This window comes from Pyrgilauda ruficollis, unplaced genomic scaffold (assembly GCF_017590135.1).
Source record: "Pyrgilauda ruficollis isolate IOZ18807 unplaced genomic scaffold, ASM1759013v1 scaffold9, whole genome shotgun sequence".
NCBI lineage: Eukaryota > Metazoa > Chordata > Aves > Passeriformes > Passeridae > Pyrgilauda > Pyrgilauda ruficollis.
The window spans coordinates 13,282,582-13,352,984 of NW_024531043.1; the positions used below are offsets into that span (position 1 = coordinate 13,282,582).

The 70,403-nt window shown below is 48.7% G+C and overlaps 2 protein-coding genes across 2 annotated transcripts; one reads left to right on the plus strand and one right to left on the minus strand.

Annotated features, from left to right (window-relative positions):
• Positions 1–1,643: 1,643 nt before the first annotated feature.
• Positions 1,644–13,597, plus strand: PIWIL1 (piwi like RNA-mediated gene silencing 1). The gene is made up of 20 exons (XM_041488791.1): positions 1,644–1,712; positions 2,282–2,477; positions 2,773–2,898; positions 3,246–3,460; positions 3,957–4,078; positions 4,691–4,771; positions 5,280–5,477; positions 5,830–5,941; positions 6,812–6,929; positions 7,563–7,680; positions 7,832–7,946; positions 8,399–8,586; positions 9,119–9,191; positions 9,518–9,718; positions 9,817–9,920; positions 10,387–10,457; positions 10,993–11,146; positions 11,961–12,086; positions 12,511–12,658; positions 13,321–13,597. Exons 1-20 carry the CDS (start codon positions 1,644–1,646, stop codon positions 13,435–13,437), a joined length of 2,652 nt encoding a protein of 883 aa, XP_041344725.1. The 3' UTR covers positions 13,438–13,597.
• A 2,298-nt stretch (positions 13,598–15,895) lies between these two features.
• Positions 15,896–57,479, minus strand: RIMBP2 (RIMS binding protein 2). Its single transcript, XM_041488268.1, has 21 exons — positions 57,340–57,479; positions 55,298–55,402; positions 51,313–51,363; positions 42,824–42,899; positions 41,051–41,202; positions 38,300–38,376; positions 37,121–37,230; positions 35,514–36,311; positions 32,918–33,069; positions 32,000–32,461; positions 29,793–29,936; positions 28,530–28,685; positions 25,941–26,304; positions 25,129–25,439; positions 23,323–23,440; positions 22,407–22,591; positions 20,968–21,136; positions 19,728–19,834; positions 18,978–19,049; positions 18,617–18,751; positions 15,896–16,257 (listed from the first exon to the last, which is right to left on the minus strand). The coding sequence occupies exons 2-21, from the start codon at positions 55,397–55,399 to the stop codon at positions 16,066–16,068; spliced, it is 3,933 nt and encodes a 1,310-aa protein (XP_041344202.1). The 5' UTR covers positions 55,400–55,402; positions 57,340–57,479; the 3' UTR covers positions 15,896–16,065.
• Between the last annotated feature and the right edge of the window lie 12,924 nt (positions 57,480–70,403).

The window sequence follows — 70,403 nt, forward strand, 5'->3', positions numbered from 1 at the left end:
TGACAATTTCTAAGGACTGATATTTATTTTATTGCTGTGAGATAGAGAGCACTAAACACATGCAAGTTATGTGCATTAATTGGAAACACTTCAAAATATTTTAAATGAATCAACAGGTTTCCACATACCGCATCTGATTGATTTTAAATTTCCCAAACCATATTTACCAAATGCAGATACTGTCAACAGAAATAAACCCCGGGCCGGTGGCAGGCGCGGGGAGCCGCTGGAGCCAGGGGCAGCGCAGCCCGGGCGCTCGGGGCGCCGAGCCAGCCCCCGCCGGCCCGGCCCCATTTCTGGTCTGACTGCTCCATCTCCTGGCGAGCTGACACCCGGCGGAGACGGCACCGGGCTGCTCGCGTCCTGCCCGACCACCGGGACCGGGAACTGGGAACGGGAACGGGAACAGCGCCGGGGAACGGGGACAGCGCCCGGGAACGGGAACGGGAACAGCGCCGGGGAACGGGAACAGCGCCCCGGGAACGGGGACAGGGCCCGGGAATGGGAACAGCGCCCCGGGAACGGGAACAGCGCCCCGGGAACGGGGACAGGGCCCGGGAATGGGAACAGCGCCCCGGGAACGGGAACAGCGCCCGGGAACGGGGACAGCGCCCCGGGAATGGGAACAGCGCCTCGGGGAACGGGGAGCCCCGCCTGCCTCGGGGGGGGAACCCGCTGTCCCGGGTTCTGTCCCCGCTATCCCGGGTTCTATCCCCGCTATCCCGGGCTCTGTCCCCTCTATCCCGGGCTCTGTCCCCGCTATCCCGGGGCAGCCGCCGCCGCCCCCGCGGGCACGGCCACAGGAGGCGGTGCTGTGAGGGCACGGCCCTTCGGCTCCCTTCGGCACTCTCCGGCAGCGCTCGGCAGCCAATCGGCGCAGCGGGCGCCTTCCCGCCTCGCCCCGCTGTCGCGTGCCGTGCGGGCTCGGTGCTGAGGGCGCGGCGGGGCCGGGGCTGTCCCGGGCTCGGCCTGCGGCAGCGGCGGCGGCTCCAGCGGGCACAGAATCGTGCGGGGGCTCGGGGAGGGCGGCCTGCTGTCTCCAGGCGGGTAGGAGCAGTGTCCCCGCGCGGCCCGAGGGCAGGCGGAGGTAAGGCCGAGGCCGGGCGCGGCGCTGCTCGGGGGTTGTGCCCCGCGGGTGCTGGAGGCGGGCAGGGAGCCGGGCCGGGCCCGGGCCGGGGGCTGTGGGTGCGGAGGATGGGCAGGGCTGGGCCGCACGGAGCAGGCCGCGGCGCTGGCACGTGCTCTGGAGGAGGGGGCTGTGCTCCCGGTGGACGGTAGCGAACCGGGCTGGCCGAGTCTCCAGGGGAGCCTCAGAGGAACGTCCCAAGGCCCGGGGTGGCGCGGGGCTGAGGCCGCAGCTCCTGCCGTGCTCTCCGGTCTCACTGACTCAGCAGCTTCGGCTTTGTGGGGGCCCGCGCCCGTCCCTGCAAACCTGACTGCAGGGCCTTGCCCACGCTCCCGTATGGAGGAGCACTGTCTGTGGAAATCCCCGAGCAGAGAATCCTGCAGGGATGGGTGTGTTCTGCTGAGCCAGTAGAAATTAAAGCAGGACAAATGCTCTAGTGCTGCTTGTAGTATTTATTGGGATAAGGGTGGGAAGGAGAAGATAGCACACTAATGCTGTAGGTTGCTTGTTTTAGAAGATGACTGGAAGAGCTAGAGCCAGAGGAAGACCTCCCAGACAGACACCTCCTCCTCCTGCTGTAGGAGATGCACCTGTGAGTTGGTTTTCAGAATTGATTTGAGATTTGTACCTCACCTACTGTATATTTTAAGACCAGGCATATGTGTTATATGTTTTATGTATGTATGCATACATTCTGCTGGGTGTACAGTTAATATAGCTCTGTTTTATTAAGGGCATTTTATTAAGTTTCCAGTAACATGAAACTCTGAATTGTGGGATTGCTCATGGCTTAAGATTGCTGTTCTTCCAGCCCTGGCACTTTTTATTATTACTTATTCACTAGACACTAAAATTACAAAAGATGTTTTTATGGAATAAGTGGTCAGTTACTTGAGGTATCAGAGGGACTGTAGAAAATGAGAAGTCCATAAATTTTAGTTAGAGCATGGAAAGGGGATTTGCATTAGCTATTAGTTAAATGAATAAGAAGTTAAAAAGCTTCCACACTCCAGTAATTTTGAGTTCCAGGTGTAGAATAGTAACTCTGCTACTTAGTACAGGACAGAAAGGGTTTAAATGTGCCTAACATGAGCATGCCTGAAGGGGTTTGAATGTCCCTAACTCGTGCGCTCCGTGGCTGTTTGTTCCCAGCAGTGGCCGGTCCAGCAGGGCGTGCCCGGCCCGCTGCGCGGCCGGCGGCAGCCGCAGCAGCAGCTGCAGCACCCCCAGCAGCTCCAGCACCCCCAGCAGCTCCAGCAGCTCCATGTTCCTCCAGCACAGTCCGAAGAGCCCGGGGGCCAGGGGCGCCTGCGCGGCTGTGAGAACCCCCTGCAGGAGAGGAGGCCTGAAGGTCAGGAGGGCTGGGAGATCCCGTGTCCACAAGAGCACCTGTTTTGGAGAGAATCCAATTAAGGCATCCTTTAGACTGTGTTTGTCTTTTTTTCTTTTCAAAATGAGATTTGTTACTGAGATTTGGAAGATGTTTGCTACATAGCAAAAGCTGAAACTTAACATTTTGTGATTACTCTTAAATTTGTCTTAATGCCTTTCAAGACTTAATTGCGTTATATGTTTTTATTTGTTAATATATGATAGTATATGTGTTATTTATTACTTGATTGTGATTCTTGCCTTTTAAACGATAGGGTTGCAGGTTTCCTCAGGACTCCAGGATTTGTCTTTAAGAGATAGGGGTGGACGTCGCAGAGATTTCCATGACCTTGGGGTGAACACTCGGCAAGCCATGATGCATGTTCAAGAGTCCAAAACCGGTATGTTTAAATTAGACTCTAGACATGTGAGCAATTGGAAATGAAAGCGTTTCCTTTATTTCTGCTCTCGGTTTCTCCTAAAGAGCCAAGTAAAAAAATCTTCAGAGTGTATTAGATAAGAAGTTGTTGCTGGTAGCTGCAGAGGAGCATGGAGTGTTGTCCTGGCAGCTGAAGGCTCTACAGAAAGCTCCAGAGGGCGGATGAGTGTCTGATAGCATGGGGCTAGAACAGATGAGGAACACGACTGACCTCTAATCTTTGTGTAGCTGGAAGAACTCTCTGAGCGCTGTTGAACGTGGTCATGTGGTAACATTTTGTAACTGTTACCACGTCTGCTCTCATTTCAGGTTTTTCAGGAAAAATGATCAAGCTGACCACCAACCACTTCCGGCTGACGTCGCGCCCGCAGTGGGCTCTGTACCAGTACCACGTTGGCTACAGCCCCGAGATGGAGGCGCGGCGCCTGCGCTCGGCCCTGCTCTTCCAGCACGAGGAGACCATTGGCAAGACCCATGCCTTTGATGGCTCAATACTGTTCCTGCCAAAGAAACTCGAGAACAAGGTACGATACGAGAATGCTCTTTTACTTTTTATCATGACTTGCAGCTTATTCTTGTTTCTTGCTGGCTAGGTCAAGTTAGGGAGTTGATGTCCCACAAGCAGTGTTTAGTTGGATTGAGGATATCAGTATAAGCCAATTTGTACATGTACAGGAATTTGGTAATGAACTTCTGGTTCCAGTGGTTAATTTCTGCAGGCTAGAATCATCCTCTGCACAGAAGTAATAGTACAGGCAGTATTTCTCCTTTCATTTCCTTTGTACTTACATCTTTTCATACCTTCTATATTTTAGTACCCCACATAATTGAAAGGGTGTGTGTGTGTATATATGTATATGTATATTTCACAGTCCTAGTGGGAGATCGAATCCACATTTCAGTTAGTCTTGAATTATTGCTTGGAATAAAAATGGCTAAGTCCAGTTTGATGTTACTGGAGCAAAATCCAGAGGCAGTACTGTTTGCTCTGGTTTTGTTAACCTCATTTCACTTTCTCAGGTTACTGAACTGTTCAGTAGGACTCGAAATGGGGAGGATGTGAAGATAACAGTCACACTCACTAATGAGTTGCCACCCACTTCACCTACTTGTCTGCAGTTTTACAACATCATTTTTAGAAGGTTTGCTGTACAAGTTATGTCTTTATACGAAGTTACTCTAAAAATATCTGAAGTAAGTTTTTCCATTCCGAAGAATAGGCTACAACTAATAAGTATTATAAATGTAAATTTTTAAGCCTTTCTGGCTGCTGTTACCATGGGGCCAGCCTCATTTGCTAATACTATAAAGTGCAGTTGTGTGTATTTCTGGGCTGTGTTAGTGTGAAAGGAGTTCATGCTGTTGTAGGCAGTTACAACACCCCACCCTCCTTTGTGTCTGTGGGTTTGCCTCTTAAAGCAGCAGGCAGAGCAGGATATTGAACTGGAAATTTCCTTCTTTGTGATTGTAGTCTTTCCTCTTAACCTTGGTACATGGCTGTGTGGTTCACCTGAGATGTAGCCTGTTTGACTGCTACCTTCAGCTGCTTGGTGAAAGGTGGACTTGGACATGAACTTCTCACCTGATTATTGTTAATAAGTGTCCATGACCTTGATAAATTGAGTTTAATGAGAGGTTCATATTGTACGTAGTCAGATGAACAATGAGTTTATGCATAGGGATTGGACCATGCATGATGTGATGATGATAATAATAGTAATGATGCTAAAGGACATCCATTTTTCTATTTTTAGGCTTTTGAAGATGCTGAATTTGCAGCAGATTGGACGTAATTATTACAACCCCAGTGATCCAGTCAGCATTCCTAACCACAGGTTAGGCAGAAGCCCTTGGCTTTTGGAGGGGTGCTGGGGCAAGGGCTGCTGGCTGTCAGGGCTGTCCTTGTTTCCTGCAGGATCCCTGCAGGGTGCTCCTGGCTGCTCTGGGCCTGCTCTACAAGTTGGTAGGCCTGAGTTTGCCTGGGGTCCCATCATGGGGCTGTGCTGCACTCCCTGCTGTTAATCTGACCTGTACAGCCTGGCTGATGGAAGGACCTGGGCAGTGTCCTGCTGGCTAAACTCCTGGTCTTTGTGTTCTCAAAGTGTCCTGAATGCCTGCACACTTTGTGAGATGCTTAACAGCGTGAAATGGATTTCTTAGCTGACTAAAGATACCTGTAAAATATTTTTGATTTCGCTAACCTTCAAGAGCTTGTTTATATTTGGGTGATGGCTTCTTTGTGCCATCACTGCTCTCTGGTGTCTGTGCAAGTGAACAGGAATAAGGGGTGAGAATAGAGATGCTCTAAAGCACATCAAGATTTTGTGTGTTCTCTTTTGCCAGGCTGATGGTGTGGCTGGGCTTCACCAGTTCCATCCTGCAGTATGAGGAGAACATCATGCTGTGTGCAGACGTGAGCCACAAGGTTCTCCGTGGGGAGACAGTGCTGGATACTATGCACAGCCTTCACTCCCAGGTTGGAGAGGAGAGATTTAGAGACACCTGTGCTAAAGAGCTGATTGGTTTAATTGTTCTCACAAAGTAAGTCTTCTTGGACTCTTGTTGTCTTGGAGAGCTCTCTATGCTCCATGTCCTGAAGTAGGCAATAAAGCATCAGAAAGCCAAAAAATGCTGTCATTGTCCAGCTAGCAAATGAATCAGGGTGACAGCATTTGCAAAAGCAGGAAGTACACACTGGTTTTCTTTGGTTTTATTACACTTCAGCTTGTGGTAGAATTGAGGGCCTATTACAGTTGAAAGCTTGAGGTTATTACTTCTGAAAGGAGCAAAACTTCCAGCTTGCATGAGTACTGACAGTAACTTTGTCATCCCAGTGTATTTCTTTTCTATTTGAGTTAAGATTTAAACAAAAAGTGATGAAATGTTTATGCAGGTACAATAACAGAACATACAGAATTGATGACATCGACTGGGATAACAATCCAAAGAGTACCTTTAGAAAATCAGATGGTTCTGAGATGAGCTTTGTGGAGTACTACAAAAAGGTATGAAAATTTAACTGTGTGTTTTATGCTTTAACTTGGAATGTTCAGTCATTGTTACAGGTTTACTTAGGATCCATGGATTTGTAATTCATAGTATTTTGAACAGATTTTTGTTTAAAGGACACTGAGGTCAGTAATCTGAGATCAGTAACTAACCTGCACAGCGTGGTTTGGTGGGAGTAGTCCATCCCAGGGAGAAGTTGGTCAGGCAGAAAGGCCAGGAGGGCTGCAGGGATGAACAAGGAGCTCTTGGGAAAGGAGGCATTGGGAAGGTGTGAGCAGGGACAGGTGATGTGGGAGGAGTGCAGATACATTGTCACAGTGTGCAGAACTGGGGTTGGGAAAGCCAAAGCTCCTCTGGGTTGAGTGTGTCTGTCACAGCTTGACCACTGAGGCCTCCCACTGTACTTGTCAGGTCTTCGTGCATACCAGCTTCAGTGGAAATAGGATGGAGCTTAAGGTTATGGGAAGGCTAAATTTCAGCAACTTCACTTGGCAGTCTTGTTTGATTCTTGTGATTTCTTAAATTGCTTTGTAGGGCAGGAATTTGTCCATTGCTGAACTGGAAGGAGCATCCCAATATTGAGTTAGATAGCCCAGATGGTAATGCCTCAACAAGGCACAGGCTTTGTTTCTGTTGTCTCTTACACATCAGTAGTTTGATGGCATCAGTTGAGAGAATAGTGCTTCCCTGCTTTGCCTTTTCTGGCAAAACCAGTTCTTCTGAGATGTGCTGATTGAAAAAGGTTACTAGTTGCTTTTGGTTTTGTTTGTTTTAGGAGCAATACTTCTTTTCTAAAGTGAGCAGCATTATTCAGAAATGATGTTTGTTATGAGTAAATTAACATGCAGTCTGTATTTCTGATACAGCAATATAACATAGAAATTAGTGATTGGATGCAGCCTGTCCTGATCAGCCAGATGAAGAGGAAGAGAGGGAACATACAAGGATCTGTGGCTCTGATTCCAGAGCTGTGCTCCCTAACAGGTACTGTAGTATTTTTCCATATCCAAGCAGCTGTCAAACCATAATTCCTACTGAGAGAGGTATTCTGACAGCAGCTTTCTGCAGAGTTCAGAGAAACTGTTTTGTTTGTATAAATGTGGGTTTAGGGACACATGTTGTAGCTAAAAGATTGGATATTTAAATGGGACTGGAAAGTTTGAGGGGGTTTGTTGTTGTTGCATAGTGTTTAGCTATGGTATCCAACATCAGCACTCTGATAACTTGTAGAGTTTTGGTGGTAGAACTTCTGTTGAAAAAGAGCAATTTACTAGAAATTGATGATAATTTTGTAAGATACATAAATAGATGTTTTGCTCTGAGATACTCACTTTGCACTAGCAGTACCTGAACATCTCAGCACTGTTTGTTTTGATTTGAAAACAGAGCTGAAGAGCTGCAATGCCTTGTGTGGTTTCCTCTCAAGTGCAAAAATTCAGGATTTTTTTTCTGTGCCAGTGGGGATGTGTGTACAGGAAGCAACTGAAAACTTGGGCTACAACTGCCACCACTTCCTGTGTCTGCAGGACATGTGTCACTTATCTGCACGAGCTGCAAGTTTAGTTTTTATAGCCTTTGATCTTAACCTGGACTCAGAAAAGGCTTTGCTGTTGGCAGGGCTGACTGACAAGATGCGCAACGATTTCAACATGATGAAGGACTTGGCCATCCACACACGGCTGCCGCCTGAGCAGAGGCAGCGCGAGCTGGGGAGGCTTCTGAGCTACATCCAAAAGTATGGCACCCCAATGTCCTCTCTGTGTCTGTCCCGGCAAAAATGTGTATAACAAACTTCTCACAGCAAAACTTCTGAAGTCTTAGTAGTTTTAAATAAGTCAGCAGGAACAAATTTCTCACGTTTTTCTTTCAAATCTTGTTTTAAACAGAGATGACAATGTTCAGAAGGAGCTCCGAAACTGGGGTTTAAGCTTTGATTACAAATCAGTGTCCTTTACAGGAAGAGTTGTTCAAGGAGAAAAGATCTTTCAATCAGGAACCATGGTAAATAATAAATCAACTTCTAAAATCTTCTGGGTGTCTCACTGATGGAACAAGTTCTTAAGGCAGGAAAGAGTACTTTTTGGTTTATAAGTGAAGGATAGAGTGAAAATGTTATACACAAGTCTTTGTCCAAGCAGGAGAATTGCAATTTTCTTATGTTGTTCCCAAGCTGTGGTTAGAAACCCTTGAAGGCACTCCCATCACAATAGGGTCATCCTTGCAGAGCAGTCCTTCTGGTCAGGTACACAGTCTGGGAGAGCAGAGATGTTTCTCATTCATTTCCATCTCTTAGAAAGGTACCAAGGCTTTTGGGTGAAAAGCCACAAATTATTTCAGTTGGGTAGCTAGAACACAGGCAGTGTGTGTTCGGTCACAGGCAGGGTGACCCCTGTGAGCAGTGGAGATGTGGTTCAGTCAGAGGCTGTGTCAAACACGAGCTGTTTGCTCTGCAGTTCGATTACAACCCCCAGTTTGCCGACTGGACCAAGGAGACGCGCGGCGTGCCCCTGATCCGCTCAGTGCCCATGGACAGCTGGCTGCTCATCTACACCCGCCGCAACTACGACGTGGCCAACACCCTGCTGCAGAGCCTCTTCAAGGTCACCCCGTCCATGGGCATCCGCATGAACAGGCCCAACATGTGAGTGCCCTCCTGAGCTGAGGGAAAGATCGTCACCGTCTCAGGCTGTGTGAGGGGAGGGTGTAGTGTGTCCCACAGCCGATGTCTGGGAGATTGGGATTAAGGCAGAGTTCTTTCAGTATGCAGATTGTTCCGTTTTCTCTAGTGATTGACTTTCCTTAGTCATACTTCTATTTCTGAGAGCTTTTCATATGCCAAAACTAAGAAGTATCAGACAGACAGTCATTGAGCAAACCCTTCTCTAAGGAGTGTTTTCTGCTGACTTAGGATGTATTCTGATTCTGATCTGTTCTCCTTGCAAATATCCTCCCTTGAGTACCTGTACTTGCCTTTAATTTTGAATTTCATTGTGTTTGGAAGCCTAAGCTTGGAGGTGATTCCTTTTAATCTGCAGATGTGTGAAAGTGGTTTGTTAATAGGTGCAAATGTGACATTTCATACACTGTTGATGCGTGGTGAACTTACATGCTATTGCTAAAGTTTCAATAGCTATTAGTTGTTGTTTTTCTGTAAGCATTTTCTCTCTTTTCAGGATTGAAGTAGATGATAGAACAGAAGCATATTTAAGGGTCTTACAGCAAAGGGTGACCCCTGACATAGACATAGTATGTATTTGAATCCATCATTTCAAATCCTGTTTATCTCTGTAACTGGTGTTTAGTGGGATTTGCTCTCAGAAATGCAGCTCTGGGCTCCTGAGAATCCACTACGTACCTGCTCATCCTCCTGGGCAGACCTAACACTGAGCATGGGTATCCTGGATAAGAGCCTTTGGTTCTGAACTACAGACACTGACACTTGGCAGTTCTTTCTTTCACTGTGAACATTTGAATATTTCTCTAGAGCTTTTTCCTAAAGAACTGAAGAACTGTTTAAGTGCTGTATAACTCTGAGAATGCAGCTGCTTACAGAGATCCTTTTTTCTTCAAAGGTAGTTTGTATCTTGTCTAGTTCCCGGAAGGATAAGTATGATGCCATCAAGAAGTACCTGTGCACAGACTGCCCCATCCCCAGCCAGTGTGTGCTGGCTCGCACTCTGAGCAAACCGCAGACGATCATGACGGTAGCAACGAAAATTGCCTTGCAGATGAACTGCAAAATGGGAGGAGAGCTCTGGAGCGTTGAGATCCCCGTGAGTACTTCCTTATCAATGGTAGCTCCTCTTTATTAGGCTTTGTTCAAAAAGCAAGCCCTGTATGCACCGTGGCTGGTGCTGTGATTGCTTTGCAGCTGAAGCAGGTGATGATTGTGGGCATTGATTGTTACCATGACACCGTCTCTGGGAAGCAGTCCATCGCCGGCTTTGTCGCCAGCCTGAATCCAGCAGTCACACGGTAAGAGCAGGCTGCCAAAGGTAAGAAAAACCTTTCCTTTGACTGAAAAACAGCTTCAGTGTGGTGGTCCATCAGGAAAATTCAAAATTGGTTTGCTGTAATGGTTAATATGAAATGTATTGTGAATTTTTCCCACTTGAAGGAGTGGCCTTGTCCCACATTGCTTGGAGAGAGGGGTCGAGTGGTGGAGACGTGGCTGAGATGAATAGAGAGCATCAGGGTGACAGGGTCTTTCCCCTTTTGGGTTGATTGGTGTGAAAGGCTTTTCTTGGTTGAGAAGAATTTTAAGTCGTGCTATGACACTTTTACCACAGGGGGGATATTCTCATAGAACCTCAGCTCTTCCTTGGCTGCATTGACCCACAAGACCCATAAAGACTAAGTGGTCATGGACATTTTATAAATAACTTCACTGCAGTAAGCCTGGGAAGTGCTTTGAAGGTGTCTTTCATTTTGTTCTTCACAGGTGGTTCTCCCGCTGCGTTGTTCAAAGTCGTGGGCAAGAACTTGTGGATGGAATCAAAACCTGCTTGCAAAGTAAGGGAAGGAGGGGGAAGGAGTTCTGCTCTTGTGGAGCCAGATCTAAGAACTTAGAATTCAGCTTCCTCAAAACCCTCCTCTCCTGCTGGCCTGAGGGGAGGCTTTACCAGCCTGCACTTGGATAACAGCAGATTAAACATTCCCTTACAAATACTGCTGAAAACCAATAGCATCTTGTGTAAATCTTTCACTGATTCCCACATTCCTTTGCAATAATTAAAAACTGAGCAGTGCACTTCCAAGAATGCTTTAAGGGAGTCTGATGTCAAGGAGAGCTCACAGTTCCTGCTGTGAGAGAGGCCAGCAGAGCAGGTGTGTCCTTGGGTCCTTCCTGTTTGTGGGTGCACAGGCAAACCAGAGCTCTTCTTCCAGGTACGTGTGTGTAGCACGATGCTGACCCATTTCAGGTTACTGAAGGATTGAGGACCTTACTTTTCCAACTTACTGCTGTTTTTCTAGGAATAAAAATCCATTTTTTCTTTTGGAATGAATTGACATTGCAACTAATGGCTTTTACTCTTGTTTTTTTAAGCTGCTCTGAGGAACTGGTCTAAATGGAATAAGGGTTTGCCCTCTCGTATTTTTGTGTATCGTGATGGTGTTGGAGATGGACAACTCAATACTTTGGTTAATTATGAAGTGCCTCAATTTCTGGATTGCTTGAAGAGTATTGGTACTGACTACAGGTAAATCTGCTTCTACCAACCCTCTTCTTTCCACTGCCAGAGGAATAAACACTGGGATACAAAACGAGGCTGTGGATGGAGACTGTGTTGTCTTTCCATCCTGATTTCACCTGAGCTCAGATAACTGCTTTTCTGATGACTTACATGATTTCAGATACTTGACTTATAATAGGAACATTCTTAGTACCTGCACCACATGACTGCCATACGTGTGTGCACATCCACTCTGGGCATTCTTGGTGGAAGTGACAATTTACTTTTTCCCCACTGGTTGGTCATAGCCTGACTGTTACATGTCTGCTAAGGCCATTTTTTTTTCTTTCCACTTCTTAAAGGAAGTTGTCCAGTCACTTATATTTTCAACATTCTGCTTTGAAACTTATCAACTGCAGTGACTTAATCTGCTCTGAAAAATAAAAATATTTCCTTACACTGCAGACAATCAGAGAAATTGAATTATTCAGTTGTTCTGTTTAGCTTTGTTAATGGCTTTACCAGAAATACTGCTAAGACACAGTGTTTTGTATAGGAAACAAGGGGGTAGGGAGTAGAAATCCAGTTTTTAGTTAGAAGATCCCTTTTTGATCCATTTTCTTCTCTGTGAAGTTAAAGGAAAGTTGGATTGGTGAAAAATAATGTGAATTTTGTGTCTCAACTAAAAGTTTAAAGTTGTGGATAATGTCTTGTTTAATCTGAATCAGTAAAGACTTACATGTGAAATTAATGCCTGGGAACTCCAGTGAATCTTCTCCTGAAATAGTCCTCGTGCAGTTTTCTGGGAGAGTATTGTTTTTTCCCTTTTCCTTTCTTTTAGCCCGAGACTCACTGTGATTGTGGTGAAGAAACGAGTGGGTGCCAGGTTCTTTGCAGAGATTGGGGGAGGACTCAAAAACCCACCCCCTGGGACTGTTGTTGATACAGTGGTGACCAGACCAGAGTGGTGAGTTCCTGCAGAGGTAACTTACTGCTCCTGCCAGCAGCCTGGTCAGAAAGGAAATATATCCTGCAGTACATGGACTGTAGCATCAAGTGTGAGCATTGTGTGGCTCAGGGGCTGGAGAAAATGAGCGCTGTAAGCTAAGTGCATGTGCAGCGTTGTTACCAGGAGGAAAAGGGGATAGAACTAATAGTTAAGGTTGTTATGGTCTCAAGACCTGCTCCACAGAATAAGATTATTCAGTTCCTCCAGGTCCCTGGCCTGTCAGACACAGAGGAAGCTGCTGTGGCCAGAGCCCAGGCCTCCTCTGGGGTGTACTCAATAAGCACAAAGTGACTGCAAGGAAACGAGACAGCTGCCTGGGGAGCTGGGCTTTGTGAGGCACACGGCTTTCGGTGGCAGCTGGGGGCTCTGCTCTCCTTGGCAGGTACGATTTCTTCGTGGTGAGCCAGACGGTGAAGAACGGCTGCGTGGCCCCCACCCACTACAACGTCATCTACGACACCAGCCAGCTGAAACCCGACCACGTGCAGCGCCTGACCTACAAGCTGTGCCACATGTACTACAACTGGTCGGTGAGTGTTCCCTGGCAGGCACAGCCTGCAGCAAGTACAGCAGGCCCTGAAACACCCCTGCAGCTCCACGAAGCCTGCGGGCATGCCTTCACCTGCAGTGGTTTGAGGGCTGGATGGTTCATGGTTGCCTGGTCTCTCTGAAGATTACTGCAGTCTGTATGCTCCCTAGCGTACACTCGTGGTGAGTATTGTTCCCAGATTCTGTGTCAGAAGCAAAATTGAAATAATTGCTTACCTGCAGAAGTATCTGTTCCTTTATGGAGGTGGAAGTGTGTTGCTGCATTGCTTTGAGGCCTCTGCTGCACAGCCAGCTCAGCTCGTGCCTGAGGTGTGCTTCAGCTTTGTCACTTCAGCAGTCACAAACACCAGACACGACTGAGCCCCTGTCCCCCCTTGTGCAGGGCCCAGCACTGAATGTAAACCTGAGAAAGAGGTGTCAGGAGGGCACTGGAGTTGGGAAGTTTGGGGGTTTATTGCATCTGTTCTTCTGTTGTGTTGGGTGTGTGTCAAGTTGTTTCCACAAATCAGCATAAACAACAGGGAATGCAAATTTCTCAAGTATGCAGACTTCAGAGGTCCAGGGGTCTTTGTTACAGTGACTGCATGCTTATTTAAATTACCTGAAAATAATTGCCTTTTTTTCTTTTTTCCCCTTTCTGCAGGGTATTATCAGAGTACCTGCTCCTTGCCAGTATGCTCATAAATTGGCTTTCCTTGTGGGTCAGAGTATTCACAGAGAACCAAACCTGATGCTTTCAGACAGACTGTACTACCTTTGAAACTGAGCTACCAGCCAAGCAGAAGAGAGTAGCTCCTCTCCAGGGAATGTAGAATTGTCTGGGCTTTTGGTTTAGTTTTGGTTTTTCGTAAGAGACGTGCACAGGATATGTGCAGTTGTGGAAATTATTTTATTCTCATTGTACCAAGGAAAAGCTTGAGATTTGCATTTTGAACAGGTGTCTGCTTGCTAGAATAACTACACAAATTTTTATGGGTTTTGGTACTTATTTACTGAAGTTTTTCTCAAATTCTTCTCAAAAGTTTATTGGTTGTTCTTAATTTACATTTTGAGAATTACAGAATTACTTCTTGCATGGGAGATAAAGAGTTATGCAGACCAGAATCCAAACTCTTCCACTAGTATTTACCCTTCTAATTTTCAAAATGCTTCAATACTGTTGATTCCTTGTTTTTCTTGGTTAAAATGAGGGCCACATTTGTCTCCTGAACTGTTTCATACCTTAAGAGGAGGTGACCAGATGCTCTTGGTTACCACGGCTTTGTTTGAAGGTGATGCAGAGCCTTGCAAGGGTTTGCACCGTTCGTTGGGAGGATTTGCAGAGCAGCCACAAGCTGTGGTGCTGCCGTGGCTCTCCCTGGGGGCAGCGAGGGCTCTGCAGGCTCAGGGGCTGCTGTGTGTGCCAGCCCCCGGCTCAGCTGCTGGGCTGGGCCCGGGGCTCAGGGATGTCCTGGGCCCTGCTGCTCTGCCTGTGACTCGCGGTGCCAGGAGGGGCTCCGGACAGAGCTGGCCTGGTGCAGTGTAACACAGGCTTCTGAACAGAAATGCATTCCTGCAGGACTGTCAGCGCACTGCCAGGCTTGGGGTTTTGGTCTGTAGTTCCAAGCAGTGGCAAGCAGCCCTGGTTTGTTCACGTCTGAGGTTTTCATTGGTCACTGTTCTGCAGCCCATTTTGTGAAACTAGCAGCAGGTGTGGGGAGGGAGGTTGATTTCAGAATTTTGCAGTAGCAGAGTCAAACTACTGCATGTAGAGAAATTCAGATTAGTGCTGGTTTTCTTAACCGCCTTGTTGTGAACCTTGTTGCTTTTCTTTATGAGATTTAAATAAAGTTGTTGCTGTAATGCTTGCCCGTTTGGGCCTGTTCTGTGTATTTTGTACTTCACTGCTGGGCTTTGGGCACACGTGGGACAATGGCTGGAGTAACTTTGCAACCCTTTTTCACCTCTGGCAAGCTCCTGCAGCTAGAGGAGCCTTTCTTTGTTCTGCAGTGAACTTCAGCAGCCGTGGACAGTTCTGAAAAAAGGCTGACACCAGAAGCCAGCAGCTGACACAGTGGATTTATGAAACATACTGCACTCTACAAAATATCAAATGATTTATTTATATAAAATATAATACACAACGCTTGTACACATGCACACACCCACACAGTACTTTACCACAAATGTAGGCCAGTTATTTTCTTTAATTAAATGTTATAATCTAGCACACAGTATTTTACAGTCATTTACATTGTTATCTGAAGACACAATGGGGAAGCTTTGATCATTCATTTATAAACCTTCCGTAAATTACAAAAAGAAAGGCAGTCTGAAAAGTATGTATAAACAGTAAAAACAATTTACAAATGGACAAGAATTACAAAATAGTAACAGCCAATGACTGCCATCGGTGTGTAGGGTTGTTTTTTGTGGTATGCCAATGTTGCAGTTGGGGTTTGATTGGAGCCTGCTGCAGCCTGGCAGGGGCTGTGCTGTGGCACTGTCCTTCCCTCTGGATGGACCTGAGCCTCAGTCTGACAGCAGCAGCATGGAAATGCCTTTAACCTAGGACTGACCCTCCACGGAAAAGAAACTGGGGGAGCAGAGAGGTTCTGGTGTGCAGCTGGCTTTTCCCAGCAGCTTAGAGCAGGGAACCAGGAGCCCCAAACGAGGTGGAGGGCTGAAATGGGGTGAGGTTCGAGTAACTGACACTGCCTGGTTCCGGGGCAGGGAGAATGGCAAACCAGTGCAAGGTTTTGGTTTCTACTGGGGCAGCAAAAACTGAAAAGCGCTCAGCACAGCACTTGCACACTCCCAGGAGTCCATCGGGGCTGGGGCAGGACCAGTGTTCCTTCGTGGTGGAGGGAGGATGGAGACAGCTGAACACACAGTACATACAAAGGATACGCTGCATATTTATTAGACAGTACAAATCATTGTGCATTAATAAGGCAAAACATCAAGGCTGATTCAACTAGGAGTTTCAAGACCATTTCTGTTAATGACTGGATACAGGGGGGGTGATCTCCCTGAACTAGCAAACAGTGAAGAGAGTTTTCTCCCCCCAGTCATGGTTAAAGGAGACTAAAGGCTGAGATTTTTCAGTGGAGTTGGAGGTGTTGAGATGACTTCAAATAAAACCATGTTCTTCTGGTCTTAATCCCATAACTTTTTTTTTTTTTTTTTTTTTTTTACTTTTAAAAAAACGTTTTTGCAACAACAAATCCATTTCCCTCTTTCTCTTGCTGTTTTGATTAAGCAATTGGCATGATTCTATTGATGTCAGAGTTAAAAATGCAACGGTCTGGTAAAGTACTGCATAGTCATGAAAGCCCTAGTTTTGACTTTTAAAAAAAAAAAAAGTACACAGACTGGAAGCTTTACAAGTTGTCCAGGAGCACATGACTCATTTCACTGCACCAAGCTTTTTCAGCAGTTTCTTGCCTTTGGAAAGCAGCCCCTTTTTCTTTTTCGAGGCCACATCCCTGCCTCTCGCGGGGCTACCAGAGCCCAGCATGGGTGCCGGAGGTGACCCGGGGTGGAGCTGGACTGTGGGGGAAGCTGCTCGCCGGGCTGTACCTGTATTCTCGGGAGGAACCTAGTAGGTACATTGTTATCATTTATTCAATCTTTGAACGCCTCAAAGCCATCAGCAGCAAGAAACTTGGCAACATCCCTTGTCCCATTACCCACTTAAACAAAAGGGCTGGTTTCTTTCTTCTCTCTGGCTTAAAATACTGTGTGGGCTTATGGAAAATACATCAATTTAGAGAAAAAAAAGTATAGAAATCAAAACCCCACCAATAAAGCCCAGTTTTGGTTATACCTTTTTAAAGGAAATGTTGGATATACTTGCTTTGCCAGAATTCTGGCCACAAAAGCCACAAAACTGGCTTTGGTTTTTCATTTCAGTACTCTGATAGTACTAAAATGGAAGGGATACTTTCAGCTATAGATTTAAGAAAAATAAACATGTTAATTACTACAGATTAGCAATCTATAGAAGCCAAACTCTTTTCAGAAGAAATTACTTAAAATGCTACATGATCACTTACTTTTTAATGTCCTTTAAATGCCTTTTCTTTAAAATTGGCTAGCAAACTTTATGTACAGATTAGAGAAGATGGCACACTGGCTTAAAAAAAAAAAAAAAAGGAAAAAGAAAAAGCTAAAATGAACCTTAATTGCAATCAAAGAAAGCTTAAAGGCCCTGAGTGCTTGATGTGTATGCTGCAGCTATGAGGTTGTTAGGTGACAGCATTCCTAAATATTTTGAACAGCTTTTTTTTTTTTTTTAGTCATCAAAAGCACTTGGATGAAAATGCTAAAATTACATATACTCAGGCTATCCTAACTACAGTGCCCAGCTGGCACAATGGTTACTATCAATTAAGGTATTTTCATAGTGAATCCATGCTGTGGGGAGGCCTGCTGGCTTGCAGCTCAAGTGAAAACATCAGCAATTGACTGGCTCGGTGTGCAACAGTGAGTTAAGCAAAGGGGCTTCAAGCCTACTTTGATTTTAAATCAAGGTCTAATTCTAATGAAAAAAAAAACCAAAAAAACAAACCAAAACCAAACCAAAACAACTTGGTAAAGCACCCCAACGTACACCTGAAGATACCAGATATCGAGTCTAATGCATTCCTTCAGTGAGCTGCATGTTTCAGGTCGAGACTCTATTGCATTGGTAAACCAAACAGTTGCCAATATTGCAAATGTAACTCCCAGGAAAAATCCCAGGGAACTGGACCAAGGGAGGGGCTTTTTCCAGAAGTGTTGAATAGTTGGTCTTAGGCAAACTGGGCTATAATCCATTGTGGAAAACACGTTTTAAGGCAGACAATTTGAGCAGCTGTGTTTGAGTGCAGTGAGTTTCAGAGCCAACTATCCCCTTGTAAACTGCTGTCCGTGCCAGCACTGCTGCCTCTGCAAGGGCTGCAGCTGTTGTGCTTTTCTCTTGACACAGGAGCTTGGAACTTTTACATCCCAGCTTGGCTAGCAATGCAATATGCAGCTTTGTTTGCAGGGTAGTTAGACATCAAACTCTCCTCTCTATGTAAACATAAACATTGAGCTCGGGAAGAAATATGTTCCAAACGCTGCCCTTGCAAAGGGAGGGCTGATGGATTGCAGAGCGTTCCTGATTCAAAGGATTTGGCTCCCAACAAAGGAGTGGACTTGACTAGGTACAGCAAAGGCATGCAGCCTGCTCTTCTGTGGCCAAGGGGTTTGGAGACATATTTCTTTTCTTTTCCCCCACAATTAAGTTTCAAGACTTGCATTAGATAGCCAGGTAGCTTTAATTGAAATCTCTATTGGTATCTTCAGTTGCTCACTTACGTGAAGGCTACATTGCCTTATTAAGGTGTGAAATGAACACTCTTCTTCTGTTTCCAAGCAGATGAGCAAAGAAATAAAAATATATATAAAATATATAATATATAAAAGTATTGCAGTGATGAAACAAAACCAAAAATGAGATACTCTAAACATGATTAATTCTTTCATGGAAGAGAAGTCTCTGAGCAATTAATTGGAAGGGGAAGTTGTAAGGATTAAGAGATGACCACTGTCAGTCCAGCAGCTGCAGTTACAGTTTGTATTTAGAGGAACACTGGTACCAGTCTTTTGTGCACAAGGACCTTTTTAGTAAGAGCAGTTTAGAAGCTTTGGGAAATAGCTATCACCAGGAAAGAGCTGCTTAAATTCAGGTCATAAAGGACGGTACTGTAATGGCTGCAATCAACCAGCCAATTTCGTTTCTCCATTTACAAATGTAACGAGCTAGCGAAGGCCAAAGCCACTTTCCCTCACGTTTTATTTTATATATTTGAAAGACAACCTTAAATGGGCAAATGAATTGAAAGGTAATGTGTAAAGTGAAGTCAGAATTACACACGAGACAGGATGAAATGGCAGGTGGAAGCTCAGGTGTTGCTGAGTGGGCAGCTTACCCTTTTGGCCTTGGGTCGCAGGGCCGCGTCGTGCGCGTGGCGCGAGGGCGCCTCGGACAGGAACACTTCCACGTCGTCAGGCACTTCTTCGAGGAAGTTGGAAGGAACCAGCCCCTTCTGCCCGTTGAGCTCACCCTGGAGCACAGGGAAGGCTCCGTGAGCACTTTCACCCCATCACATTTATTCCCAAGGAGGCAGGGACATATTTTTGCCTCTTTCAAGGCTTTGCCTCTTTCAAGAGGAAATTCCCATCTAAGGCCCCTGGGGATGCTGAGAGCTCTGACAATTCCACATCCCCTCCCCAGGCTGGTGTTTGGTGAGGCTGGGAGCAGTTTGGGGTGAGCCAGCAGACCCAACTTACGTAGTAAAACCCATCTTCATCGATCTCACCAAAGACAGTGATGATGTCCCCAGTGCAGAACGTCAGCTCGGCCTGCAGGGAAGGAGCAGGGACAGGCAAAGATCAGCCTTTTCTTATCACAGGGAATCCACTCAGATTCATGCTAAGACACTGGTGAAACCGAATTGATCTTTGGGAGACAAACCTCTTGGTTTTCTTTCCTTGGGGTTTTTAACTCAGCTTGCTAAGCCTGAGGTGCAGAACAGCTCAGGGAGCTGCACAGGAGCTCTGCACATCACCCAGCCCAGCCCCCGAGGCACAACGCTCCTGCACTGGAGCTGTGCTGGATCCTCTTCAAAAACCTTCACACCGGCAGCTCCTCCCTGAGCAGCACACAGGGCACCGGGCTCTTTTAATTGTCTGGGGCTTAAAAGCAATTAGGGCGGGGCTTTTAAATTATGCTTAATTTCCTGTGGTCAAGGGAGAAAGAACAAACAAAATCTTTGCAATACATCAGCACAATTTATTTGATTTGTTGGCCAAACTACTTCGAAACACCATAATTTAGAAAAAGATTTGGTTCAACAGGAAACAGAAAACAACCCAGGCTGTGTTTTAAAGCACCAAGTCCCACATATTTCAAATCTCACTTTCTCCTTCTACAATTCACCAACTGAAACCAAACCCAAACAACATTTTAAAGGGCGCCTGAGGAAGCTGCCAGGTTCTGTGCCCCCGGGGCGCCCCCAGCCCCACGGGCTCTGCCCCTACCTCCACATCCACGTTGGGGGAGCTCTCCCTGGGGTCGTAGTCATAGAGAGCCACCATCCTCCGGGTGGTCAGCGGCTGCTGCCGGCCCCCGCGCCGGCCCCCGCGCTCTGCTCGGGGAAGAGAGAGGGTTACTGCTGCGGGTACTCGGGTACTGATACAGGTACTGCCATGGGTATTGATACAGGTACTGCCATGGGTATTGATACAGGTACTGCCGCGGGTACTCGGGTACTGATACAGGTACTGCCGCGGGTACTGATACAGGTACTGCCACGGGTACTGATACAGGTACTGCCACGGGTACTTGGGTACTGCGATGGGTACTGCCACGGGTACTGATAAAGGTACTGCAGGTACTGCCGTAGGTACTGCCATGTGTACTCAGGTACTGCCATGGGTACTCAGGTACTGATACAGGTACTCAGGTATGGATACAGGTACTCAGGTATCGATATAGGTACTGCAGGTATCGATATAGGTACTGCAGGTATTGCCACAGGCACTGCAGTCACTGCCACAGGCACTGCAGTCACTGATAAAGGTACTCAGGTATTGCCACAGGCACTGCAGTCACTGATAAAAGTACTCAGGTACTGATACAGGCACTGCAGTCACTGCCACAGGCACTGCAGTCACTGATACAGGCACTCAGGTACTGATACAGGCACTGCAGTCACTGGCTCAGGCACTGCAGTCACTGCCACAGCACAGCCCTGCAGCTGCTGCTGCTCACGGGCTCCTGCAGCAGAGCGGGAGCAGCGTGGCACTGCCGTGGCACAGGTGACAGCCACACCCTTTCCCACACCCACACAGGTGAGGCTGTGCAGCCACGCACGGCCCACAGACAATAATAACAGTCAATAACTCTGCCCTGCCCCTCTCTGGTCTGAGGCACACAACCCCCAGCCCACTGTGCACAGCAGACTCCACAGCTCAGGGACTGTGCTCTGTGCCCAGAAATATTTCAGGACACAAAATCCACTTTTTTTTTTTTCTTTAAAATCAGAAAAGAAAGCAACAAGTGGAGTGGTGAAGCTGCAGGTCCCCGTTTGCAGCCACTGCTATCACCAAGGTTAAATATTGGTTGTATAAAGTCACCCAGACACTGACACAGAATGTATCCCCTGGGACAGTAAATGACTGCAAAATGTAGCTGCATCTGCACAAAAACAAGAGGTAAAGTGGATGCAGCCAGGCTAAGAGAGCCAGGAGTGTGAAGGGAATGTCTGTTTTCCCTTACCGATTTTCTCAATTGGAGTGTTCAAAGGAAGGAAACCTTGTTTAAGAAGCTGATCCATCATCTCTTCATCATCTGCCTGTATCTCAGAGACCATATTGCAGGGGATAAGGCCAACTCTTGCACAGGTTTCTCCACGGTAAAACCCATCAGCATCTTTGTCCCCATAAACCTGATATTCAAAGAACAATCACATTGGTCAAAAAGGTTTTAGCATTCAGGAACTCCAGAGCAGGCTAAGGGGGACTAAAGCACAGATGACAACTGCAGTTTAGATGTGGAATTATAGTTTTGGACCACTCTGACTTAGGTTATAAAACTAGAATTGTTGTATTTGTTTGAATTGTGACTTCAGATACATAAGCAGAATTTGGACTTTTTTTTCTGTTGGCAGTGAAAAGGACAAAAAAGTGCATCAAAAGCCATCAGTTTCTCACTGTGCTGAGCCAGATGTTTACTCGATGTTTATGGAATTATTATGGCACTATATTCAAAATGAAACATTTGCAAACTGGTGCCAAAATGTTATTATTTTGATTCAAGTAACTTATACGACCAAAAATGCTTATCTCATACATAATGGACTTAAGCTCTGCTATTGTCTCCCGATTTAATTTAAAAACATGACTTAAGGTATATAAAAAATAGCTGAATTAAATGAATGTTCTTGTAGAGGAAAAGAAGCTCTTAAACAAGTTGTTTTTCTTTGGCATAAACCTTGTACCATGTGAGGTAAGCAAAACACTAAACAAAATATTTAACAGCACGAAGATTGTGAGCTAGGTGCAGACATCCGTGTTAGGGCCCAGCCCAACACAGTGGAAGGCAGTCAGTATTTACCAGTTCTAATTACAATTAGTCTCTGAAATGGGTAATGTTCAAAGGACTGGGCATTTTTGGGGTTCTGTCCCAGACTGCCCCAAAAGCCCAATTTGCCCTGGGCTGGCACAGCTGCTCCTCCTGCCCCTGTGGTGGTGCCCAGCTCCCGGGCTGCAAACAAGCACCAAACTGCCAGAAAAGGGAACAGAACAGCCAGTGTGGGGCTTGCATTCATCTGGGGTGCGTGTTAGCTAGGAGAGCTCAGCACCTGCAGCTCTGCTCTGCTGCCACCGCTCTGCCAAGGTCCCTCCGAAGCCGCTCTCCCTGCAGGGCTTGTGCCAAGGGACTGGGAGCTTCAGAGTCACAATTCTGGGCTTAACCTGAATCTTTAACAAGGACTGGCCCTGACTATCTACAGCAACTCCGAGATCTTTGTGATCATTTCTGAGCCATTAGCACTGGACATTAATTACCAGCCCCAGTGAGATTGGCAGCCTGAAGCTCTGAGGGGGGAGCCCCTGGGTTCTGCTCACACAGGCAGCGTTCTCCAGGGCACAAAGGAGAGCCTGCTGTAAAAGTGCTTCTGTAGAAGTGTCCTGGCTTCCTTTGGTTTCAGATCTCACCTTAATGATCTGTCCCTCCTTAAAGGGCAGCTCCTCCTCTGCAGCATCGGGGTTCGGGGACATCGTCAGCGGGTCGTAGTCAAAAAGTGCAACAAATATTCGAGTAGAAAGATCTTCTGTGCCAGCATCTGTTTCAGATTCCTCGTAAATGTCTGGAGAAAGACGGTCATGATCACCATAGCCATCTGTGAAAGCAAATTCAGAGAAGAACAATTCAGTAATGCAAGTTGGCCTCATCATCCAACTCTCCCATTAATATTTGAAACGTGTTTGGCATTTCAGTGAAAGAACCCCCAACCTCACTGCATGTCCTATAAAGCTTGGTGGGTTTTTGGGGTTTTTTATTAGCAAGTTTCTATTTTAAAGAAAAGCTTCTAAAACCTGCACTGGAAGCTGGGCTGATTTCCTGTACCAGACTGACATTTGCACAGCTCACATAAAAGCCATTTTTGTTAGGTTTGCAAGAGTTTGCCATGAATTAATGAAAAAAGTAGTCCAGAGACTGGCAAGTGAACACAAAATGATGGCTGATGAATGGCAGGGTGCATGGCTGGATGGAGGCCTGGATGGCCACACTGATTTCACTGACCATAAAGTACCTGCCAGCAGATTTGAGCTGAGATCCAACTCTGTCTAAGCTCAAGCAAGCTTAAACACTCTCAGCAGCCACTGAGGGGCAGGAAAAGCTCCCAGCAGTGTCAGGGAGTGCTGACTCTCACCCTGGGAAGCCCAGCAGGCTCCTGCCAGCAGAGCTGCCTGCAGCCCATTTCACCCCTCTAAACCAGGAGCAGCCTGGCTCCAGACTACAGCCTGCTGTTGGTTTTTAAGGATTTCCTCCCAACTCCGTTGGTTTTTAAGGATTTCCTCCCAGCCCTGAGGCTGCAAAACCAGGAATGCACCGCTCTGTCCAACTAACCAATGGAAGGGACCAGCAGGGGCCGAGACCTTTGTGGCACTGCACTGCCATGGGAGGACCTTCGCCCTGCATGCTCCACCCTGTCAGGCCGTCCTGCAGAGGCTGGGTTACCTAAAAGCTAAAAAACAACGACAGAAAGAACAGGCTTGTCAGTTCCATGCATGGCGACATCGTGGTTACACGGCCGGACATGAATCAGGTCAATCACAATTGGAAGCATAAGCTCTAAAGGCAACTAAACTTAGCTTTTAACTGAAAGGTTAGCTGAAAAGTGAGTACTGCTGCCTGGCAAACCTGCAAAAGAAAAAAAATGGTTCCTTGATTTATGGCAGAGCTTTGTAAACCAGCAGTCACACGTCAGAACGAAAAGAAAACAAAAGAATAACTTCTGAAATATTCTTTTGCCTTTGTTGTTGCGGCTAAGGTGGCGTTTGGGTGTCCTGAAGAGTGGCACGGGCAGGCTGAGAGCTGTGCAGCTGGGGCACACCTGGCAGGGCACACCTGGCAGGGCACACCTGGCAGGGCACACCTGCAGTCCCAGCTCAGGAGGTGCAGCAGGGAGCCAGGGCACTCCTGGTGGCCCTGGGCACCCCTGGTGTCCCCGGGCACTCCTGGTGGCCCCGGGCACTCCTGGTGACCCCGGGCACCCTGGTCCTGGCCTGGCAGGGTCTGCACGGTCAGGGCAGTGCAGGAGGGCTGCAGGCTCCACCTGGCTCAGCTGCCTGGGGCCTGCAGGGATTGTGGCAGCTCTCCAGAGCTTGTCCTGCTGTCACTGGCGTGAGCCCAGCCCGGGCACCACTTCTGCTGGGAGGAGCTGCAGGGGTGATTCCAGCCTGGGCTGGCAGCTCCAGGAGCACAGTGAGCCCTGCTCTCCTGTCAGGATGCAGTGGTGTGCAGCCCGGGTGCTGCAGGGCTGGCTCTGCTCTCTGGGGATGCATCCCCACAGCTGGAGGCTCCTCTGGACATTACTGGGCAGAAATGCAAAGAGGCAAGGCGCTGCAGAGCATCCCTGGCAGGTGGGGAGGGGCCCTGGGCTCCCCCTGGAAGCAGCTCTGTGCCTGCATTCTCTGCAGAGATGCAGTCTGCAACTTCAAAGGCAAGAAGAGATGGTCTAACAAGGACGGCAGCGTGGTGACAGCGCAGAGATAAGGCAGAAAATGAAAATGATGAAGCTGTGACTCCATAAATCTGGGTCACTGTCACACTGGGGGAGAATCTTGGTTCTTGTCTTGAGATGTTCCATGATAAAGAGCATATCCTGAAAATTCTGGGAATGAGATGAATAAAAACAACATGATGAAATGAATTCCTTGACAATAATAAAAAAAAATTAAAAACATGGATGAGACATTTCTCCAGTTAAAAATGCAGCTTTTTTTTTTTTTTTTTTTTTTGAGCAACATTCAGATGGGCAAAATAAAGAAAAGCAATCTTTTGGAAAAATTATAGTTCAGCTAACCCTTAATTAAAATTTAGATTCAGTTGTCCTTTAATAAAAGCAGCCATTATTGTAATTTGTTTGGGGGGAAAATCATTGCAAAGCAAATTAATCTGATTTCAGCATGACACTAAAGAGGACCATAAATGAAAATGCAGAGTAATAAACCAAAATGAATGGGGAAGAAAAAAAAAATGGGGGGGAAAATGTAGCAGATGGGTCCAAAGGACGGACTTCAAAAATCAACTTGGGGAAAAAAAAAGAAAAAAGAACAACAACAACAAAAAAAAAAAGAACAAAAAATAAAGAGACTAAAGAAAACAGACTGATTTGGCAAGCAGATGTTAGAAGGAAGATAGTTCACACACCAGAGAGTCTTCTGCATCTCTGTGGGGTGGCTTTGCAAGGACAGCAGCTGCCCTAGGGCCAGCTGGCTGAGGGTGGCTCTTCCAGCCCCCCTGCCCCTCCTGGGCTCTGCGGCCCCCGCTGCCCTGGGCCCCCCCGGCCGGGGCTGCCAGCTCCCCGAAATCCTCCTCGATGCTGCTCTGCCTGGTCAGCGTCCTCCTGCGGGCCAGCAGCGGCCGGGAGCCCCTCCGGCAGGGACAGGGCTCGGGGTCCCGCGGGGCTCTGACAGCGCGCCGGGGCTGCTCTTCATCACTGCCCCTCTGGGGTCTGAAACCGTGCCGGGACTCCTCTTCATCAGTGCCACTGCCACTCCTGTGTCTGAAACCGTGCTGCTCTTCATCACTGCCCCTCTGGGGTCTGAAACCGTGCCGGGACTCCTCTTCATCAGTGCCCCTTTGGGCTCTGACACCGAACCGGGGCTGCTCTTCATCAGTGCCACGCCTGTGTCTGAAGCCGTGCTGGGGCTGCTCTTCATCACTGCCCCAGTGGGGTCTGAAACTGTGCCGGGGCTGCTCTTCATCAGTGCCCCAGTGGGGTCTGACAGTGTGCCGGATCTCCTCTTCCTCACTGCCACTCCTGTGTCTGACACCGAACCGGGACTCCTCTTCATCACTGCCCCACTGGGGTCCGACACTGAACCTGGACCACTCTTCATCGCTGCCCCTTTGGGCTCTGACACCAAACCTGCACTGCTCTTCATCGCTGCCCCTCTGGGGTGTGAAACTGTGCCAGGGCTGCTCTTCATCGCTGCCCCAGGGCCCCCAGCCGTGCCGGGGCTGCTCCTCCTCCTCGCTGCCGCAGTCCAGCCCGCTGTCGGGGCTGCGGGACAGGGGCTGCCTGCCTCTGCCTCTGCATCCTCGCTCGTCCAGCTCCTGCAGCCCCGCCCTGGCCTTGCCCGGGTACCGGGGGCTGTGCTGCTGCTCCCGACGGCCGGGCCTGCGAGCCCTGGGGCCTCTAGCTATTCTGGGGTTCTTTTTATAGGGCATACCTAAACCCTGCTTGTACAGCACTTCAGAGTATTCACCGTCCTCTTCAGCCACTTCTGGAATACTGAAAAGCCTTTTACTGTGGTGTGTCTGCTGGGGAAAGCCAGGCTGTTCCAAAAAAGGGGCTTCAGTGGTCTTATTCTTATCGTACTCCTTAAGATTATGTAATGTTAAAAACCAGACAGGGAACAAAGAGTGTGTGACAAAAATAAAATGGGAGGGAAAAGGGAGAAAAGAAAAATAAAGACAGAATTAGTTTTAGAGCAATGGCAAACACAAGACATGCAGCTTATATCATGAAAAGGATGTCATGCTTTGAATGAGGATCTGTGAAAAATAAAGACGTGATTAAGAAGTTGCTGGGTGCCAGGTACAACATGAGAGGTCAGTACAAACAACTGAGTGATGCTCTTAACAAGAATAAACTCATGCATCTGAACAGAGTGATGGAGGCCACATACAGGGTCCAGCATGGTGGGTGAGAATGGCACTGAAACTCCTTCCTTGCCCCGTGCCAAACTGCCACCTGATTTTCTCATATCTGAGAACGACAGCTCTGCCCTAGCAAGCTCGCTTGCTTTGCATCTCTTAAGGCTGCCTACAGAAGCAGCAAATGTCTTCAGTCTCCTGTCAGAGGAGAGCTACTCCAAGCCATCACTGAAGGAGTTCTGGTTTTCTAAACAGCCTGCACCATTTTCAAAGCTTGGCTCGCAGGGAAAAGCCCCCTGGGACACAGGCTGCCCTCTGATGCCACTTGGTCTGCACTGCCATCAAACCCCACCCTGATCTTGTACCTGCTTCACAAAACCAGTGCCTGAACAGCAGCCTATGAGCAGACATGAAAGTCTGTTTGTGCCAGAAGCAGGTCAAAACTATCCCAGCCCGGGTAAAGCAAGATTCTGGACATGCAGATACATGTGCAATTTTCTTATTCCATTTCCACAAACCACTGACAAAGAACCCTGGGAGTGCCTTGGGGGCTCTGGGAGAGGGAAGGGAGCACAGGGCAGGAGGTGCTGGCTCTGACTGCCAGGATTATTGATTCTGCATCAGAGATCATCTCTCCTTGTGCCTAATGCCCGGATCAGGGGCATCTCTGGGCTCAGGAGCACCCAGAAATAACGACAGATCCTCTTGCAGATGTCAGCACCATCTCTCTCTGAGCAGTCTAAACTTAGCTGCCGTTTGAATCTCGTCCCCTTCCAGGCAGAGGGAACTTTCCAAGTTACTTTAGACTGTTTCACCTATTTTCCTTTGTTTCCAAAATGTGTATAACGCCTGTGAAACTTGAGATAAAGCGCCACAGAAGTGGAAAACAGAGCATAAGCATGAACTACATCAAGAGAAGCCTGCAAACCTTCGCAGGTCAAAAACCATTTCCTACACCAGTTAAGGCTCTGGAACTTTCTCAATATCAACACTGGTAAAACTAATTTAAATCCAAGAAGTAAATACACCTTCTGATGCACAAAGAACAAGAACAGTGTGGGGATTATTCTTTTTGCCAGGGGAAGGGGATACAATGAGCACACAAGGATTTTGGTTTCAACCTTTGTGCTGGTGCAGTAATACAAACACTGGTAATTTCTTCTTTTGAAAAGGGACCTGTCTCACTGCAGACAGTATCAGGATAAAAGGACTGAATTTACAGCACGTGAAAGCAGCCATAAGAATGGTCAGAATTCTTGTATGCATGACAAAATAGTACTGATTTTAGTTAAACAGCAATCTGCTGAAGAACCAGTTAACCTGTGGGTTTGTGCTTCCTAAGAAAACCCAGTTTGTGTAACTACTACACACATAAAGAAGCAAATACAATTCACATGTACAAATATAATATGGCAAATATATATTCAGTATTGGGTGTGTTTGGTGTTCTGCATGTGCTTGAGTTGTTGCACTGAAGTTTCTTTCATGATGAATATTCCTGTACTAAAGCAGTATTTCTGGAACGTATTTCCTACTCTCTCTGGTGATTCCCTAAAATTCAGAGCACACGGAGTTCTGACAAAGCATTGATCAAACAAAGCTGAAACAACTCCCTTTCTTACAGGAATGCTTTAAGCCTGTGGAAGGGATGGGACCAGCACTGGGTACATGGACAAACCACTCAGACAGGAAAACCAGAAGTTGTTTGGTAAGTTTTTACAGATCTCCTTGTTCAGAAACAACTCATTTTCCGGGGTAGCACATGCAGTATATCCTCACAGAGACAGGGGAAGGTCCCCAGATGCAGAACAGAAATTGCAAGTGCAACAACCACATACAGGAAAACACCCAGGAAGTTTATCTATCCCATAACGACAAAGGCACTAAAGCCAGCCCCAGCTGCCCGGACAGGGAGCTGCAGAGGCTGCACCCAGGGGTGCCCAGCTCACCTTGAGCGCGCCGTGCGAGGTGAGGCTCAGGCGCCGCCGGCCCTCCTCCAGCTGCATCTCCGAGTACAGCTCCTCCTCATCCTCCTCCAGGATGTCGGACAGGTCGGAGCCCCGGCTGCTCTCCGTGTGGTACTCATCCCCCAGGCAGTAGTGAGCCTGAGGGGACACAGACAGCTCGCTGCTGGAGTGCTGATCCTGCTGGCCCCGGGCAGCCAGCGGGCTCTGCTCTGCTGGGCACAGCCCTGCAACTTCTGCTCTGCCCTTTTATGATGGCAGTTCTAGAGATCCAGCCTCATGCCAGGTGATCAGTAAAGGACATCGCCATTCACAGCACCCAATCTAGTTTAGTCTTGATTAAATTCCCCTTATTAAAGGGGTCCTTCATGCATCAGTGGACTTGCTGACCAAATTGTGAAAGCCTGAGGACAATTCACAGATCATCTGTTCCTTGCAGCTGTTTGTTACATCACATTATAATTTAAAAGTGATCAGCATTTAATTCTTGCAGCATATTACCACCATTGTGGACCCTCAACAGGCAGTCAGGTCTTAGACTAAAGATTTTTAAACTATGCCAAGACATAAGAAAACATCTCTTTTCCAGACTTTACATCTCTCTTGAAAGTAATGTAAAAAAATATTTAATATTTGTTTTCAGTGGGATCAGACTAAAAGCTGTGCAGTTGTGCAAAATTCTTCTGGCAACATCTTTCCATTCCTTGGAGCCAATGCCACACCATGCTTGTTTCCTGCCAGGTTACAGGGGATGCCTTCATGCACAGGAATCCTTCCCCTTTCCCAGAGCAGCTGTCACCCAGCAGTGACACCTCACACAGGGCAGCCCAGCTCTGTGTGCTCTGCCACCCCCACGGGTCCAGCTCCCCGTGCCTGCGGCTGCTGGGAGGGAGGATGCTCAGGAGACCCCTGGGACAGCGACAGGGACAGGAGCATCCCTGCCCACGGCTCAGCCTCACCTGTGTCACAGCCTTGTCACCTGTATAACCTGTGTCACCACCTGTGTCACCACCTGTGTCACCTGTGTCACAGCCTGTGTCACCTGTATAACCTGTGTCACCTGTATAACCTGTCACCTGTGTCACAGCCTGTGTGACTTGTGTCACAGCCTGTGTCACCTGTATAACCTGTGTCACATGTGTCACCTGTGTCACAGCCAGAGCCCTCAGAGTGACCTGGCAGAGCTGGCCCCCTGAGATCCCCGGCTGCTGCTGAGCCCCTGGCACCACAGCAAACCAAGCTACTCACTTGCTTTCCAAGCTCTGACTCCTTCAGGAAATCATCAACCGAGGCTCCCCGCCGCTTGACCTTGGGCGAGTCGTAGCCATCCTCCTCCTCGTCCGAGTACGGGGCCACGCTGCTCCTGTCGCTGAAAACACTCCTCCTGTCCACCTGGGGAACAGGGAGATGTGAGGGACACAGATCCAAACCTGTGGGACACAAAACTGAACACAAACACTCCTCCTGTCCACCTGGGGAACAGGGAGATGTGAGGGACACAGATCCAAACCTGTGGGACACAAAACTGAACACAAACACTCCTCCTGTCCACCTGGGGAACAGGGAGATGTGAGGGACACAAAACTGAGCACAAACACTCCTCCTGTCCACCTGAGGAACAGAGAGGGACACTGCCCTGCAGCCACAAATCCAAACACAAACACTGCTCCTGTCCATCCGAGGGAGAACAGTGCAGTGAGGGACACTGCCCTGCACCCAGGACAAACACAGAGACTCACGCACACAACATTTAAAAGAACTGTTAGTTCCCCCTGGCTGGAACGTTTGAGGAGTTTTTCACCAGTTTTTGCCTGTTTTATTACCCTCACTCTTAAACAATTCCCTGGCTCTGTGTTTATCAGCTGGGCTGCCAGCTCTCCTCCTGTGGCACTTACCAAATTCTCCGTGTTCCGCAGTCCGAGGCTGCCAGCAAAGACTCTCCTTTGCCCTTGGCAGGCAGGGGAGGTCCAACCACAGCAGCATTTGTCACCCCAATACAAAAAAAGCCCCAGAGTGAGGCTGTGGGCTCTTGCTGGGCTCTGAGGAGCCTCTTGGCCCCTGCAGTTCCTGCTGGCTCTGGGGACAGTGCCCATCAGCCACCGGCAGGCAGGGGCAGGCACTCAGCTCCTCCTGCAGCACTTGCCATGAGCGAAGAATTTACACCACAGGGGACCAAACATGACAAAGATCCCTGGCAGGATTTGATTTAATTCAGAATTGATTTCTCTATAAACTTCTGTCCAGATTCCTGAATAAAACCTTTCAAGCATCACTTAAACCAGTGTAATCAAACGTGGTTCAGAGCACATGTTGTGTCAGCAATTTTCCAGACCAGAAGAAGTATTTCTGCTCTCTTTCTCTATATGGTTCTTAAATCAACTTTCACCTCAGAGGGCCAAAAAGCCAATTGCCTTTTCTCCCTCTGTTACATTCCAGTCTTATTTATAAACAAAAGGAAGATACATACAGATGCATACATATGTATTTATCAGACCTTATTGATCCAGAATTATTCAGGTTCTCAGAAGCTTGCTTGATTTACCCAGTGGATCAAATGCATCCCCAAGCAGGAACAGTCAATAAGCTGGGGCTGTTAAGGCATGTGTGAACTGTCAAAATTAATGGAGCTGTTTTGGAGATACAATGGGAGACTAAAAACTGGACATAACTGGTGGCTGCCAGATGAAGCACCAAGAAAATCTACAAAATAAGTGACACTTGCAAGAAGTAACAGACAGCTGTGAGCAGCTTGTGATGAGAAAGTAACTGCCCAGGGCACTGGGAGTACTTAAATATTGCATATTTGTGTGGAAAACCCACAGCACGTTGTCAGGATGCATCCACATCAGCTGCACTGACCCCAGAGCCCCACATGTGGGATTGAAATCAGCTGGCAAAGACCTGAGTCAGTGCACAGCCATGGGTCATGGTGCTCCCAAACCAGGGGTGTCCCTGGGCAGTGACACTGCTGGCAGCTCCAGGAGGAGCTGGACTGAAAAGCACCTGCAAACGTGAGTGAAAAGGCAGCACTGAGAAGGAGAAATGTGTAAAATTCCCGGTGGATCCATGACAGCAGGAGGGCTTTGTCAGCCCAGAACTTCAGCACTCTGCCTCTCAAGCTATGGATCTTCAGAGCTTAGGAATGATCACCCAGCCCTTAAAGCACACCATGAGCAATCTTTGGTGGCAAGTGTCCCAGAGCAGCCCCATGGCAGGTCACACAGACCCCATGGCAGGTGTCACACAGCCCAGAGAGCGCCATGGCAGGTGTCACAGTGACAGCCCAGCCCAGCCCCATGGCAGGTGTCACACTGACAGGACAGCCCAGCCCCATGGCAGGTGTCACACTGACAGAACAGCCCCATGGCAGGTGTCACAGTGACAGCCCAGCCCCATGGCAGGTGCCACCCTGAACTGCCCAGCCCAAGAAGGCCCAGGAAGGAGTTTGCCTTTACCCTGTTGCTCTCTGCCACTCGTTGTGCAGCTTCTCTGGCCATGGCTTTTGCGACGGTGTTGGGGATTGGAGTGCCTTGAGGCTGGGGCAGGATTCTGTTGGGGGACGGAGACCTCCTGCCCTGGAGGGGGCCGTGGAAGGTGGGTGGCTCCAGCATGCGTCCGTGCATGGGGGACGCCGAGCGAGTCTGCTCCCAGGACTCATCCCTTCTCAAATGTGGGCCTAGGTGTTCTTCTTTGGTTTCTGGGGCTCCGGCACTTGCTAATGGCTTAGATTTGGGAGCAGTTCTGGGGTGGGGGGTTGGAGGCACCAGGAGGTCAGATGGAATGGCAGCGAGAGGAGAGTCCAGGGACTCGCCCTGCGCAGAGAGCGTCCGCACCGTCACCTCCCTGGCGTCCAGGCCGCGCAGCCGCTGCAGCTCCAGCGCCGCGCCCTCCGCCGCCGGGAACGCCACCTCGGCCACCTGGGGACACACGGGCCACCTGTGAGCGCCGACAGCCGGGAGAGCCCGACAGCCGGGAGAGCCCAACAGCCATGAGAGCCCAACAGCTGGGAGAGATCAACAGCCGTGAGAGCCCAACAGCTGCTGCCCTCCCCTCAGCCCGCCGGGGTGCAGCCCTCAGGCTCCTCAGAGTGAGCGGCAGCCAGCGTTGTGTGCCCCTTACCCAGCTGGCACTGACCCCCCCAAACCCTCTGGCCAAGAAGGCTCCTGGAAAGGGAGCAGGTTACTGCTGCCAGCAGAGCTGTGAGAGCCCAGCCAGGGCTGTGTGCCCTTACCCAGCTGGCATTCATCCCCAAACCCCCCAGCCCTAGGGGGCTCCTAGAAAGGGTTAACCCAACAACCGGGACGGGCTCCACTGGCAGGGCTGTGCCAGCCTTCCCTGGCAGCTGAGTGCCAGCAGAGTCACAGGGCACTCACCCGCTGCCCTTTGGCATAGACACCGTAGCCTGTGACGCTGGCACCGTGGGACGTCCCCGTCGCCGACAGGGCTGGGGGCTTCCAGCACACCTGGACGGTCCCTGGCGTGGAGCCCGCCCGCACAGACACGTCCTGAGGTGGAGCTGGAGGACCTAGGAGAGATGGCACTGGTCACTCTCGGGTCACAAGCAGGCAGCTGGGCTGCAGGGAGCTGCAGCATTTTCCCCCAGCTGGTTAAAGGACGGCTGGGCCCACGGTCCTTCCTCTGCCCTGAATCAAAAGTCACACCCAGGAACCTCTGAAGGCATTTAGTGTGTTAGTGTAACAGCACACCACATTCCTCCTTAATTAAATGCATTACCCTGCTATAAATAGCTCTAGTTTGGCCAGAAAGCCAAAGTAAAAATATCACAGAGATTCTTAGTTCATCAATTTTTCAAGCATCCTGTTGTGTTAATTTAGGCACCAAACCCTGAGCAGAGGCTGCTGCTGCTGCTGTCAGAGGCAGGGCTGGGCTGCAGCCACCTCTGCAGAGCAGAACACACAGCCTGGCTCTGTGAGACTGCTTCTCCCAGCAAACTAAACACAACCAGATCCTGTTCAGCTACCAAAAAGGCTACAAACACTTCAACTGTGCGTGATGCAGGTGCAAATATCACACAAGACCACTGGCAAACTGCCAGTGCATTTCACTGGTTTGCTGCCACTGAATTTCGTCCTCTAGTGGACATGGAAATAAAATCATGGTCATGTTCAGGACAGTACAGGCACAACAGGAAGGTTTTGCTCATACCATCCCTGCATCTATAAAGTATTTATATCTTGCAAGCTGAGAGTATGCAAATTGACCTAATACTATTCTTGGCCAAGAGAGATTTTGGTTCAGGATTGAATTTCAGCTTTCCTGGCCTTCCCATGTTATTGGCAGCCAGCACTCCCAGTTCAGCAAGGCTGCTCAGCTCACAAGAATGCATCTGCTCTAACCCAGCATCTTGCCAATGACAATGGCATTAATCTGCTCCTGCAGGAGAAGTCACCTTCCTTCCACTCTCCCACAAGGAAACAATCCCCAGGGTGTCTGTCTCGACCTTCACAGGCTGTGCAGAGATAGGTTTAATAAACTGCAACGCCCGAGGCTCAGCACGGCTCCTATTTCCTCCCATCATTAAATGGGAAATTATTCCTGATGATCTTCAATGGTCTTGGTCATCAACATAAATGTTTGTTTTGGAATTCTGCTACACTTTGCTCCTCATGGGGTTTTTAACATAAATTAGCTCCAAAAACTGCAGCAGCCCCACTGGTCCTGATGCTGTGCTTATTTCTGTTTTTAGATCTGAGTGCCCAAGAGACAAACACTTGTATTTCTATGTGATCAATTCCATTGCTTTGATGAACCAGGATGAGCTCAATTGCATGACACTCTATGATGGCAACTCCCATCACTGACTCCAAATTCATCCTTTTCCTTTGCTCCAACGACTCTGCAACCAGGCATCAGCCTCTAACCACTTCAGCAGCTGCTGCTTTGTTTTCTCTACACAGCAGTGAAAAGCTGGCTTGTTTCTCTAGAAGTGCTCCCAGTGGAATGAAGCAGTGGGGAAGGTTCTGGGAGCTCTGGCTGCAAAAGCTGAGGCTTCACTGCTCAGCAGAGAGCAGCTCTGCACTGCTCAGCAGGCTTCACAGCTAGAGGGAGGTACAGCATGGGAAAAGCCTGGAAAAGCCTCACTCAAAAGGCCTTTCCTAAACAGCAAAGCTGAAATAAGTTCAAGCCAGCAGCCAGGCAGTGCCTCCCACCTCCCCAGGACACATCCCAGCTCTGAAGTGCACCTGCAAGCACCCTGCACTGCCGCCCACCACTGAGTGACCCCAGGCTGAAGAGAAGTGCAGAAGTGTGTGAGCTGAGGACATTCCCACGGGAACTGTGCTGGCACCACAGCAGGAGGCACAGAAGCCTCACTCCCCCTGCCCAACAGCACTGCTGCCCTCCATGTCCCCTCTCCTACAAGCCACCAAGGAGGGGAGCAGGATGAATTCCTGCTCCTTGCTGGGATCACGCCCTGCAGGCAGTGAGCAAAGCCAGCTCAGAATGCTGCTGATGCTTCACTGGCCAGGGGCCACTTGCAGCTGAGTGTCCCTTCAGACGCACCCAGATCTGCAACACTGAATATTTCAGGGGTCTCCTCCTTGGCCATGATTAGATGACCATGGGTAGGTGAATCTGTAAGGAAAGATACTCAAATTTTTTCAGGTGGTACCACACACCCCCAAAATTCTGAGATTATCCTTCAAATTCACTGCTTTATTTCTGCTCTAGTTTTCAACACTACTTCAGTGTTCCTGGATAATGGCAAATGACTGACAACACTTACCAACACTCCTAATGTAAAATCCAGGTGGGAAAAAACCTCAGACTTTCCAAAACACAACAAATCTGTAGACTTTACAAATTCAAATTGTACAATGAAGTTGATTACACCTTCACAACCAAAATGCATTTACATCCCCTAAAAGCTGTGTAGGTTAAAGTATTTTATCTAGTATTTTCAGAGAAATTAAACTGTCGAGTTTTGGGGTAGGGAGGAAGATATCAAACCTGCTGGCAATGTAGAAAATTCCACAAAGGCTTCCTTTTTTTCTCGTTGTTCCAAGGGAAGCTGCCAGGGCATCTGGTGGGGCTTTGCCATGACCTTCACCTTGTAGGCCATATTGGGCTTCAAATTAAAAAAATGGTACTTGTAGCTAGCAGCCTTGACAATGTCAAACTCCTCCTCGTTCAGGAAGATGACATGGCTGTAGTTACTGTTTGTGGGGAGCCAGGAGAGCTCAGCAGAAATCTGGGTGATGTTGTCCACTCGCAGGTTGGAGGGGGCGACGATGACGTCCTTGCCCACCAGCAAGGTGCACTGCAGCTCGTCGGAGTTGCCCTTGCTGGTGATGCTCTGGATGGATATCCGGTACGTGCAGGTGGAGGTGTTGAGCTTTTCTATCAGAGCTTTGGTCCTGCTGCCCAGGGCGACGTTCATCCTCACCTCCTTGTCCACCAGCACGTTGTAGCTGCTGACGGTTCCCCAGCCGGGCGGCACCACGGGCGGCTCCCAGCCCACGATGACGCTCTTGGCCAGCTGCTTGATCAGGGTGATTTTCCTGGGGTAAGGCACGATGTCTTCTCCGATCTCGTCGATGTTGACGTCCAGGGCGGCCGTGCCGTTGCTGAGCACGCCGCAGCCGGCCTGGCCGGGGGGGCTGATCTCCAGCTCTCCCTGCAGCGCCGGCCCCGCGCGGTTCGCCAAGTTCTGCTCCTGCTCGCTGCCCGACAGCCGCGCCTCGCTGTCCTGGACAAAGTCCACAAAGTTCGAAGGGACCAGGCCCCTCTGCCCATCCAGAAGCTCTCCTGGAGGGAAAGAGCACTATTACTAATCAGGGCGACTCCGACGAAGGGGAGAGAAAATGATGAGGAGGACTCCACCAGCAGAAGGCAAGATAATTGTTTTATTATTCTGTACCATACACATTGCATCTAAAGTGAATCTGCCTTGCACTCACCCTTGCTCACAACTGCACTCACCTCGATCCTTCCCGTGACTGTCTCGTGACAGTCCCCACACACACACACACACAGAGTTGGCCCTGACAGACCAAGGGAACAAAACATCCTCACTCTGGGCAAACAATCTCCATATGGCATTCTGCTATGGCACAGCACAGGCACAGCAAGAGAGATAAGAATTATGTTTTCCTTCTTCTCTGCTTGTCCCACAGCTTCTCTCTGTTCAGAGGGCGCGTGAATGCCACAGAGCACTGCCACTAAACCCCCAGAAGGAGAACACCTCGTCCATGGCAGTGCCTTGAGAGCGGGCAAGCAAGGGGCAAGGGATGGGGGACAGTACCTAAACAACATCCCCAGCTTGGGAGCATAAAGGCTTATTAAGGGAAATACCAGAACTGCCAGTAAGCTTTTTTGTCAACTTAAATCTTGCCAGTAGGAAAAGCTGACACTATAAACTATTTTATAATTAGCTCTGCCTGCAAGCAGCGGCTTTGCTGGTGCAGAAACTCCTTTAATTAACACCACGATGATAAAGCTAAATTTAGCAACCGATTTGGGAGCAGACGAAGGAAAGAATCTGGAGCGTGCTTGACAGACGACCTGATTTCAATCTGCATGAATTAGCATGAACTCGGGGATTTAACAGAGAGTACCTTCATAGAAGCCATCCTCGTCCATGTCTCCGTACACATACAGGTACTTTCCTGCCGTGAGAGGCAGCTCTGCCTCCGGGTTCTCGTTGGGTCCATCGAAGGGGTTGTAGCTGTGGGGACAGCAGAGTGCTGCTCACGAGGGGCTCTCAGCAGGGCAGCTCCCCTGGCAGGGGCTTTGCAGCCCCCCTGAGAGGGCAGCCTGTGCCTGTGAGCTCCCCTCTGTCCCCACACCCTGCAGGAATCCTTTCCTGCAGGATGTGCTCAGACACTTCTCACTTAGGGCTCTTGGAAAACACTGGCCAAAATTCTCTGTTGCCCCGGTTTTTGAAGATTTTCTAAACCTTCTGATGTTTGCGTTCTTGCAGCAAACTTTTCTCACGCACTTTCTGTAAACAACTTATTGTTTTGCACTCTTTTATGGAAGAGGGGAAATTTGACAAACTGTTGGTTTGTCCAGTGTCATTGGAGAGGTGGCACTGTCACCCTCCAATCCACTGCCACCTTTGGAAATCTGTAAATGCTGGAGTCAGAAAACAAACTCCCTTTTTTCCTGCCTGGAGAGCAGCAGCGTGTCTGCATTGTGTTGTCTTGTGTCCTATAGTAACAATTCTCCTTATTTTTTAGAGTGAATTAAAGCAAACTCAGTTGTGGGGGTCTTTTCCAGTCACTGTATTCAATTTTATGTTCCTTTTACACAACTCCTACAGAGGCAAGGTAAAAGAAGACAAAACCAGTGAGCTACATCTAAGAGAAGCTACTGAGAGACAAAAAGTACTTATGAAGTACTTCAGCCTATAGAAAGAAAAGTTTTCTAAAGAAACTGTTAGCCACTTTAATTTGTACTGTGACAGTCCTACACGCCTGAAATTTTAAAGTGCAAAGCAGTGATGGACCTCAAACCTTCTCCTGCTTGAAGAAGAAACTGAAAAGAACAGATTGAGACTCGTCTCTAGAGCAGGAGGTCCCAGTTTAATCTGCTTCAGACACTGAGGACAGGAATGCAGGGGGTGGGAGAGCTCAGCTCCCTCTGCCAGCTGGGGCACAGGCTCTGCCCTGCAGCCAGGGCCAGCTGCACAGGCTCTCCAGAATGCCCCTTCCATGCAAGAATTGGGGGCAGGAAGGCAGGGCAGCCCCAGCTGATGGTGAATATTCCAGCTGTGGGTGGTGGGGGTGCTTTACCTGTAACGGGCAATGCAAAGATGGACCTTCCCAGAATATCTCTGCTTTGAGGTATTGGAATTCTGATCATTATCCATCTGCGGGGAGGGGAGGAAAAAGATAATGTGGTTACAAAAAAGAGCAATGAACGGTTTTCCTGACAGGTGATATAAATCAGTGAACACACAATATCAAGGAAAAAAAAAATAAATTCAAACATGGAGCACAACTAGTTAATTTTACTTAGAAAGGCAGATTCCAGTGACTGAGTACTTAAAATACTTAAAACAAATGCTGAGTTTGGAATTGGTGCAAGTGTCAACCTCCAAACACCTGGAAACCACGAGTATCACACAAAATATACCCCTTGCCAATCCAACTGCCCCAGCCATTCCCTGCACAGCACCCCTGGGGCAGGGCACAGCTGCTGCCCCCTGCCCAGACCCCCTTCTGCAGGCACAACCGAGCCCTGCTGCACTGCTGCCACTGCACTGCTGCCACTGTACTGCTGCCACAGCCTGCACTGCTGCCCCAGCCTGCACTGCTGCCACAGCCCTGCTGCCCCAGGCTGCACTGCTGCACTGCTGCCACAGCCCTGCTGCCCTTCCACTAACTGAAGGAAATAACATATTTTCTTCTGAATTTCACATCACATTGAATTCAATCCTGCAAAGCCACACGTTTATTCCATTACAAATCTGGTCTAGGAAATCTGGAGATTTAATTGTGGTGTTGAACCAGCAGAGACTCTGCCTATTTTAGCTCTGCACGAGGTCTCTCACTGGTAGAACAGTAATTTCAGCTGTGCTTTGAGCCAGCAGAGGTTTTAAAGTGGGGGATGAGCTTCCCTCCACTTACTGTACAGTTTGCTGTGAGCCATTTCAGAAAAAATTACCAACTTTTTGCCTGAGCTTGAGAGAAGCTTAATTAAGGCAGAAATACTGGGTTAACAGTGGGATCAAATGAAATAAACTGTCCAAAAACAGAACAAAATCTTACAACCTAAGAGGGTGAACACTGAGTGCAGCTTCCAGGTCCAAACTGGTCCCAGCCAGGAGCACACCAGGAAACTCCCAGGGAAGAGAATTCTCCTCTGAATTGACTCCTGAGGGTGGTGTGGCCCAGCTCCAGCTCCAGGAGCTCCCAGGGTGGGATCCAGGACAATCTGCCAGGATTCCCCTGATCCCTTTACATGGGCACTCACTGAGCACACAGCCAGGAATGCTCATTCCAGAAAGCATCCCACTTTTCACAGGAACAACCATGGCCACTGCACAGTATCACTGACTCATTCATTCATTTATTTGCTGTTTTATTTCCTACTTCCCAGCATTATGTTTCATTTCTTAGATTTAATTCACATGCCCTCCCTTGGGTCTGGGTATCTCTAAAAAGGAATGGAGCTTAATTTCTGTGAGCTTGCATAATGTAAGAGTGTATCACATAATTACACTCCAGAAGGCACAAAATGTACAGTTCTGCAAAAGAGGGCTTGACATTCTCAGTGAGATAACTCAAAAATAATAGAAAAGGGGAATTAAATTTGACGTTTGCTTCTCCTGTTCCTTGCTGTTAGTTCTGCTTCCCTAAGTCTCCTTGCTAAGCTGCTTTTTCTGTGGCCTCTCCAAAAAGCAGTAAATGTTTCCATTTTTCAGTGATGCTGCTACACAAATATACACAAATATTTCCTGGGGATAATCCTCAAATATGCCCATGGAATTCCCACTCTACAAGAATCCAATATTTTGTTGAATACCCTCAGGCTTGTGATCCATTTAGAAACATTTTGATTCCATCAACTTTCACATTTTCAGTACCAATTAATTAACACAGATAGAAAATATGCACACAGTTGCAACTTATTTACTCCTGTAAGGATTAGGAAATGGATTTCCTGAAATGAGGGGTAAAATCTGAAGATCATTTCCTCGTGGCTATCTGCCCATATGAACCAGAGTATTTAACAGCAAATAACACCCTTCTACAGTTTCCAAGGTTTGTTCCATGCAGTTTTTATATTTAATATTTGTCCTAAATATTAAAAATCAACTTGTTATGGCACCTTTGAACAGCTCTTCTGAGCTTCCCATTGGATTTGTGCTGGAGTTCCTCCGAAAAGCAGGAAAGCTTCCTAAGGAAGGAGGAACAGAACCCTGCAAGAGCATGGCTGGATACAGAATGTGGAGCAGTGACAGCATGCTGCAACTTCACCCCCTTTTCCAGGCTCAGAGCCCTGCAGGGAGGCTGAGCAGGCAGTGCCTGCCCAGAGCAGCCAGGCAGAGCAGAGCCCTGCAGGATGCCCCAGCCATTCCCTGCACAGCACCCCTGGGGCAGGGCACAGCTGCTGCCCCCTGCCCAGACCCCCTTCTGCAGGCACAACCGAGCCCTGCTGCACTGCTGCCACTGCACTGCTGCCACAGCCCTGCTGCCCCAGGCTGCACTGCTGCACTGCTGTGCCAGGCTGCACTGCTGCACTGCTGCCCCAGCCCTGCCCCAGGGCAGAAATGCTGCTATGCCCAGCACTGAGATCCTCAGAGAGCCCCGAGCTCCTCACACAGCTCATCTCCATCCCGAGCACCTGGCACATCAGGTACAGCCCCTTGGGAAACATCACTCAAATTCCACGGCTCATGCTCCCAAGCTGCCTCAGAAAATGAGAACAGTCATGCACTGAGTTTGTGAAAGCAGGTGGATCCACCTGCAACAGCCTGCTGCAGCAGAGCAGCCCCAGCCCCAAGTCACCTTTTCAGTAAAAAATTCAAAAAGACTCACGTCTGAATCAAATCTGCATCTTGGGGTAGCAGATCTTGACTTGGACAGGAAGGTGGGTTTGACAGACAGCGGCTCTGGTTTGTCTCCAGACACCTGGAGGGGTCGGATGAACTCTGAGATCACACAGCGACTTCCAGAGGGGCTCTCATGACCTGCAGCGGGAGAACACACGAGTCAGGAGTGCCTCCCAGCACAGACACACCTGCACAGCACAGGTGCTTTCCTCTCCTCAGAAATCCCTCGGCAAGGAGGCTGTGGGGGCTGCACTGCAGAGCAGGGACAGCTCAGCTGCCCCTTCCCAGACCTGGGGAAATTGCTGAAGTCAACACCGTGTGACAAAACATAACCCAGAAGTGAAGGCATTTCCATTCAGAGAGCCCAAAGGCGAAGCTCCCCCAGAGAAAAGAATCCACCTTTGTCCCGAGCCCCTTGGAGTGTCCAAGGTGCCACACCTGGCACTGCAGAGCTGCTGCTGGAGCCCGAGCTTCCTCTGGCACTCTGGCACACTCTGGGCATCAGGAGCAAGCCATACCTTTGTCTTCTGAAAAAGAGACTGGGATGCTAACGACACAGCTGGCAGGATATTCCCTTTGCAATGAAGTTGTTTGACTTTTGGCAGGCAGTGCCAGGAGCACCTGCCCCGTGTTTCCGAGAGTTCCTCACTGACACCAGCACTAAAGCACATTGATTTAACCCCAGGGCCATCCCTTCAGCTTCTGAAACATGGAAACCCAGACTGTGCAAAGGAAAAAACGCCAGAAATCCTCCTGGAATATTTTTACTGTGCTTTTTAAAAAGAGTTCAGAGGCAAGGAAAAGGGAGATCATGCTGCACGCTGAGAAGCCTCGCAGGAGGCTGAGCTCTCCTCTCCTCCTGACTCAGGTGAGGACCAGAGGTGAGACAAGCCAGAGGAACAACGTGCTGCAGGCTGCAAGAGAGACTAACAAAGCTGAGTAAAAGCCACTGTACATTTACCTGAGGCTGCTGGGTTATTCCCAGGGCAGGGATTGCAACCCGAGCTGGAGTTTGCCTGCAGCAGGAGCAGCAGCTGCAGCAGAGCACAGCGAGCTGCTGTGACACATTCACATGTGCAGAGTGCATCCTGCCCCTCATTAACATAATGAGCCTGGGCTCTAATTCTTCAGCCCCTGAATATCTGTAGGTTCAGCATTTCCTCTCCTGTTCTGCCAGAAGTCTGACAGCAACGTTTTGCTACTGAATTTCAAGATTCCCAGTCCAGGTCAGCAGGAATTATCAGAGGAACCTCTTTGTTCTCACTGCAGAGGAGAAAAAGCTCCAAGAATACCATCAGAGGGTTTTCTGGTGTGCTCATTAGTCCAATATGATTAATTTTCTCTGCATCACTGTAATTTACAGCAGGCCAGCCTCAGCACATTGACAGCAGGGAAATATACCACTCACCACACAAAAGATTAATTACCACCAGCCCCACTCAGAGCAATCCCCAGGCTGGAAAAGGGCACATTTTTTATTCTTGGAACCTTCCTCACATCTATAACAGAGAAGTCCTCCCTGTTCAGGAACCTTTAGCCAATTTAGCTCCTTCTGTTTGCTGTTAATGTGTTTGCCATCTCAGCCTGCCAGCGCCAAGCTATAAATAATTGGGCCAACTGTGATTATTCACTCAAAGGAAGCCTCTGGCTGCTCTCAGACCTCCTGCATTCTCCAGGCTTTGTTACCAAACTGCTGGCACCGGGTACAGAATGTGGAGGAAGGCTCCAGGGCAATGCAGCCCTGGCTCTGCATCCACACAGGGTAACACCCAGCACAGGAACACGGTCAGGAACACCCAGGGGCTGGAAGGAACGGGTCTGCCTTGCTCTTTCACCTGGGAAATAAGGCACAGAAAATTTACCCTGAGTCCTCAACACACAGGAGAGGAAGGAGTGTGGTGGCTGTGAGGGCAGGAGGGCTGGGCACCTCTCTGCCCCAGGTAATTGCATTCTGCTTTGGAGAGCTGCTGTGCCCTGCCATCATCACTGAGACAGGGCTGCTTCCAGAAATCAGTGCTGATAGCTCCACACAGACCCCCCTGCCCAGCAGGGGCACTGAACACCCACCAGCAAGGGAAGAACAGAGCTGTGTGCCAGAATGTGCCCAGCAAAGAGCTGCAGCAGCAGAGGAGCCTTTGGAAAGGGCACCAGACAAAGGTCCTGTAAACTCAGGTGTTCTATGCACACAGAGCCATGGCTGGGCTGAAAAATAAACACAAGTAATGCCCCTGCAAAACAGAAAAACCAGACCAAAACTGAGGTTCAGAGTGCAGGGTGCACATTCCTCTGGGAATCTGGGAGCTCCTGATCACTCCTGCCTGGACTGCTGCTCCTGCAGGCTGGGAACACACGAGTGCAAAAAAATCTGCATTCAAAACCTGGCCTAAGTGTGCCTCCAAAAAAAAAAAACCTGATTAAACCTGGTTCTCTGGTTCATCCAAGGCAATTACACTGAGGGCCCTGGGCTTGAACAGCAGAACGAGGGGGAATCAGACCTGCAGACTGTTTTAAAGTTGTTAACTGGAAACCTACAAAAAAGAAAACAAACAAACAAAAAAGCCCCAGTAAAACACCTTTCCTTTTATATTTTCCCTCTGGAAAAAAAGAGAGTTAAAAATAAAATCTACAAGAGGTCAGATCATAAGAACACACAGCAGCATCTAGAAATGTCCTTTTTTTTCTCTTTAAATACTAGAGAAGAACCCTATAAAGCCACAGGAATTTTGTCCATAAAGCCTTTTTAAATCTATATATGCTTAAAATGGTCTTTATTTTCCTGATGGGCAAATATTTGTTAAGGAAGTCTAAAGAACACCCTATCAAGGAAAATGGAAGAGCACCAGATCTAATTTAAATGTTTCAGGAGAATTAAATCTGTCCATGCTTGCATTACAGTTAGACTCTCCATGTTATTTATTGCAATTGCTGATTCCATATGGACTACCTAAATTATCTAGAAAGACCATTTAAATGAGCCTCTTAACTGATGAATAATAAATCTTAAGGCTTCTATATCTGATAGTGACATTATTGTAGGTTTAAAGTGAACTTTTTATGCTCCAATCCATCCTGGCTAGGTTCATTTCATTTCCTGATACATTCAGACATCACCAATTAAGGCAAAGCAGCTGGTCATAAACTGATCTCATTTCCACCCTTTGCTGTGCTTTAAAGCTGTCTCTGTGTTCCCTCTCATGTTCCTTCTTCCTCACACATAATAAAAATAATTGCACTGCTGCTTTGAAGAACTTGCTGTGCTCTACCATCATTCTTGAGACGGGGCTGATTTCAGCAATTAAACCCTTCCCTGGCTAACCACGGCTCCCGTTACTGTGCATCCCCACTGAGGATCAGTGCTGTCCAGCAGAGCTGGTGCTCTGCTCACACACAAGTGCTGCAGGCCCTGAATGCCAAGTGCCACAAAAATCAACAGGTTTTGAGAGCAGGGTCAGAGAGGGCCCTGGCTAACCATGGCTCCCCTGTTACTGTGCATCCCCACTGAGGATCAGTGCTGTCCAGCAGAGCTGGTGCTCTGCTCACACACAAGTGCTGCAGGCCCTGAATGCCAAGTGCCACAAAAATCAACAGGTTTTGAGAGCAGGGTCAGAGAGGGAGGCCCTGGAACGCCCTGGGTGCAGACCTGGCTCTGGTGGCTGTGGTTTTACCCAAGGGTTACTTGGGAGATCTCAGTCTGGAAGATTTTTAAAAGGTTTTTCCATTAGCATAAGAATGAATTAGTGGGGAGAGTTTGACTGAGTACCTAAAAGATGCTCAGCTGATTTCCATTTTCCATTAAATCAATCTCAGTGATACAGGCTGGACCTCCACTTCTGCCTGAAGGACAGCTCAATACCTAATTACCTTTTAAATTAATTGTTGCTTTGAAAACCCTGTCCTTAGAGACACGAGGAGCTATTGCTGTGGGTATGAAGGAAATTTCTGCTAAATCCTCATGTCTCTCAGGAAATGCCTTTGGGACTCTCCATTAGTGCCCTTTAACATCCCCTGGGGCAGAGGGCACTGGGCAGCACAGAGGGCACTGGGCAGCACAGAGGGCACGGCCAGCAGGGCACTGGGCACTGGGCAGCACAGAGGGCACGGCCAGCAGCCCCAGCCCTGCCCAAGAGCACAGCCAGCAGCCCCAGCCTGCCCAGGCAGCCCTGGCACACGGATGCAGAGCCCTGGGCTGGCATGGCAGAGGGATGTCACCTCAGCTGCCCCTGCCCTGCTGTCACACCGAGCTCAGCAGCCTCTGACAGTGACTGCTGTCTGCAGCAGCAGGGAATCACTGCTGATCTCCAGGCCCCTGGGCATCAGAGCCTCTCTCCAAGCTGAGGAAAAAAAGGTGAGACCATTTCACTTTTCTTAGTCCATTTTGACTTATTTTCAAACAACTCTGGGGGAATTTGTAAGTAATGAGATCGACCTGACCACTGCTTCTTTGCAGGAGAAACTGAAGTGATTCCAGCCTGGGTGGTGCTGATCACCCTCCTCACATGGAATAACACACAGGGTAACGCTTATTTTCAAACAACTCTGGGGGAATTTGTAAGTAATGAGATCGACCTGACACTGCTTCTTTGCAGGAGAAACTGAAGTGATTCCAGCCTGGGTGGTGCTGATCACCCTCCTCACATGGAATAACACACAGGGTAACATGGGATTCACATGGAATAACACACAGGGTAACGTGGGATTCACATGGAATAACACACAGTGTAACGTGGGATTCACATGGAATAACACACAGGGTAACACGGGATTCACATGGAATAACACACAGGGTAACATGGGATTCACATGGAATAACACACAGGGTAACGTGGGATTCACATGGAATAACACACAGGGTAACACGGGATTCACATGGAATGACACACAGGGTAACGTGGGATTCACATGGAATGACACACAGTGTAACGGGATTCACATGGAATAACACACAGGGTAACGTGGGATTCACATGGAATAACACACAATCTGTGATTCACATGGAATGACACACAATCTGTGATTCACATGGAATGACACACAATCTGTGATTCACATGGAATAACACACAGTGTAACGTGGGATTCACACGGAATAACACACAATCCAATCGTGATTCACATGGAATGACACCATGCAGCGTGTGACTGACACGGCAGTTGTTTTCGGGTGTCCTCAGGTAACCTCCTGCCGGCCTTTGTCCTTTTCCTGTGAATAATGGATGCTTTACAAAGCCCTGCTCGGGGAGAGCCGTTGCCTCTGGCAACAGGAGATGACCTGGTGAAAGTTCAGCACAGATCTTGGGCAAACACACACTGCTGGCTGTGCTGGGGACTCTCAGTGTAAGAGCATCAATACAGATTTTTTTTTTTTTTTATTACTTTATGTTCTCCATTTCTCTTGAAACTACCTTTTGCTTTTTGAAGTTTTACTTTCAGATCTTTATGGAGAAGTGCATCATTTCCGTTGCACAAACGAGACTGAGCCCAAGCCATTTTCATGTCTGCCAAAATGCTGCATTTTCTGCCCAGCTCTGTTTAAATGGTTTTTAATGTAACGGCCAATGCAGTGTGCGGGGTCTCTGTGCCTTCTTTCCCCATTAATTCCTCCTTCAACAAGAGAGCAGAGCTGCTCCTGTCCCTGGGGCAGGGAAGGGTTTCCAGCAAAGCCTGTACAGGCAGACAAGTCCATTTTTACATGAAGAAAAGGCAGTTTTAACTCTGAACAGGTTTCCTACCACTACACTCAACAACAATTAGAGAGAATTTTGCTCGCAGTGATGCCCAGAGGGGCTCCCTGGAACAGAGGCTGGACAGAGTTAAATGAATAAAGCAGGGATTTATTAAAAGGCTTCAAAGGATGCACCTTGGCCATGGCTCCACCCAAGATGGATGGCATGTCATGAGTTTTCACACTTTTATCAGTTTTGGTCCATTTCCATACTGGGTTCATTGTCCAATTCCAGCTCAGGTGATGCAGCCCCACCCTCCCAGGCTGCTCTCCTCCCTCCCCTGCTGTTTGCACTTTTTGGGATGAAGCTGCAGCGGTGTCCTTGGTTCTGGGCTGGAAAAGGATTGTTTTGTGTGCCTGAGCTGTGAGGAGAGCTGCTGGCACTGTGTGTGGAGCTCAGAGTTATAAACTAATGCAGTTCAGGGTTATGCACCAATGCAGCTCAGGGTTGTGTACCAATGCAGCTCAGGGTTATAAACTAATGCAGTTCAGGGTTATGCACCAATGCAGCTCAGGGCTATGCACCATTCTGGAGAACACAAGAGCTCGAACCGGAGGCAGCGGCAGCAGCAGCATTGGCAGCAGCGGCAGCAGCAGCGGCAGCATTGGCAGCAGCAGCGGCAGCGGCAGCAGCAGCGGCAGCAGCAGCGGCAGCAGCAGCAGCGGCAGCAGCGGCAGCAGCAGCGGCAGCAGCAGCAGCGGCAGCAGCAGCGGCAGCAGCAGCGGCAGCAGCAGCGGCAGCAGCCCCACCCTGGGGATTTGGGACACACAGCCCCCCACCCTGGGATTTGGGGCACAGAGCCCCCCAGGCTCCCTCCAAGCTCCCACACTCCAACCCGAGCTGCGGGCAGCCCTGCCCCTCTGAGGATCCCTGCTCTGACTCCAAACCAAGAGCACTGAAGACACTGCAGCACCAAAGCCCCTCTACCCAAACCTGCACGCTCACTGGATGGAGCACCTGAATTAAGGCCATAAAAGTGCACCCAGGCTGTGCTGCGTGTGAGCAAACATCACCTTCCTGCACTAAACCCCTCCGGTGCTCACTTCAGCAGCTGTACCAACAAAGCAAGTCTGGAGAGCAATTAAATTCGTTCTGCTGAACTAAGAGCTTTGGCTTTTTAAAGGAAAACAACATCCCCTGTTTGTGTAAGAAAACCTGTACATTTTATATGTCAAGAAAACAACACGTATTACATAGCACCTATAAAGAGATCCTAGCTGAAGGAAAATGCTTACAGTACCCAGGAGAACCCAAAAATCCAAATGTTCTACTATGCAAGGTGGCACTGTTTGCTCCTTTTCTTGTAACAAATACTTTTTTTAAGTCAGAGTCAATTTCAAAGATATAATTTCCTTGCATTGATAACACACAAATTAATTTATTTCTGCAAAGGAAATCTCAGGGTTTCCACCTGATTGATTATGAAACCAAGAGCAGCAAGAATCAGACATGGTGGGAGTTTCACACAAACACGAAATGCTTGGGGTTTTGTCTTTCACTCTTTTGCTGTGGTTTTGAGCAAATGAAATGTCAGACTTTGCTACTTGTTAATTTGCTTAATTTGCTGCATGAAAACGACCCTGATGCAGTTTCAAAGGGACATTAACAAACAAAGAAGAAAACTGGGGTATTTGGTTCCCACTTTCAATGGAAAGCTTAAGGATGAGCCATTCAACTCTCTGAGAACATTACTGACCTTTCCACAAGCAGCCATGGGAACTCTAGCACAAAATAAAACAGGAAAGCACCACAATCCAGACCTCAACAAGGAGCTAAGGCTGCCTGAAGAGTATTTTTGGAAAAGCATTATTTAATAACTTAGAAATTATTTGCATTGCAGTAAATGTCTTCTGAGCATGCAGGGATTTCAAGTTCTCTCACGACAGTATGAAGGCTGGAGGGAAAATGCCTTTCCTGCTGTATTTTTAGTAGGGTTCTGAGTTAGAACTCAGCATGAAGCCAGCACTTGATAAAGAAAATTTGCCACAAGAGCCAGGGTGGAGCCACCAGGAGGCATCCCCATGCTCATCCTGCTCCTCGACTGCAGGCACGTGCTTGCCTTGCTGCCAGCCAGCCTCAGCTCACTGCAGGAAACCCAGAAATCTGGGTCTGACCCTGCAGACAGACTGCTCACAGCCTCAGAACTGGGAATTTCTACCCTGTGCCCTGGCTCCTGCCATTGAACCTCTGCTCACAGCCTCAGAACTGGGAATTCTTACCCTGTGCCATGGTCCCTGCCATTTGACCTGTGCTCACAGGCTCAGAACTGGGAATTCTTACCCTGTGCCGTGGTCCCTGCCATTGAACCTGTTCTCACAGGCTCAGAATTGTGGATTTTTACCCTGTGCCCTGGCTCCTGCCATTGAATCTCTGCTCACAGCCTCAGAATTGGCAATTTCTCCCCTGTGCCGTGGTCCCTGCCATTGAACCTGTGCTCACAGCCTCAGAACTGGGAATTTCTACCCTGTGCCATGGTCCCTGCCATTGAACCTGTTCTCACAGGCTCAGAATTGTGGATTTTTACCCTGTGCCCTGGCTCCTGCCATTGAATCTCTGCTCACAGCCTCAGAACTGGGAATTTCTACCCTGTGCCCTGGCTCCTGCCATTGAACCTCTGCTCACAGCCTCAGAACTGTGGATTTTCACCCTGTTCCCTGGCACCCTGTGAGCAGGTGGCACAGGGCTGTCCCAGCTCTCCTGTGCAGAGGGGATGCTCCTGCTCAGGGCTGGCCCTGCCCCTGCCAGGCTCCTCTCTCAGGAGGAGCTCGCAAGGATCTCAGGATCCCTTGCTGCAGTCCCAGAGGATGGAGGGGAACAGGCTCCATCCAGCAGACAGGGGCTGTGCACACACACGGGAGGGATGGCAGCTCTCCAGTGGACAGGTCTGAATTCAGAGCACTAATTAGCACCAGTCATTAGTTCTGCTGTGCTGGTACTGTCTCACTGCTTCCCTGTTTACACAGCAGCAGTGGCTTTCACTGGGCACCTCAGATCAGCCTCAGGTGCAAACGTCACAGAAAGCAGTCTCTGCAAAGGAGCACCTGAGTTCAGACAAGATCCACACAGCCAGGCAGGCACAGTCCTGAGGGAGCCCCAAACCATTCCTGCTCAGACCATTCCTGCTGGAATGCTCTGAGGAATGGCTGAAAACCAGGATGGAGCTCTCGCTAAACCACGCCAAGGGTAATTTCATCCTGATCTGATGATTTGGAGTGCCCAATAATGCAAAGCATGCTTGCATAGCAATGGCTCCAGCACACATCCATGCAAGGTGGGGCTCTGGTCCCATGGTCAAGGCAGGAGTGCAGGAGGCAGGACAGGGGAAGGAGAATTCATGCCCTAAAATACCTGCATGCTGTCCAAGGTGGTCTGGGTGAAGTGCAAAGCAATAAATCCCAAACAAGACACAGTAAACAAAGAGATGTGAAATAAACAAAGAAATAAAAACAGTTCTGAATAATTTTTTACATTTCAAAGCAGTCTCTCAGAACAGCTACACGAGTGACAACATGCACCAACACAAACAACACTGCAGAAATCAACACTGCTGCTGATCTGAAACTGCAAAAGGCACACTGAACAAAACGCTGGAAAGAATGTGCTTGTGGCAATAAAAAGCAAAAGCTTTGGAAATCAGAGGTTGCAGACAAATCAGCTACATCAGCATTGTGCTCAGCTTGAGGGGGTAAATAATCTCTTGCTTGTCTTGTTTCTCTTTTCCTGTATCCTACATTTTGCACCAGGCATTAAATAATAACTTCAGCTAAAACAAACTTAATACATATGATGCTAATAAAGCCTGTGAGTGAGACACACTCTGTGGGAATATTAACTTTTATAATTAATAATAAACAATTGCTTTAATTTATTTTTAAAGTTGATCAGTGCACCAGGAAAAATCCACCTTTCACTGAGGCATGGCCAGCAAGCACATCTAGAAATACTGTGGGAAGGTAAAAAGACTGGAAATTACCTTTAGGTAAAAGCAAATTTCTAAAGGAAAGAGTGACAAGGCACTTGCTGTTACCCATCCTATTTTTGCCCGCTCTTTAGGATATGTACATTAACACTTAGAACCATTTCATGCCTTTTCCTCAGGCAGAAAATGAAGTGTTCTCTTTGCAGCACACCCTTTGAAGGTTTTGGAAGTATCTCAATTCTTTCATTAGGTTTACAGTCTCTGCTTTTTGACATGTTGCTTTATGTTTATTAGACAGTATTTAATTAGGAACCCTAGGTAACTGATTGGTATTTGCTGCTGCATTTCCAGCCTAATAAATCAAAATTCTCATCATTAATCACTCCCTTTAACAGTATTTTACAAAAAAATGGAACATACATCACTTCCAACAGCTCAGCTTAATGCCCTCCTAACTGAATTATAAATCTTAAAGGATGCAATTATATCAGAAGAGAAAAAAACCCCTCTTTGCCTACATATTCCCTGAAATGCTAACAAGTGATGATTGTAAATCACCCTGTTCAGAAGGGACCTGAAAAAGCCAAGGGAAGCCAGGGGATCTTACCTCTAGCAACTGAACTGCTCCTTCATGCTCCTTCTTAGCTTCAACCTGAGCCTTGTTTGAGTAGCAAAGAGGAAAGAGGAAAGAGAGGGAAAAGGAGGAAGAAGGAGAATGAATTAGTCATGCCACACACAATCTGCTGTGAGCACACAGAGCACACACTCAGAGCACTTTCCATCCTGCAGGGGTGGCTGTGCCAGCTCTGCTGGGCACTCCCAGCCTGGCAGGAATGTTCATTTTGGGGTCTCAGAGCAGGGCTGCTGGGCTGGAGCTGCACCAGCACGCTCTCCACGCTGCCACATCCACTCCAGCCTGGCAGGAATGTTCATTTTGGGGTCTCAGAGCAGGGCTGCTGGGCTGGAGCTGCACCAGCACGCTCTCCACGCTGCCACATCCCCTGCCAGCCCTCCCTGGAGCCCTCCAAGGTCCATCTGAAATGCACTTTGTTGTGCACTCTGCAGGGCTCGTGGGGCACAAACCTCCCAGAGCAGCTGGGAGAAAGCAACACAAAAATTAAGCTCATTCTTTGAAGGAAGCAACAGGATTTATCACCAAAGTAACGAGCTCACAAAAAAAGGCAACCACGAGACAGGCTGTTGGAAAAGGGGAGCAACATTTCAGGTCCAATCAACTGAGTCCAAGACAACAAGAGGGAATAAATAAGGGCAGAAAAGTGTATTTTATTCAGTTATCAAATTTTGGTTGGGAAAGGCCTAAACCTTAAAACCAAATAAATAGCACTCAGTAACTTTGGGTTATCTTCATTTTATTTCTGTTTTAGTTTTTCACTGTCTCCTTTACTGAAACTGGCCCAAGATAAGCACAGATTTTGTTAACCACAGTATCATTCTGCACATTTCTCATCAGAGAAAAGTCAGACCCTCCTGCTCAGTGGAGGAGAGCCCCCAGAGCCTGTGCCAGATGTGCTTCATGTGCCAGACAGCCCCAGCACGGACACGGGAGCAGCTCTGCTCAACTGCATGGCTCAGGGCTGCCCCAGCCTTCCGTGGCTCCTGGCCCAGGCCAGAGCCACCACCAACACCAGGGGCCAAAGCCACAGACAAAACCACAGGTCAAAAAACCACAGACCAAAACCACAGACCAAACCCACAGACCCAAAACCACAGACCAAAACCACAGGTCACAAAAACCACAGACCAAAACCACAGACCAAAACCACAGACCAAAAAAACCACAGACCAAAACCACAGGTCAAAAAAACCACAGACCAAAACCACAGGTCAAAAAAACCACAGACCAAAACCACAGACCAAAAAAACCACAGACCAAAACCACAGACCCAAAACCACAGACCAAAACCCACAGACCAAAAACCCCAGATCAAAAACCACAGATCAAAAACATGGACCCAAACCCATGGACACAAATCCAGAAACTCAAACCCACAGACCAAAACCACAGACCCAAACCACAGACCAAAAAAACCATAGACCAAAACCACAGATCAAAAAAACCACAGTCCCAAACCCACAGACTAAAACCACAGACCAAAACCCACAGACCCAAACCCACAGACCCAAATCCACAGGCATTAACCCACAAACCAAAACCACAAACCCAAATCCAAAGAACCAAACCCAGAGACCAAAACCACAGAACCAAAACCAGAGACTGAAACTACAGACCAAATCCCCAGACCCAAAGCACCAAAACCAAGCCCACAGCCCCTGCCCTGCCCCAGCTCAGCCCAGCCCTGCTGTAGCCAGCAGTGACTCTGGCTGGCGAGGGGCACGGTGCCAGCAGGGACAGCAGGGACAGCAGGGGACAGAGCCTGCAGCCATCCACCAGGACACATCCAATAAACCTGCCCAGAGCTCTGGTAAATGGTGGCACAGCCTGCACCAGTGGCTATCTCTCCTGAACATCAAAGTGCCTGGATTAAGGTTTTCTTACAGAAAAAGGCTGAGGCCCCATCAGCACAAAACCCTGAAGGACAATATCGTGTTCTTCCTCCCAGGCTGAGAAATCTGATCGGTCTGTGCGCTGAGAATTAGAAAGAGAATGAACTCTCATTTCTATTCAGGACGTGGCAGCAGAGGCCAGGGGCTGCAGCAGGGGCTGGCTCTGCTCTGGAGTGCACTTTGGCTCACCAGGCACCGAGGTGTGCTGTCAAACCCATCCTGTCACTGCCCGGACTTCCCACTTCCCTCTGCAAATACTTCTTCCAGTAAAGACAACTCCAACAAAAAACCAAAAGGGAAGAAAGACTTCAACACGCCCTGGGTGCATTGGGAGGCCAGCTCTGGATGGAATGTGAGCCATCACTCCTGTTAAAGCTGGCAGGGATGTGCTGTAGCTCCTCAGATAACAGATTTATTTAAAATATTTACCTGCTGAGCGTGTTGCCCTGGGTGGAACACCAAGTCCAGCACAACCTGGGCTGTGCCTGGGGCCTGTCACTGCAGCTCAGCACAGAGGAGCTCACAGGCTGCTGCTGCCAGCCCAAAGTGGGCTTTATTAGAGGAATGTAACAGAAATTAGCAAGAAATGCTGCATCCTCCTTTGATTTCTTTCCTTTGCCAGGAAATTTAAGTCCAACATTTATGAGGCAGTTCTAATAATAACAGCTGAATATAACTAGAAATGGCATTTTGCAGTGTGCCTAAGTACACTTATTGAGAAAGACTAAAAGAAAATTAACTGGAAGATTTCATTTGGTCAACTACAGCGTTCTATTTCAAGCAACTATATTAGATACATCTTTTATTCTGCTGAGAAGGTCCCTCCTTGCCAATTCTCTACCAAATGATCATTAGCAGCATTATTTCTGTGTTTTAACCTAGCCCAGCAATTGGAAAAATCAACATTAGCACTGAGACAATTGCAGCTTTAAGTGACTTTGGCAAAACTGAAACTCAACATGATGGTCTTTGTATTATAATGAATACTGAGAAATTGCAGTGGGGAAAAAAGGAAAAAAGTCTTGAAGTGATGTGTGAATTAGAGAATGACCTTGGAAGGGAGGTGTTTAAGCAGCTGCTGTTTCTGTGCAGGGCTGATGCACCAAACCCTCGCCACAAACGTGACACATGCTTGAAAAGGAAGACAACTGCGAGGTGTCAGTATCTTGACAAGGCTTTATTTTCCCTAATTTACTGGAGGAAGGTAGCAAGAATGGCATGTCTGGAAGAGGGGCCAAAGAAACCCTACCAAAGGTGGCTGTGTCAGTGAGAACTTCACAGCACTCCGGAAATGGGAGAGACCTCGGACTCTGACTGGCGAGAAATTAGGATTGCATTCCTTTGTGACATTCCAGAAATGCAAGTGTTACCATTACATGGAGGGAAGCAATGGAAATGCAAAGGAGATCCATGAGGTTGTGCCATGCTATCCCTGCTGGGGAACAGAACAGCTCAGACACTCTGGGCGAGTTTCAGGAGCGCCCATCAGCCCTGGAGCTCAGGCAGCACCCTCCTGCTCCAGGGCACGGCAGGGACCCCGCAGGGCAGGCAGCAGCTGCCCGGGAATCACTTCAGTCCAGGGGTGCCACATGCTCCTCTGTCCCTGCAGCTCGTGGTCACACCTGCCTGTCCCTTCCTGTCCCCAGGTGCCTTCTGCAGCAGCTCCAGCCCTGTCCCGTCCCATCCCTGTCCCGTCCCATCCCATCCCTGTCCCATCCCTGTCCCTTCCTGTCCCCAGGTACCTTCTGCAGCAGCTCCAGCCCTGTCCCTGTCCCATCCCATCCCTGTCCCATCCCCTCCCCTCCCAGGTACCTTCTGCAGCAGCTCGATCTCCTGCCTGTCCTGTCCCTATCCCTGTCCCCTCCCTGTCCCATCCCATCCCTGTCCCATCCCTGTCCCGTCCCATCCCTATCCCTGTCCCATCCCTGTCCCGTCCCATCCCTGTCCCTTCCTGTCCCCAGGTCCCTTCTGCAGCAGCTCGATCTCCTGCCTGTCCTGTCCCTATCCCTGTCCCCTCCCTGTCCCATCCCATCCCATCCCCTCCCATCCCCTCCTGTCCCCGGTACCTTCTGCAGCAGCTCGATCTCCTGCTGTTTGGCGTTGAGCACAGCCAGCGCCTGCTCATGCTCCAGCTCCAGCTGTTGCCGCCGCTCCGCAGCCTCTCGCATGTGCTGGGCAGGGAGGAGAGAGGAGTCAGGGGACAGGGACAGCTGCAGCCACACAGCCAGGGGTGCGCTGTGCCCCAGAAACCTGCCTGGCACCCCGAAGGCAGCAGGGAAACCAGCGGGGGCTGGGGCTCGGTCAGGGCGCTAGCCAGAGGAAACTGAGGCACGTGGACATGTGCCCCTGCCAGGACCCAGGCTGTGACACTGCCAGGACCCAGGCTGTGCCCCTGCCAGGACCCAGGCTGTGACACTGCCAGGACCCAGGCTGTGACACTGCCGGGGGTCACCCGGCCAGCAGGACCCAGGCTGTGCCCCTGCCAGGACCCAGGCTGTGACACTGCCAGGACCCAGGCTGTGCCCCTGCCAGGACCCAGGCTGTGCCCCTGCCAGGACCCAGGCTGTGCCCCTGCCAGGACCCAGGCTGTGCCCCTGCCAGGACCCAGGCTGTGCCCCTGCCAGGACCCAGGCTGTGCCCCTGCCGGGGGTGCCCGGGACAGCAGGACCCATTCCATCCAGCTGTCACACGTTCTCAGGGAGCGTTCTGCTGACAAACCAAATCCATTTGCAGGAAATGCCCCTGCCAGCTCCCCAGAGCCCCTTTACCCGGGATGTGCTGCTGTGATTTGCTTTGCAAACGCTGACCCAAAAGAAACAGCTTACCTTTGCTGCTCTCTGCCTGCTGTCTGCAGAAAATGAGACAGGACAGAGCTAACACAGGTGGGTTTGGGCACCAGGGACCACCCAGAGCTCACAGGCAGCTCCTGAGGAATGGCTGATGCTAGTGGCTCAAGGCAGTGTGAGAAAGGCTCCTGGGAAGGGCACAGGCTGCACAGTGTCAGCACACCCTTTGCAGATAGAAATCTTTTTCATTACAGGTTAATATTACTCCCCAGCATCACTGTAGCTTTCCAACACCCTCATAATAAATGGGAGTTAAGAAAGATCTCTCTCTAGATTCTGATCTCTTCCCTGGTGAAGCTGGTATTAAAGATTTTCATTTTCCAAATTACATCTATTCCCATAATAGTCTCAGAGCAGAGGCACAATGCCTTATCTGAGCACCGAGTTATTACACACAAACCTTGAGAAAGCAGCACTTGGGAAAACAAATGCGTGGAGAAAATGGACAAGAACAGCCCAAAATATCTCTGACTGTCTACAGGAGAGACTTTTATCCAGCTCATTTGTAACCTGCAGTGAGCTGTTACTGCCTGCTGGGTAAGCAGGGCCAGGGTTGGGGTTTGGGTTAGGTTTGGGTTAGGGGTTTGGGTTAGGGGTTAGGGTTAGGGGTTAGGTTAGGGCTTGGGTTAGGGGTTAGGGTTAGGGGTTAGGGGTTAGGGTTGGGGGTTAGGGTTTGGGTTAGTGTTAGGGTCAGGGTTGGGGTTTGGGTTAGGGTTAGGGGTTAGGGGTTAGGGTTGGGTTTGGGTTGGGTTAAGGTCGAGGTTTAGGTTAGGGTTAGGGTTGGGTTTGGGTTGGGTTAAGGTCGAGGTTTAGGTTAGGGTTAGGGTTGGGTTTGGGTTGGGTTAGGGTTAGGGTCAAGGTTTAGGTTAGGGTTAGGGTTGGGTTAGGGGTTAGATTTTGGGTTTGGGTTAGGGGTTATGTTTGGGGTTAGGGTTTGGGTTAGGGTTAGGGGTTAGGTTTGGGGTTAGGGTTTGGGAGACACAGCTCTCTGAGTTTGCTGAGGCTCCCATCCTCTCTTTCCAATTTTGACTTTTCCTGTGCAGTGCAGTGTACATGCAGGTGCTGATAAGGCAGACAGAGGTCTCTGGGTGCCTCTGGGCTGCTCTGAGACCCCTGTCAGTGCCTGGGGCTCTCATTCCCAGCCCTGATCCCAGCTGAGAGGGGCATTCAGTGCCAGGCTTGCAGCGCAGCCCTGGCTGAGCACCAGGGAGCCAGGAGAGCAGGGGAAGGACAGGGCTGATGGGATCTGGGCTTATACACACCTTCAGGACCTGCTCTAAGTTCTCCAGCTTGGCTTGGAGCTGGTGTTTTCCCCTCACAGCCAAATCTCGCTCCTTGGTCACTCTGAGAAGGGCTTCTCGAAGATGGTCATAGTCTGATTTTACCTGGAAAAACAAAACAGGGTCACTGCCCAGGCTGCAGAGAGGGCAGGAAACACACACCTGGCACAGGATCTCTGTGTGCCAAAGTGAGGAGAGGAAGAGGCTCAGAGGAAACGGGGAAAAGCACAGCACCTCAGGAGGGAATGTGCCTGTCTCACACAGAACAGCTCCTCAGCAGGGACTGCAGGCTGGCAGCCAAACTGCAGCTATGCACAACCGTGTAAATTAAACAAACACACTCTATCACACACTAAATGAATGACAATCAAAACATTTCTACATTCTCTGCACCTCAGGGGCCTCAGAGATGGGTGTGCTACACAAAGAGGCAGAGATCTAACACACATATATATATATATATTTAATAAAACTCAAATTTCCATTTCTTCTGGACTCTTTTAAGTGTAATCTCACTTCAGCATAAACTCAAATACACATGACCAGCCTGTGCTAGCACTTGAATTCAGTGTACCTGCAACTCAAAAATCAGTATTCTTCTGCAATAAACCCCTTTCTCTCCTTAAAACATTTCCATACAGAAGGTATTAAAGGATCAGATACTCACTACAGAAGATTTGGTTTATGATTTAATTCATTTGGTCCTATGTTAACCAGTTCAGCAGGATCAAGTGTTTTTATACAGGATTTTGTGAATAATCAGTGACTGCTTCATAAACAGACACAGAAAACAAAAAAATACATTGAATTGCTTCAGCCTGCCACAGGACAGTTCTTCCTCTAATTCAGATCAGCCGGAAATTTGATTTCTTAGCCCTGATCACTTTATGAGTTTGAGATCTGTATTGATGCATAACAGGATTATTACAGCTTGTATCATACCAGAAACTGCATCTTTTACGTGAAGAAAGAATCAAGCAGGAATAAACACCTGGGTAAATCCCCAATATTATTTTCACTTACATTGCCACTTTCCTGCAGTGTTTGCAGAAGGTAAGGACAAAGCAACGTTTGTTTGGTTTGTTTTGTTTGTTTTTATTTCGGTTTTGTTTGCTTGGTCTGGGGTTTGTTTTTTATTTGTTTGCCATTTTCCAATGCCATGTTTTGAAAGCTGATCCAGCCTCGTTATTTGCCTTCTGGCTGCAGTTTGTTAACTTGCAAATTTTGCCATGGACCAAACAATGAGAATGGCCACAGCCAGCCCTTGCATTCAGCCCTGCAGAAGGGCTCTTTGGAGTGCAGTGGGCCAGAAAAAAAGAGAGGAAAAGGGAACAAATCGTGTTTTCCACAAGATCTGATGCAATTATTGCCAACCTCAGGATTTTTTTTTTCTGCACACGGATTTTCCTTTTCCCTTCCTCCCAGGTTTGGGGCTAAGGAGCTGCTGGGAGCAGCAGCAGCAGCTCCAGGCAGCCCTGCCATCCACCCCGTGATGATCTGATCCAAGATGTGCAAGCAAACAGAGAGGGCCTGAAAAATAACAATAAAAACCTCCCTGGGAGGCAGCAAAGAGCCCAGCCTTGGCTGCCTCCCCCAGAGCTGGCAGCAGAGACTCCACTGCCAGGAAATAAAGCAGGGCAGGGGTCCAGAAGGCCCCTGAGGGCAAAAGCCAACAGCTGGAATGGACACACCTCTGTGTTCACACACTTCACCCTCCTTTCAGTGCCTGTTCATCACCCAGAGCCTGGCAGAGCATCCCTGTCCTGCAGGACAGGCCAGCCAGACGTGCAGCCAGAGTGAGGAACCTGGCCTTGAACGTCAAGGTCCTAACTGCAGCCTCAGTTAAATACACAGAATGTATTTTTATGTATTTAGACAGCAGTGAAAGCTTGCAAGACAGCAAAAGTAAAAATCCTCCTGTGGATGTGAGGACTGAGTAAAGAATTCCCAGCAGGAGGATGGCTTTGGTGGATTTAATAGAACCTGACAGCACTGTCTGGGTAACAAGGTTCTGCATTGCCTGCAGAAAGGCATCTGTTGTCCTGTGTGCTAGTTTGCTCATCCATCAATTATTTGTGTTTTTAAAAAAAATCTTGTACCCTATTCATTTATTTGCAGTTCTTTTTCTTGGAGAATCAGTGCTGCCAGTAAGGTGGAAGGGCTGCCCTGGAACTCTGTGACTCTAATCCCTGTGACAGCCCTGGCTTTGGATGGTGCAGGACAGAACCCAGCCAGGAGCAAGGGAAAACCTGTGGGCTACAGGGACCTCAGAAGGAAATTAACACTCTTCTGACCTTTTCTCCTGCATTTTGGCCCTGTAAATGACTCACTTCAAAGGCCAGGTTCACCACCTCCAGTTCATTTCTTGTTTCCTCCAAGAGCTAGATTTGAGAGGCAAAGCTGACTCACCCTCAGGGGCACAAGTGCAGCCCCTGCCATGGCCCAGAGCTGGGGCACTGCCTGCATGGAAAACTGCCCTAAAACCCCTGTGCAAAAAACTGCCCTAAAACCCCTGTGGAAAAAACAAAACTGCCCTAAAACCCCTGTGAAAAAAAACCAAAAACTGCCCTAAAACCCCTGTGAAAAAAACTGCCCTAAAACCCCTGTGAAAAAAACTGCCCTAAGACCCCTGTGAAAAAAAATCAAAAACTGCCCTAAAACCTCTGGGAGCCAAAATTGTCCTGCTGTGCCACCCTCCTGTCTGTCTGTCTGTCCCTGCCCAGGCTGTGCCACCCTCCTGTCTGTCTGTCTGTCCCTGCCCAGGCTGTGCCACCTCCTGTCTGTCTGTCTGTCCCTGCCCAGGCTGTGCCCCCTCCTGTCTGTCTGTCTGTCCCTGTCCAGGCTGTGTCACCTCCTGTCTGTCTGTCCCTGCCCAGGCGCAGCCCAGCCCAGCCCAGCCCAGCCCAGCCCAGCCCAGCTCCCATCACTCTGTCACCCGCTGCTCCTGCTGCTCACCACAGCAGACATTTATTCCCCCTGGAAACGGAGGGAGCCATTTCCTGATCTGTTTTCCTGATCCCTTCAATGCAATTAGCCAGACTGGCTTTCACCAACGCTCCTCAAAAAGCTTTTCCTTCTTGTCATGCACGAAGAGCAGAGAGCAGCAAACAAGATCAGCTGTTGTCATGGTAACATCATGCCCCAGCAGGTGAAAAATTCACTCTTGTGGCACTAAAAAAGGATGAAATGTACTGAACCTAAGCGTAACATCAACCACAGCTCAAAAAGCTTCGTGTTTTTCCCAAAGATTGGCAGATTTTTTAGCAAGGAACGTAGAGATGCAAATGTCAAAAAGCCTGGTGTGAACTCTGGTGACATCAGTAATTATTCAGCTGTCTCAGAGTCATTTTATCAGGCAGAAACTTATATTAATATATTGCATAAGTTTGGCAATCTCTATGAAAAGTTAAGCCCAATTTTTAGAAGTTGTAAGTGACTTGAAAACAGAAGATAATTTTTCATTTCAAGACAGACGCGAGAAAAATACGCTGAATAATTTTAAGGATTAGGTGCCAGAAGCATCATTCAAAAACAGCTCTTCATGCTCCAGAAATTCTGTTTTCAGAACAGATAATATTACAGCCTTCAAGTAAGACTGCACAATCCATTTTTCATCTGCTAAGCTGAGTGGTACACAGAAACACTGAACAAATGTATGAGTTAAGCAAAGTATTCTGGACCAGTGCTTTCCCTGCGTGCTCTTTTAAGGGAAGATCAACACTGGTGCTGATCTTGAACCCAATTTCTCTGTTTCAAACACAAACAAGCTGACAGCAGCTGCTGAGCCCGAAGCCCATCAGGGAGCAGGAAGGGTCTGGAGCACAGAGCCCATTTCTGCACAAAACCAGCTGGGAGCAGAAAACTGTGCTAAAGCAGAGAAATGGCAAGGGCAGGAATAATGGTGCACAACAGCCTTGATCTGTGAACTGACTGGAAAATAAGTGAAGGAGAAATAACCCCCAAACCCAGCCAAGAGCTGGGCAGGGACAACCACCCCAGCAGGGAGAAAACTCTGGGCAGAGTAAAGATCATCACTCCACTGGAATACAGGACTGCACCAGGCTAAATGCTGAACGTTTCTCCTGCTGAATTAAGGTCACAAACAATCATCCCAATGCTCACAATATTTAGCTTTAGCCTCGTCATTTTAAATTTTTTCATTTCATAAGAACCAGTTGTTGAGGCAGCTGTAAATGCAGAGCCCAGGAAGTTCCCAGGAAAGGCTGTGGGGAGAGGAAAAGAGAAAAAGAAAGGAACACTGAAAACCACCAAGCACAAAGAACCTCTTATGTTCTCTATTTCAAACTGCTGCTTAGCAGAACTGAACAAAAACCATTGTACTTGATTAAAGCAAGCCTCAGGTGTCATCTTTGTGCAGAAGCTCCTGAGCCATCCCAGACAGCAGCAGCACTTCTGAACTCTCCCAATCACAGTGAACAGCAAACCCGGGGTGGAAAATCTGTTCATGAAGAAAGAAATGGATCTCTCACAAGGCAATTGTAACTCTCTGTGCAAAACAAAACCTTGGAGAACGTTTTAAAACTACGCAAAAAATTTCCAGCACTTCAGACACTTGAGTCCAGACACTGTCAACTGTATTTCCACTTATTATGAATTTCATTAGCGTATATTTTCTATTCCTATTGAACTAATTTTCCATTCTTGCTTATGTTTTCTCATGATATATTTATTTGTTCCAAGGAATGGTGAGAGATCTTTGGTCCTCAGGCAAACTAATTAGTTTTAATAAAGCCAGAAGAAATTAGTTTGGGTTAAAAATGAACAGATAACAAATGTAAGTGATGCTTCTGGTTCGCAGTGAGACAGAAGGTTAATCAAAGGGGAGTATCAGTTTATCTCCCATTATGAACAAAGATTTTGCAATTAGGCAACATTTCTAGGCACATGAAGAAATCACTGAATTATGTGTTCATGTGATGGCTATCAGAGAACCTCAGGAAAAATCATCTGACAATAGGCCTGTGTGCATCTGCAAGGGCTGGGAGGGGAGGATGGCAAAGGAATTATTGCAAACTCTTCTCCTCTGGAGATGGAGATGAGATCTCCCCAGCCTGACACTGAAATGAAACTGAGCATCCCCGAATTTCCCCAGTGCAGCTATCAGCAAAAGGAAGGATGAAAGTGGAAATTAAAGATAGCCCCAGATGGCTGCACATTTATGAAGTTTTCTAGAACATAAATTTCATCTCATTGATTCTTCTTTGCAGCTATCAGCTGAAGAATGACACCTGACTGCAGAGGAGATTCCCAGGCAGCCTGAGGCAGCAGGGACCAGATCCCTGCTCCATGGCAAAATGCCTGTGATGGAACAGGCAAAACAGCACCTGAGAGATGGGTACTTCTGCTAAAACCCTAATGCAGAACACTCAAAATGCCTGTGATGGAACAGGCAAACAGCACCTGAAAGATGGGTATTTCTGCTAAAACCCTAATGCAGAACACTCAAAATGCCTGTGATGGAACAGGCAAACAGCACCTGAAAGATTGGTACTTCTGCTGAAATGGGCTGAGAATGGGCAAAAAACCTGCTGGGAATGGGAAAAACCTGCTGCAAGTGTGCCAAACCTGCTGGGAACGTGCCAGACTTGCTGCAAGTGTGCCAAGCATGCAGCAAGTGTGCAGAAGCCATGGGTGTGTGCTCAGAGCCTGCTGCAGGATCCTGCTCCCTACCTCCTGTCCTTTCTGCTGGGGAGGCAGCAGCCCAGGGAGGCTGTGAGCTGCATTTCCTGCAGAGGGAACGCTGTGAGCTGCATTTCCTGCAGGGGGATGCTTGTTATCTGCATTTCCTGCAGCTCGTGTCCTGCTCCAGTCCTGCCCAGCTGGAGCTGCCCTGGCTGAGGAGTCTCAGGCTCTGCACCCTCAGCACTCCGAGGATGCTGCCCTGGCCCAGAGACATCCAACTCCATCCATCTCCCTGCCAGCCCCCTGTGAGCCCGTGCCTGGCTCAGAGCTCAGGATCCGAGCCTTCCTCGCTGCTTTCAGCACAGCTCAGCATGACTCAGCCCTGGTGCTGCCCAAAACGGGCGTTAAGCACATCATTAACCAAATGAGTTACTTGCCTTCGTTCTTGCTTTGGGTGACTGGAGTTGTCTGTCCCCTCAGCTCAGTCTCCTCTTGCTGGCTCAGCCCCAGCCCCCGAGGCTCCCAAAGTGCCCCAGCCAAGGGATCCGCAGGGCAGGGATGGACCCTGAGCGTGGCAGCCTCAGCCCTGCCTGGAAATCCCTGTCCTGCTCCCCAGACAGCCTGGCAGGAAATCCACATTTTCTCTCTGCCAGATTGTCAAATGGCATTATTTCTTCTTATGTGCAAAATGTGTGCTGGAAGTTGCTCAAATGCCAAAACTTGTCTGATCCTGCTATCGTGTAGTAGAGAATAATTTCTAAATTTAGGAAGTAATTGCTTTGCTGTCCAGTGAAACGTACACTAAAAAAGTCATTTCCTCTAGGCAAGTCCTCATTTTGGACACCAATCCAGACTGCAGTGACACAAGCACTAAACCTCTGGGAAAAGGAAGCTGCAATTCCATTGTTGCTGTTTTGTGCTCCCTTGCTGTTTCACAACACAATCCAAATAACAACAGCAGTGCTCAGATGTCATTCAACACACACTTACAAAGTGCTTGGCAAATCAAACCACTCCGTTCTCCTGGATAATATTTCTTTTTGTGGAGGATTCTGACTCCACCAGCTGTGGTTTTATTGGAATTCTGAACAAAAAGCTGACATTTCAAACTCCTCTGTGCAGATGAAAGGAAGAAAGGTTCTGGTTTCAGATGCAGCCTGCCTGGCACTGCTGCCCTGGAGCAGCTCCTTGCCAGCCTGGATGCTGGGAGCACCAAGACTTGGATTCCAGGAATTTCAGAGGACTGGATTCCCAGCTCCTAAAGCCTGAAAGAGGCTGGAGTGAACGGCCAAGCAAAGAAGCTGGCAGCAGAACAGCTTGCTGCCAGCTGAAATGACTCCTGTGACAGCCCCACAAGGTGGGTTTGAAAGCCCCTGCCAATGCCAGCCAGAAAACTGGCACCAGCCCCGAGGCAGCAGCAGCCCTGCTCTGCAGGCACTGCCCAAACAGCTCTGAGAGTCCCCGAATTACCACTGCAACAAACACAGATTTCACAGAGCCTCCCTGCCTGCTCTTCCCAGGTTACTGAACACGGTGTTCCCTTCCCCAAAGGCAGAGATTTCCCACTCACACCCCAGGGGCTGGCTTGGTTTTACAGTTAATTACATGGTAATGTGCTAAAAATGCTGCTGCATGGGAGGAGTGCAGCCCTCTTCGTTTTCTACATAAGGACACAGTCCTATTTCAGGGAAATTCTTTCCAGAATCTGAATAGCTGAGATCCTGCACAGGGTATGGCCCAGCTCATCTGTCAATCTAAACTGTGACAAGAAAAGGCTCTCACAGGGCTAGAATGCAAAAAAATAACTGAAATTAAAATCCAAAAGCCCAAAAAGCCTCCCAAACCCTCCTACTGATACAGCAGCCAGCCTATAAAAATTACATGACTTTTAACACACTTTTTAATTGCTTTTAATTATTAACATTTACGCTGCCCTCGAAATGACAAAGTGTCTCAGCTGGAGTCAGGGATAAATTTTTAATAACGTTGGAAAGCAAAGCAAGAAATCTCAGTGTGGACTTCCAGCCTGCCCAGCATCACCTGTGAGTTATTCCGAGCACGTGGAGGAAGGTCAGGCTCCTGGGGAAGGCGCAGAGCACTCTGCAGAGCTGGAAATGTCTCTGCAGGCACTGGGGACTGTTTGGCACAGGCAAATAGCACAGAGACACTGGCTTCTGTCCTTAATGAGAATTAGCAGCATTTAGCCTTGAAGAGGAGCCAGACTCAACTGTCAAACGCTCCGGTCCTCAAGGAAATGGAAAAATATGGAAGAAGATGGGAAAACTGAACCTGGTTCAGAGCTATGGCTGCAGAATGAGCAAACCAGGTTCTGGCTTCCTTCTGGCCCTTTGGAACAAAACCTGCACACAACACCTCCTGCTCCAAACACAAACCACGGAAAGCTCAGGTGACAACAAACGCACCAACCCATCTCCACAGGCCATGGCCATCTGCAAAAATTCACTGCTAAGCTGCAAAGCTGGGTCATAAGAGATTAATTACACGAATGAAAAATGCCCAGAATACATCTTCTCACTATTGTTACTTTTCTTATATTTAGGGCTTTAAAAAAAATTTCTACATTGACTTCAGATGAAACTGTTGCCAAATTTGCAAACTACACAACTCCAAATTTGCAAACTACACAACATTTTATGGAGAAAAACAGGATCAGATTCTCTTGTGAATACATTTTGGTCAGTTTTATCTTTTACTTACTCCCAACTTCACAACCTTGGTTTACATTTCAGAATCTGACAGGAGCAGGGCTTATTCCAACTAAACCAAATTACAGGTATCAATTAATGGCTCATGCTTGTTTGCCAGCTCCTGCAAGCAGAAGGGTGGATAAAAATGTATTTACAGCAGAATTTAATTACCCATTTTCAAGCCACTGGCCTCCTGGCAAAAGTCTCCCAGTGTAGTGCAGAATAGGACTTGGATTAAGAATTAATTTACTGTCAGGAGTGATCTGCAATTTAACAGCTTAATTGAGTTTGCTGTGAAATTGGTCGGGAGCTCTGGAGCCTGAGCTGGCCCAGAGCTGCTGCAGCCAGGCAGGGTCAGGATCCATAAACTCAGCCAGAAAACAGAGCCTGGATCAGGATCCATAAACTCAGCCAGAAAACAGAGCCTGGATCAGGATCCATAAACTCAGCCAGAAAACAGAGCCTGGGTCAGGATCTGCTCAGGACCCACAGCTCAGCCAGCAAAGCAGAGCCTCTCTGTGGCCAGGAGCTGCTCAGGATCCATAATTCAGCCAGAAAACTAGAGTTTGGGTCAGGATCTATAACTCAGGCAGCAAAGCAGAGCCTCTCTGTGACCAGGAGCTGCTCAGGAAAACTCTCCCATGAAGTCACTCTGTGCTGGGTTCCTTTCAGCACCAGACAGTGGCAGGCGTAGCTCCTCACTTTGTGCATCCAGAACAGAATTTTCCTCCTGTGCAATCATCCTTCCATCCCCTCCCTGGATTCCTGCCCAGGGGGAGCTGTGGGGAGCAGAGCCACCCCCATCTCAAGTGGGAAGCCAGGCTGCAGCCCTGGAAATGCCAAGGCACAAAAAAAGCATGCCTGTCCCAATTTCTTAATGTTATTTTGGTACACTTTAGGAAAAAACCCAACAACACATAACTCATTAATTATAACCTTTCAAAAGTGTTTTCCTTCCCCCCCAACTGCTAAAATTTAGCGGAGCTGCAGCCAAAGTTCTAATAGAACTATTTTTAGCTCATGCACAGAACATCATGAAGTAGGTCTCATCCTTCTATTAATGCAAATGTGTTTAAGCAGCCAGTGCAGGAAACTTTCAAAGGTGCTGATCACCGTTCCTGTGCACAGCACAGACAGGCCAAGGGAAGGGACACAAGTGGCAGTGCCAGCAGGCATGCCCAGCTCCACACAGTGACAGCCAAGTGCAGATTGCATTGCCATCTTTACATATTGCACTGATTTCCACACCCAACAACCTGTTAATGCACCCTGCTCTTACCTTCTGCTGTCTGAGCTGAATTGCCCGTGCTTTAAAAATGGAAATGCTTTTGGTGGTCACATGCACTGGCTTTGTTTGGAAAGTGGTTCAGTGCTGATGAAAGGGACCAGATTGGAGTTGCCTGATAATCCACAAGGAAAACGAGGCACTGGCAGGGCAGGGGCTCAGCCAGCTCCCTCCAGTGCATCTCCACTTAAATCCCCGGGAGGAAAACTGGAAACAACAGCACACACATCTCCCATCTCTGGCTGTGTCTACTCAGACCCTTGGCCGTGCTTCTCATTTTCAGCAGCAGGGGAAGCAGAGAGGGCAGTGCCCTGCTGGGGCTGGGCTGTGCCAGGAGCTGCCCCGGGCAGCTCAGCCAGCAGCACACACCCAGCAAGGGCTGAATTCTCTCTGCCTTGCTCGAGTGAATCGTCTCAGACACATCTCTGACAGCCCAAGCCAAGGTACTTTTGGCTCTATACAAACGTATCTTTAAAATGTGTTGCTCATTATTTACAGGGCTCGTTATCTCCTTGCTGCGCTGAGCTCGACTCCTTCCCCTGCTGCACCCACTCCTCTCAGGTAAAGGCTGGAATGCGTCTGAAACTTCATGAAAAGGAAATAAACTAACCAGGGCAGGCACTCTGCAGCAAGCTTCAGTGAAATCAGCAATGAGATCTCCCCACTGTCAGAATCTGGAGACAGCTTCAAAAACCAAGATTTCTGCAGAAGCAACCAGGTCCCCCACAGCCAGCTGGGAGCACAGGGAGGGAGCAAGGGAGAGCATCCCAAGTGCTGAACCTGGGCTGCCCAAAGCACAGCCCCAGGGAATGGCTGGTCCAGGTTCTGCACATGGGAAACAACTGGAGTTCTGCTCACTCAGTGGGGAATAACTGGAATTCTGCTCACACACTGGGAAATAACTGGAATTCTGCCCACACTGCCACACGCCCCGGAGCACCAGCACTGAGCATTTCCCGGTGGCTGAAGGCACTCACAGCTCCACACGCCCCATTGTGACCAATTAAAAGCTGCATTTTTTGGAGGGCAGACGACCAGTGCCTCTCCATCCCAGAGATGCAGCCTCCAAGCCCTGAGCAGAGGAGCAGGAGCTGCTCTGCCTTTGGTACCTGGTCCTGTCTGACCCCAGATTGACTCACCCTCCCCACAGGGCCAGGAGCTCTCCCACTGCCAGGGTCCATTTCCTGATGCACAGAAATGCCCTGAGCTGCATGGGAGTTGCTGAAGGACAGCTCTGAGAAATATGGTGCTTTCATTTCAATGTCAGCTTAATTTACCATGAGAATTAAAATTTCTGGGGCAGGAGTTTGTAGCTGTGCAGTTACTCCTGATCTAAACACCAGCATTCTGCATGGCTTACCTTGTCAGCTTTAAACTCCTCACACAAGGACTTGGCTTTTTTTTTTTTTTAGCCCAACATTTGTCAGTGAAGTACCTCCTGCATTTGGAATCTGTGCTGGGATCCCCAGACAGAGATGCAAACATAAAACATGCATGAGTGCTAAGCACAGGATGGGGCAGCAATTTGTGAACATCAACACACACTAATGCTCCTGTTCACACTCTCAGTTCTGCTGGTTGTGTCTGATCAGAAGGGACAGCTCACAAATGCAGTTTTAAACATCTTTTTGACAACCAATATGCTTTTCCCCAGCACACCATTTATCTCTGATGTACATCACCGAGCCATGGGCCCACCACAGCCCCTAATATCCACATTCATAAAGGGATTTCATTTAAAATATCCTCCTCCCAGCTGTGCTGACTTTGCAAAGTGCTGTACAGAGCATAGACCCTGTACATATATACAGTATAAACTCCATTTATACAAACTGAGTTCTGATTCAATGTTTCTGGTGGTTTTTAGGTAGTGCAAAGCAAGCCTGGCACCTCTGAGCAGCATTCCTGCCACAGACCCAAGCATCAGAACTCCCCAGGACACGGAGAAGAGTCTGTCCACGCAGTGACCACTGCACCCACCTGCTGCCAGGGGATATTCTGGTTATTACCCAGGCAGGGCAGGTGTGTGCCCTGCAGTGCTGGTGGCCAGGACTGAGCCCAGGGCAGGAAAAGGAGCTGCAGGCAGGGCAGGTGTGTGCCCTGCAGTGCTGGTGGCCGGGCCCAGGGCAGGAAAAGGAGCTGCAGGCAGGGCAGGTTTGTGCCCTGCAGTGCTGGTGGCCAGGAGCAGGCACAAGGGAGGAAAAGGAGCTGCAGGCAGGGCAGGTGTGTGCCCTGCAGTGCTGGTGGCCAGGAATGAGCCCAGGGCAGGAAAAGGAGCTGCAGGCAGGGCAGGTGTGTGCCCTGCAGTGCTGGTGGCCAGGACAGGGCAGGAAAAGGAGCTGCAGCAGTGCCACAGGGGGCTGCAGTGTGGAGGCGCAGGGCAGACCCTCCAGGCCCCAGAGCAGAGACTGCTCTGCCTCGCCATCTGCCAGAGCTGTGACTGCAGGCCCCAGCCTTGAGCAGGCTCTTAAACCCCTCACAAATGCACCAGGGGCTCACTCCAGCTCAAATTCTGCACCAGAAGCTGCAGAATCAGCCGTCTCACAATATAAAGCCCAGCTTTACAAAGCCAGTGTTTATTTTTGAAAGCTCAGCACAGCACAGGCAGCTCTGGGCCTGAGCAGGCGCCGGTACGGAGCAGGGGTGTTACAGCTGCTCCCACTGCAGAAAACATTGATATTCCCCAGCATTTTCCTCACTGGGTTTGGTGTAATCACTGTTTGAAAGCACAATCTACATCCCTGTGCATCCTGTAAAAAGGAGCCAAGCAGTCCCCTAAATAATTTGTAAATGAAGTGTCAAGCCAAAACAGAAACCTGTCCCACACCACAGCTCTGAGTTCAGCAGCAACACTGGGCCTCAAGGGTTTGTGTGGGGTTTAAGATTTACATTTTTCAGCATCTTCTCAATACTTTGCCTCCAACCACTGGACTGGACAAGAAGCCTTGAAAGATTCTGCAGTCTGATTCATTAGGCCAAAAGTTAATTAAATCACATCCTCTCCTCAGACATACAATTTTGTCTTAAAGATGATTAAACAAGAGACAAATGTAATTAGGGCAGGAAAACGTATAAGCCAAAACGTTAATCTTATTTTGTGTTTTAGAAAAATGGAGCAATAAATCGCCTTGGCTTTTGTTTTGCAGTGACTGAGAGCACACTGAGAGCCCTCAGCCTTGCTGTCCCTACAAGCACCACACCTGAGGCAGCGTGGGGGGAAACTGAGGCAGCAGATATTCCACTTGGGAGAGAGAGAACATCTAAGCCTGGCTGATGCAGATGGAGCCTTCCAGAGAGCAACCAGCAAAACCCTGGGGTGGTGAGGGGATGGAAACACAGCCTGCACCCAGCACACAGCCAGAGTGAGAAGCACAGCAGCCCCTCTGAGAGCCCCTGCTCCTCTGAGAGAG

Coding starts and splice junctions, on each gene's coding strand:
- PIWIL1 (XM_041488791.1), top strand. CDS start 1,644: ATGACTGGAAGAGCTAGAGCCAGAGGAAGACCTCCCAGACAGACACCT. Junction 9,921..10,386: donor CTGAATCCAGCAGTCACACG/GTAAGAGCAGGC, acceptor TGTTCTTCACAG/GTGGTTCTCCCGCTGCGTTG. Junction 10,458..10,992: donor AATCAAAACCTGCTTGCAAA/GTAAGGGAAGGA, acceptor TGTTTTTTTAAG/CTGCTCTGAGGAACTGGTCT.
- RIMBP2 (XM_041488268.1), bottom strand. CDS start 55,399: ATGCGAGAGGCTGCGGAGCGGCGGCAACAGCTGGAGCTGGAGCATGAG. Junction 22,592..23,322: donor CCTGCTGGTCCCTTCCATTG/GTTAGTTGGACA, acceptor TTGCTTTCACAG/ATGGCTATGGTGATCATGAC. Junction 16,258..18,616: donor TGCGACCCAAGGCCAAAAGG/GTAAGCTGCCCA, acceptor TGTACCTACTAG/GTTCCTCCCGAGAATACAGG.